General features: G+C 42.7%; 4 protein-coding genes across 8 annotated transcripts in view; 2 read left to right on the forward strand and 2 right to left on the reverse strand.

Annotated features, from left to right (window-relative positions):
* The first annotated feature begins 1,189 nt into the window (after positions 1 to 1,189).
* Positions 1,190 to 5,987, forward strand: XBP1 (X-box binding protein 1). Its single transcript, XM_029232670.1, is given in 6 exon segments — positions 1,190 to 1,457; positions 2,541 to 2,637; positions 3,445 to 3,573; positions 4,397 to 4,432; positions 4,435 to 4,542; positions 4,849 to 5,987. Coding segments are annotated over 6 exon segments (1,167 nt in total). The 5' UTR covers positions 1,190 to 1,218; the 3' UTR covers positions 5,407 to 5,987.
* Positions 5,988 to 8,285: 2,298 nt separating this feature from the next.
* CCDC117 (coiled-coil domain containing 117) lies at positions 8,286 to 29,673 on the reverse strand. Of its 2 annotated transcripts, XM_029231258.1 has the most exons (6): positions 29,429 to 29,673; positions 22,717 to 22,779; positions 20,241 to 20,291; positions 14,080 to 14,304; positions 13,466 to 13,603; positions 8,286 to 11,197 (listed from the first exon to the last, which is right to left on the reverse strand). In XM_029231258.1, the coding sequence occupies exons 4-6, from the start codon at positions 14,169 to 14,171 to the stop codon at positions 10,960 to 10,962; spliced, it is 468 nt and encodes a 155-aa protein (XP_029087091.1). In that variant the 5' UTR covers positions 14,172 to 14,304; positions 20,241 to 20,291; positions 22,717 to 22,779; positions 29,429 to 29,673; the 3' UTR covers positions 8,286 to 10,959. The 2 variants fall into 2 exon arrangements, with proteins under 2 accessions (XP_029087091.1, XP_029087080.1); XM_029231247.1 differs by lacking the exons at positions 22,717 to 22,779; positions 29,429 to 29,673 and adding an exon at positions 21,023 to 21,304.
* Positions 29,674 to 42,395: 12,722 nt separating this feature from the next.
* On the reverse strand, positions 42,396 to 56,565 carry HSCB (HscB mitochondrial iron-sulfur cluster cochaperone). 3 transcript variants are annotated; one of them, XM_029232201.1, is made up of 6 exons: positions 56,270 to 56,565; positions 55,071 to 55,167; positions 54,639 to 54,728; positions 53,876 to 54,020; positions 50,703 to 50,750; positions 42,396 to 42,625 (listed from the first exon to the last, which is right to left on the reverse strand). In XM_029232201.1, the coding sequence occupies exons 1-6, from the start codon at positions 56,503 to 56,505 to the stop codon at positions 42,534 to 42,536; spliced, it is 708 nt and encodes a 235-aa protein (XP_029088034.1). In that variant the 5' UTR covers positions 56,506 to 56,565; the 3' UTR covers positions 42,396 to 42,533. The 3 variants fall into 3 exon arrangements, 2 of the variants coding, with proteins under 2 accessions (XP_029088034.1, XP_029088046.1); XR_003794934.1 differs by having other exon boundaries at positions 42,586 to 42,625; positions 54,634 to 54,728; positions 56,270 to 56,558; XM_029232213.1 differs by lacking the exon at positions 56,270 to 56,565 and having other exon boundaries at positions 42,400 to 42,625; positions 54,634 to 54,728.
* A 2,287-nt stretch (positions 56,566 to 58,852) lies between these two features.
* The window catches only part of CHEK2 (checkpoint kinase 2), a 39,283-nt gene continuing 27,312 nt past the window's right edge, over positions 58,853 to 70,823 (forward strand). For both annotated transcript variants that reach the window (XR_003795171.1, XM_029233242.1), the window contains exons 1-3: positions 58,853 to 59,357; positions 67,889 to 68,013; positions 68,132 to 68,279. Coding sequence is in view for 1 of the 2 variants with exons in the window: in XM_029233242.1 (XP_029089075.1) it covers positions 59,036 to 59,357; positions 67,889 to 68,013; positions 68,132 to 68,279 (595 nt within the window). In the remaining variant the exon portion in view is untranslated. The remainder of the gene's footprint in view (positions 59,358 to 67,888; positions 68,014 to 68,131; positions 68,280 to 70,823) is intronic.

Here is a 70,823-nt window from a genome sequence, read left to right on the forward strand (position 1 = left end):
AACTATGCCCTTGAAAGGGCCTATATATCGAAAGACTGAATTGCTTTCATTCATTCCTTCTTCCCATACTGTTTTCTTCCCACCAAAATATAATTGAAGAGCTAACCTGACTTAGTAACACCGAAGAATTACCTGGAAGGGTTCTATCTTTTCACTTTTTGCATATCTTCCAACCACCAGCTACGAGATTTACTCATCTCTGCATCCCTAGAACCTAGAACAGTGCTGACTGAGCATTGAGGAAGCAGTAACTACTTATTAAAGAACGTATTGCTTTGTAATTCTAGGGAACTTAACATTTTGTAATTTGCTTCAAAAAAGTGAAAATGCCCGTGTAGGGTGTTTCCTCGGGTTTCTCCATTTTAATATTCCTGTGTCTAAACTGGTCCCTAGCTACCATTCGGAGGCCCCTCTTTCACAAGTCCCCCTTCCCCCTTCCCCCGCCCCTTTGCGCCATAACACGCCGGCAAGAGCCCTGAACCTCCCCTCATGTCTTATACATGCCATTTTTTCATTTCATAATAATAATAATGTACGTTCATAGCAGAAAGTTTAGAGATGCAAAGAAAAATGAAATTACACGTATTCCCGCCACTCTGAGAGAACACCACGTAAGGTTTATTAAGCCTTCACTATGAGTTAAACCTAGTTTTAAAACGCGCGATCTCATTCCCTAAAAACTTATTTCACGGAATTTCTTTGCAGGCTTTTTTCTAACCCAAGCCCCGATTCGCGCTGGTCTTTCGATTTTTCTGCTCAGCTCCGGGCCCTAAGTGGTGCACAAGATACAATTCTGTCAGGGGCGGGTAAAAATCTGTTAGTCTCCGTAAAAATTGGTCTGGAAATCTCTCGGTTTGGAATTAAACTCTGCGTCAGCCTAGAGGGGAAATTCCATTTATTGAGGAAACTCCGCCTGGCTCCGGACCCTTCCTCACGAGCACGTGGCTTCCCTAGACCCGGCCCTCCGTGCCCCACCCCCTCCCAGCGCCGAGTTACGCCTACCGGTCACCCCGGCGAAAAATGCCCGGCACCGCGGCCGCCACGCTGGACGCCCTGGCCCCACCCCCTCCGGATTGGCTAGACCAATGGGAGCCAAGATAGGCCTGCGTCACTCGGCGCTGGCCAATCGCGGAGGGCCACGATCGTTGAAAGGCTGGGCGCGGCGGGACCGGCCCGCTGGGCGGCGGGGACGCGTACTCGCGTAGACACGCTCCGGCTATGGTGGTGGTGGCAGCCGCGCAGAGCCCGGCCGCCGGGGCACCCAAAGTTCTGCTTCTGTCCGGCCAGCCCGCCGCCGCCGCCGCCGCCGCCGCCGCCGCCCCGGTCGGCCGGGCTCTGCCGGTCATGGTGCCGGGCCAGCGAGGGGCCAGCCCGGAGGCGGCGAGCGGGGGGCCGCCCCAGGCGCGCAAACGACAGCGCCTCACGCACCTGAGCCCCGAGGAGAAGGCGCTGCGGAGGTGGGCGAGGGTCGAGGCGCGGAGCCGGAGGGCGAGGGCCTGGGGTCTGGGACCGAATTCGAAGGCGAGACAGGGACCTGGGGCCGCGCTGACCGTCCGCAGCGCACAGCCGTTGGTGGCCGGGCCAGTCCGGTGCCAGCGTGGCGCGGGGCGGGGCAGGAAGTCTGGACTAGCAGATCCACCGCGCTGGGTGGAGTCCAGAGCTGCGCAGGCCTTTTTTATTTACTTCTTTTCTATCTCATTAGAGATAACCAGAGCTGGGTATCAGGGTACCTGGGTTCCAGGCCCTCTAGCTGTGACCACAAACCCGTGGTCAGCTTTTCTGAACTTGGGCTGTGACATGAAGCCAATTGGTTAACCTACTTTTTTTGGAGGCGCACGGAACTGAAATGTCAGCTGTTGAAGGCGGCTGGGAGCGCTGTAAGGCTCACTAGTCAAACTCAGCCTCTGCATCCTTAAAATGGTATCTACTTCATCAGGCTGCTGGGGAGATTGAGAAATGCCTAGTACTTAGTTCTCCGTAAATGTTAGTTCTCTTATGATCATTGTGCTTTTTGTGATTTATGAAGTGCCTCCTGGAGTAGACACGGTCCTAGGCTTTCAGCACCAGGGCCAAAGTCGCATCAGCCTCTCCCTCTTTTGAGTTGGGTTTAGGGAGGGAGGGTTTATGTTCTAGCGCGATTGCAGCCTTTACTAGATTTAATCAGTCCAGGTTGGATCCTGTTTGAGGAGATTGGAGTCAGGAAGCAACGGGGGAGTAGAAAGGGGAGGAGGAAATATCTTATGATGCAAGGTGAATAATATTTGTGTCCAGCCTTTGTGCTGTGGCCAGGGATGAGACGGAGGTGGATGACTCAGTATGGGGGAGAGTAAAGTAGGTCTTCAAGCTAGATCCACAGAAGGCTGATATATATATATTTTTTTGGTTTTGTTTTCTTGAGGGGAGGAGCCTGAAGTGTATTTTACCATTAGTCTACCTTATACTGTAAATTAAAATGAAAGCACCAGGTGGCCAAGTTTTTAAATAAAGATATAAATAAGGTTTGAGATGACTCAGTGTGGTATATCTCTTTCTGTTCTCAGGAAACTGAAAAACAGAGTAGCAGCTCAGACTGCCAGAGACCGAAAGAAAGCTCGAATGAGTGAGCTGGAGCAACAAGTGGTAGATTTGGAAGAAGAGGTAAAAATACTTAAGGCCAAACTCGTATCTTTTATCCATTGTGTATCTTTCCCTTGGTTAATGGTTGCTTCATCTCCTTTAGAATACAATTGGACATATAATTAAAAGTTAAACTTTTAGTTAATCTAAGTTAGGGTAGATAGGTAGTTGGTTAAGTGGTGAAGCTTGATGAGAGCAGAAATGATTGACCCTCTTGGCATTTGGTGCTAGCTTTATCTCAAAGCTGGTGAATTACAACATTACAACAATGTTTTATCAGTTAGCACTAAAAAATTAGTAAAAGCAGATAGGAAATCATTGCTTAAACTTGAGACCTTTTCTGGCTTATCCAAAAGTCCACTAACGGTTCCCTTCCCCTTCTAGGGTCTACTTGTTACCTAAACTTAAATTGTTGCCAGTTACATATCTTGAATACATAAGCATTATTTGTGGTGTTCTTTTTTTTTTTAACATGTTGATTTTACAGTCCACCACTACCACTTTTATTATTACCCACCAGTTCAAGATAGGATTTTTTTAAACGTCATATCTAAATTAAAGCCACAAGTCACTCTTTGTTGAAGTCTCTATTAGTAGTTGGGGGCATTGTGTTATATGTGACCCCGTGAGATGGCACTTCCCAAATAGCTTTTTTTTTGTAATTATAACCTTGCCTTCTAATACCCACTGTGAACAACTTCATAAGCATAGAGTGTTCCAAAAGACCCGGGAGAAGGAAAGGAAACCTACTGTAGTGAAACGCTGTCAGGTGGATTCTTAAGTGAAAGAATTAGATGTCTTAATAGCCTCTTCTGAACTTTCTTCCAGAACCAAAAACTTTTGCTAGAAAATCAGCTTTTACGAGAGAAAACTCATGGCCTCATAGTTGAGAACCAGGAATTGAGACAGCGCTTGGGGATGGATGCCCTAGTGACTGAAGAGGAGGCAGAGACCAAAGTAAGTCATGTCCTTTATTTGGTGCCGTATGTGAGAACTGGTTTTAAGTGACATGACCTCTTTCTTTAATGATACTTATTCATTTTTCAAGAGTGTAGTGAATAGTACTAAGTCCTAGTAATTAAAATAAGTTACATGACTCTCCAAGAGCAAGTACTAACAAATGCCAGTAGTCGACAAGATATATCTACCATGCCAACATTAAGGAGAACCAGGATAAGAGAGCCAGTCAAACCTGACTTTGAATGCTACTGAAATTATAGTGGTTCTTTGATGAATATGATTGAGAAGAGAAGGGATTCATTGTGATAGTGACACCTTTCTGATAGAAGAGTGATGTATGGGTTTTAATTTACGAATCATGGCAAATTCAGTGATAATACTTAAGTGGTCTAAGGTTGACAGTAGGGCAGTTCTACTCAGAAGATAATGTTCAGGACAAACTTTTTAAAAAATTACTATCCAAAAAGATTCTGGGCTGAAATTCACTATAGAACTTTATTACTAGGAACGTTATTCTTATTGAGAATATAAGTAAGATATTATTTAAGAATATTGGTCCTGCCTGAATCTTTGCTTGGGGAAGAAAAATGTTTCATTGTACAGAAAATCACAATGAAGTTAGTCTTACCTTCCTTTTCTTATCTCTTCTTGAGGAGGGCTCGAGAAAATGGAAATAACAAAGGTTTAAGGGAAAGGTTTCAGCTCTAAAGAATAGTTTTCTAGCTTTCTTGAAAGTCAAGAATCACAGCTTCCTGGCAAGTATTTCCCTGGGGACTCTCAGCTGTTGGAGCTGTTCATTCACTTTGGTCTTTCCTTCCAGGGGAATGGAGCGAGGCCGGTGGCCGGGTCTGCTGAGTCCGCAGCACTCAGACTACGTGCACCTCTGCAGCAGGTGCAGGCCCAGTTGTCACCCCTCCAGAACATCTCCCCATGGATTCTGACGGTGTTGACTCTTCAGACTCTGAGGTAGGGCTTATTCAGGTTTACTAAAGAGGTGTATAACTATTTAATTCCATTTGTTTGATGCCTGACATCCCTAACCAGACATATGAGGGCAGAGAAGGTAGTTTCCGTTGAGTTGGAGGTGAACATTAACTACCTTCCTATTTCCAGGTGGTTTAGGACATGGAGTGGAGTATAGATAAATGAGTCTGGTGGGTCCTGGAGGTCATCCTATAGCCTAATGATTAATTTACATTTTGGAACCTAGCACTAAGGTAGATTCTCAGTGCATTCTAATAGTTGAACTCCATTTAATTTTTCCTTTTACAGTCTGATATCCTGTTGGGCATTTTGTTCAACTTGGACCCAGTTATGTTCTTCAGATGTCCCTCTCCAGAGTCTACCAGCCTGGAGCAGCTCCCAGAAGTCGACCCAGAAGGACCCAGTTCCTTACCCGCACCCCCCTCTCCATCCCTGGGGACGTCATCAGCCAAGCTGGAAGCCATTAATGAACTGATTCGTTTTGACCACATATATACAAAGCCCCTAGTCTTAGAGATACCCTCTGAGACAGAGAGCCAAGCTAATGTGGTAGTGAAAATTGAGGAAGCACCTTCCAGTCCCTCAGAGAAAGATCACCCTGAATTCACTGTCTCAGTGAAGGAAGAACTTGTAGAAGATGACTTCATTCCAGAGCTGGGTATCTCAGATCTGCTTTCAACCAGCCACTGCCTGAAGCCATCTTCCTACCTACTGGATGCTTATAGTGACTGTAGCTATGAGGGTTCCCCTTCTCCCTTGAGTGACATGTCCTCTCTGCTTGGTGTAGACCATTCCTGGGAGGACACTTTTGCCAGTGAACTCTTTCCCCAGCTGATTAGTGTCTAAGGAGTGATCCAATACTGATGCCCTTTTCTTGACTATTACACTGCTGGAGGATATAGCACAGAAGCCTGTGCTTCATTCAAAAAGCCAAAGTAGAGGGTGTATGGTCTAGAGAATTCCTCTAAAGTATTTGTTCAAACCTCATAGGTCACCCCAAGTATTGTCTTTTGACATTCAGTAGTCCAGGGTACACAGATACATTACTATAATCCAGAATTAGAGATTCTGAGGTTGTACCTTTATCTTAAGGGCAGTGGTTTGCCCTATTTACGTAAGCATCACTAGAAAAGTGTCTTAGACATGGAATTAATGAATGGCCCTTTATCATTTCTCTTTACCCATCTTGGCATCCCAGGCTTGCCTCTGATCTTAGGTCCTTTAGTTTGCTTCTGCAAGCAGAGAGAACACCTACCTGAGGGGGCTCCTTTTCCCTCATCATGTACAGTTCAAGTAAAGATCAAGAATCTTTTGTAAAATAGAAATTTACTATGTAAATGCTTGATGGAATCTTTCCCTGCTAGTGTAACTTTTGGAAGGTGCTTTCTCCATTTATTTAAAACTACCTGTGCAGTTAAAAAGTACAATGCAGTGTCTTTGTTCTTTGATTCCTTCTTGAACCTCAAGTCTTATTGTTGTTATTCTCTCTGGGTTTTCACTGTTTGCCATGGTAGTGATTTATCCCACTTCAGTGAGCATGCCACTTTTTAAAGTGACTGAAGGCTTTCCCCCCTTAATTACTGCCTGCTTCATTTCCTGGCTGCCTGAAGTAAACACTGAGCAGTTACTATATTTGAGACAGTTTCTTCAGCCTAATTGACCAGTATTACAGCTAGTAAATGGCAGAGCTAGAACACTTAACAACTTTTGCTATTAACATGTTAGAGAAGGACATGCCATTAAATATCAATACTTTTGCTCTTATTATAAAGAGGATTTTCTAGACTCAAACTCCCTGGGTTCAACTCTGCCACCAGTTCAGCTGGGTAACCCTGGGCATAAATTACCACTTATTTCCTCATCTGTAAAGGGGTATAATAGTATCTCTAAAGGCTGCTAGAGGATTCAAAGAGACGATGCATTATAAGCACTTAGTATATGCCAGGCACCGTCCCAAGCACTCAAAAGTTAACTGTTATCTCCTAATCCACTTTGGAAGGGTTTTAATCTCTTACAGAATTATATACACTCTAGGACATGTTTCACTAAAGAATGAACCTGTTACAACCCCCAAACTACAGACTTGATAACCTCATCATCCAAGGTGCATCTTTTCCTTGGGAATCCACTTACAAGATATTAAAGGAGTCCCCTAATTTATAGAAATTATTTTACCCATGCCAGCATTCTATGCCAGATGTTTACTGACTACCTCTGGGGAGGTCAGAGTGAGTGAGCAGACCAAACGAGGTGGGATTCGAAGAATCCCCAGCAGCAAGGCAAAGCAGGCTATGGTTACAGCCAAGTACAAGGGAATGCCTTTGGTGTGGTTGGGGGCGTGTCCACAAGCATACTAGTAGGCAAGAGAGCCTAAGGTCCCTGGTTGCTGAAACCAGAGCCCAATCCTAGTACTTGGCAATGCAAACTTGCTTAATCTCTGAGTTTCTGTTTTGTAAGTGTAAGAACAGTCCACCAGCTGCCCCACAATTAAAAACCTGATCACCAGATTTTCTAGAACTGAAAACAAGTGCTGAGAATCTATTTAGGGATTGTGTAGGCAGATGTAATTACAGATACATTTTAGCTTTCAACATTATAGAACAAGCATCTGAAGACTGGGGCTCAACTAATTTACATTCAATGACATCACGTGAAAGAGACAGCTGTACAACAGGAATAACACCCAGGACACAACCTGTGTAGATTTGAGTTTTCATTTCCTGCACAGATGGGTGAAAATTACTAAACACTCAGGATATCCTATCTTCATACTGAAACACTAAATGGAATGGTTAGAAATAAAAACATCTTTCTCTGCAAAACCAAAGCAAGACTTCTATTAAATGCAGAAGGTTGTCCATAACTCAAAGCAGCGGGTGACAGATACCTGTACACCATTTCCCTGGGCCTTGTAACACCAATGTGTGCTGCTCTGCTTTTCTACTAGGTGTGTTACTGGAGCAGGCAAAGTAGGGACAGAACTGTAGGCAGAGGTAATTAATACCTCCTACTCCAAGAGTATTTTATGGCATCAAATTCTAATCTTCTAAGATTAAATCTTTACCCTCTAACTAACTTCTAAAGTTAATTAGGGACAGGAAGACTGGCTTGTTTACCCACTAACCAGTCGCTGAAAGACAACATTCCTGTCTTGCTGGAGCTATGTAGTCTAACACCACGTAACTGCATGTAGCTCATCTCTCAAATGCCACTAGTAGAATATTTGAACCAAACTGATACATACAAAACTATATTCCCTCAAGGAGTTTAAAGTTACACTGCCTGAACCATACTTTATTGTAGATTATTTCAATGAAACCTAAACATGTTAGGTATTGCTGTAAAAAGACCACTGGTCAAGTAGGAACCCCAGACCTGGTGAATTGGATTATTATACTAAATTGTCACTATCTACTTAGGCTTAGTTTACAAATCTATAAAAATAGATAACTTTTAGCTGTGATTTCCAAATTTTGGTAAAGAAAACAATATCCTGAGTTTTCTGTAGCCGCAACTCAAACTCTGCCTGCCCACAAATCAGGGATCCACATTTATCAACTAATGGTTGTAAATATGCACGCAATACCGCCACCCAGTGACCTGTCAACTCAAGAAAGGAATGACCATGTAACTGGACATCTAGAGGAATTTTCCTACTCCCTATTTTTAAAGGTCCCAAACTTGATTTCATTTACTTAAGTGCAGGAACACAATATCTCAAATAGTCCAAAACACTTAAGTTTTATTGAAAACAAAATACAAAAACACCAGATTCTCATTTTAAAGTAAAATTAACAGCATCTTCCACAACTTTCCAAGTACTCCACCATCCTTATCACTATTAAAAAACAAAACCAAGTTCCAGATACAAAATAATTAATGAACCCACTGGTGAACATTTTTCTTATGGTTCTAGTTTCCACTCATTTTTTAAATTTTACATTTGCACCTTTTCAAGAATGAGTAGCAATTTTTATTTGATTAATATCTGTGAGAACCGCACTTAACTTTCTTCATATGAAATAAAAAAAAACAAAACCACACACACCCTAATCAAACTCAGAGAAAATACACATTTGTTCATTAAAGCTCACCTGCTTTAGATAATTTTTTCTCTTCACACATTAGCATAGTAAGCCAATGTTTGATCCATGCTGCAAAAGCTGTACAAAATGAAAAGACCTGTTAATTCCCTAGGGAAACCTTAAGGCAAAAGCAAAAGCCTTACTCTACAAAAGAAAAACAAAGCAGAGGCATGGGGACTGTGGAGACGGCTCAGATGAGTAAGCACCACATGGATGACGACAATTTTTGTACAAACGTGCAGAATAAAGTTTAAAAAGGAGCATTGAACATCCATGTTTCCTGCAGAAATAATGATGTCAGGTAAAATGACTTCTGAAACAAGTTCTGCTTGGATCTTAACAGAATCTTATTAGTTCTCTCCTACATATACCCGTGGTATCTGAGCCTTGTTTCAGAGCTCTTCTTTCCTCCTGTTCACTGTACAGACCTGGATCCCAGGCCTGCCCAACAATCCCTATAGAAGACAGTGTTAGTGTGCTTGGGTCCTTCTTTGGAAAGCTGTCACCTCTCCTTCACCTGAACACTGGGACTAACTCCAAATTCCAGGCAGTCACTTCATGTTTTTGAGCTGTAGCAGAACAAATGCATGGAGGTTTAAGGCTACAAACTTTACAAGTTGGTCCCATTAACAATTACCTAGAGGCAGGAGTTTTTTAAACGGCATGAATCAAACACTTGCACGTTTCAACAGAATACAGTTTACATTCATCTCTAAATCTGAGATTAAGAAACTATTAGCTGGTTTCCAACTGTTTCAATACTGGTTTGAAGTTTGAATAATTTTATTGTGTAGACATTAAATATTTTGTTTAAATATTAAACATTAAATCTTTTCCTGACTATCCAGACAGAAATAGAGAAAGCAGGAACAACAGGCAGGAGAAGAAACAGTCCAGTTAACAGACTTGTGACTTCTATGCCATCTGTAAAAAGGGGAGGGACTTCGGCATGGGTTTCAAAATTGCCTGGGAGCTGCCTCCTAAAGTCACCTCTACTTGGCATAAACCATGTTTTCTACACAACGTATCTGATTCCAACAAAGGCAAAAGAAACCCAGAAAACAGAAAGAACTGGGGTGGTCTCCCATTGTCTGATAAAAGAGCTAGTATTACACTCAATAAGTTATAGTGGATATTCTGTAGCACTAAAGAAATTGTCATTTTACTTCGTACTACTGAGTCCTTGCCACGCAGAAGAGCTCTTCCTGAGAAATAAAAAACTTCAATCCTGGTTACCCTCAGAGGACGCCTTGAGCCTGGTTAAGGTCCTCAAGATGAAGATTTCCTGCTAGCAGGAAGCTATTCTCTAACTTTTAGGCTTACTGCACCATAGTTGAAACAATAGGCAAACTGGCTATTTCAGTAAATCTCAATGTCACTTGCCCATGTCTGCTCAGCTAATTATTCAGTCACTGTTTTCTAAATTAACATTAAAAAACTCAACTTGCTTATACAGGCACAACTTTTTTTTTTAACTACAGAAGTTATATGCTGGGCTTAGCTGATACAGCACTGCCCCAGGATTACCTGAGGGATGCTTCTCCCAGAGCCAATTCGCACATGGTTTACCTCACAACCTTTTAAACTATCACTCAAAGTTAATTAAGCTGTAAACATTACTGAATAGCTGGGCTTACCGATTATGCAAGGGAAACCAAGGAGCAACAGTAGCACAAGGCAAAAGAGCCTCAAAGGAAAAACCTTTTCTTTGTATTTTTCATTGCATTTTCAGAGGCAAAGAGGGGAGCCACAACGCTACTGGCTATTTAATCAATATAGCTACAATGAATTGACAACTAATATACAGGTTTCAGAGCCTCTGTTAATTTCCCCAGCATAGGCTTAAGCTACTGCCTCCTTTCTCCTTCTCCCCAATCATATATAGTCACCACTGTAAACAGAGCTCATAACTACAGATTAAGTTGTGGCTCGACTGTCGAAGTACACATAGTAGGAGAGCATCCTACTTTCTTAATGCATCTTTTTCAACTCAAGTATCTGAATGATACAGACAATGTGACAGATGACTTAAAAGTCATGCTTACACATATAGCTTCTATACTTGACTTTGCAGAATGTACTCCTTATTCCTTTAATAAGACCCCTAGAAAACTGCTTTTCTCTTGAGACAAGTTTCCTTGGCAAAAGTTGAATTCAAGAAATGGCTACCCAAAATGAGAGTCCCACCCCAAATCACAGGTGGAGCTATTACACCCGTTTCAAAACTTTCAAGTCCCTATACTGTACAAGCAGGCTCATGACTGAACACATAAGCCTTCTAAAATTTTGACAACTTTAGTATAGAAACTGGTGTCTAGAGTTCCATCTCTTCTTCTGTGCAAGCAGCTGTCTCCAAACTAGTGTAAACAGGCAACCCTGTTTGCCGAGGTTCCAAGAACAGTTCAGTTCTTTGAGGGTAGGCAGTGCCAGCAGCTGCATGCTTAGTTTGGCTCTCTCCTGTGTAGTTCTTAGCACTAGATGACAGCTTTGGCTTATCAGAAAGGAGTTCAGGGAGAGGTTTCCAGAGCACAAGCTCCATGGAAGGACGGCTCCTAAGACATAAAATACAGATTTTTATCAATAATTTTATAACATGAAAATAAAAGATATACATTGAAAAACTAATGTTTGCTACCTAACATCTAAAAACGGATGGGATTAAATAGGAGATTTATGACAATCCAAATTGATCTTTACAAAGGCCACTCAAGTACATTAAATTTTACAGTTCTGCATGCATTTTTAAGCAAACCAACTGGTTGTATTGATGCTGTGATCAGAATATAAACATTCAACATGTAAAACAGAGGCCCTTGATTTATTATAGTGTTTTCTTAAACTGTGGTTAATATTAGCAGATGTGAGCTACTATCTTGTACTAAACCATTACAAATGAAAAAGAAACATTGGCCAAACACACTAAAAATATCTCAGTATGCCTTTTGCTTAGTACAGCTATGAAACATAATGCTTTTTGCAGTAAGCCACTGTCTGTGCCTACCCCACCCCCTCGCTGCCCTCTCCATCTAGTGATGGTTTGATGGTTTCTGGGACCCAAGGGCAAGTAAGGAAAAATAAAACACAAACAATGAAGAACACACTCCCCCACACATAAGGCTAGCTTCTGGAAAACTACCAAGAGCAGAAAGTGCTATGTTTTAGGCTGGAGGGCAACATGGCCTGCTTACTCTTGGCTACACTATTTACCCACCCTAAGGGCTGGGTAGTCAGAATTATAAGATCAAGCTAGGAGGCTAATGCAAAACCCTTGTGTGCTAACATCTAGCAGCAGTGGAACCCACTGTGTCTAAAGACAATACTGTCTCATCTACCTGGCATCAGTGGGTCTGGTATCCTAAGAGAATTTTTCAGATATCTGACACTTAACCCTCACTGAGTACCAAGTCTATCTGAAGTCTTTTCTAGGCAACATCTAAATGGCACTTTATAACTTGCCTACTACAGTTGGCCCTCTGTATCTGTGGGTTTTTGATTCAGACCATTTTATTTTTTAATTAATTAATTAATTAATTTACTTATTCTTGGCTGTGTTGGGTCTTCATTGCTGCGTGGTTTTCTCTAGTTGTGGCGAGTGGGGGCTACTCTTCGTTGCAGTGCGTGGGCTCCCCATTGTGGTGGCTTCTCTTGTTGTAGAGCACAGGCTCTAGGCATGTGGGCCTCAGAAGCTACGGCACGTGGGCTCAGTAGTTGTGGCTCACGGGCTCTAGCGCGCAGGCTCAGTAGTTGTGGCACACGGGCTTAGTTGCTCCGTGGCATGTGGGATCTTTCCAGACCAGGGCTCGAACCTGTGTCCCCTGCATTGGCAGGCGGATTCCTAACCACTGTGCCACCAGGGAAGCCCTCAGACCATTTTATATAAGGGAACTGAGCATCCCTGGATTTTAGTATCCGCAGGGGGTCTTGGAACGAATCCCCCCATGGATATTAAGAGACAACTGTACTTTACAGAGTTGGTAATGACCACTTGAAATCATCTAAGCTCAAGGACTACAAGAATTACAGGGCTATCATTAGTTCTTATGTAAATGGGCTCCAGGCTGCTTTGCTTTTCAGGTTCTTATGTTTGCTTTCCAGTTGCCTATCCTGTTCTCACACTGTACTGTCACTATTGACTACTATGAGTTTGTCTGTTCGGCTGTTTTTGTGTTTCTACTCTGATGACTGAGGAAACCAGATAACTGAGCTGATCAAACTGGGTCTAAACTAAGTGCAAAATGGCTCTTAGAGCTAAAGGCCTGAGGGGCTACACACTATGAGGTAAGAATATGAGCTGTGGATTGTGGCCTTTGTGATAACTTTTTTGACTACTGGGAGACTTTTGTTTCCTAGGTCCTAATAGTGGTCCTAGATAACTGAGAGAGCCAGGTAAAAGGTACTTTTGAAATGTGGTTCCTACATCCTATCATAGGTATTTGAGAGAATGGGTTTTTTTTTTTTTAACTTCTTTATTGGAGTATAATTTGCTCTACAATGGTGTGTTAGTTTCTGCTGTATAACAAAGTGAATCAGCTACACGTATACATATGAGAATGGGTTCTTTCTTGCCAATCCTCCCATTTCCAAATATTAGACTATTAGTGCATTTTAGGACTTCAAAACAACCCAGGGCTGAGTACACAAGGCAGCCAACTCCTGCTTGCGTAGCATTTTGCTCACCCCAATGAACTAAGAAAAGGTCTCCAACTTGGGCTAAATACAAACGTACTGTGCTTTCACTTGGTTGGCGATCAGGAAATGTCTAGAGACTGTGTTTTCCCTCCAAGATCATAACTGAATGGAAACCAGAAACCAAAACTTACATGGACTCAATCATTTTCTTTGTAAAGACTTCATCAAATTCCCTCTTCAAACCTGTTTTCATGGTATCAGAAAGGACAAGGCTGGGAAGATGGTTAGTATTTCTGTCAGCTTCAACTTCTTCATCTTCGTCAATTATTCTAAATAAAGACAGAAGCGAAGGAAGAAAGAAAAATTATTTAGTTAAGCTATTATATATTCTATTAATTGGGAAAAAATTTAAAAAATAAAAACAAGGATAAACACAACAGGTGCTACAGCAAAATATCAAGTAAAATATGAGACTATACCTGAGAGAAAAAAGTATACACAAAAGAGCTGTTCAACATTTAACCAAAATGTTTTACATTAGAGGCAATCAAATTTGAAGAATGTGTCCCTAAAAACCCTCATACCAAAAAGTAATATTCAGAGATAGTAAGTGAAAATATTTAGTACAGTTCTATGAGAAGAACTTACTTTAACATTTAAAGTGTATACTTTGAGCTTTCTGATTTTTATAGTCTGATACATTGAGGATCAAGGAATCACCAAATGATGAATTAGACTAACTTGAAAGAGTAGAGATGTTACATAGGAACAATAATAAGCAGCTAGATATATGCTGCCCATTTACCTGTCCTCAATTTCCTGAAGCCTCCTTCGGGCAACTTCACATTGTGGTTCTCCTGTTGTCTGATCCATCTCTTCACAAATAACATCTAACATGCCAGGTGCAGAAAGGCCACTAGTGCACGGATTTACTCCATGACCCTCTATATCCTGATGTGCACAAAGAATCCAGTCATTAGGACCAGCACAGAGCCCTGCTTCAGTTAGCCTTTTCTTTCTTACTGGACAACTGAAAAAAAAAAAAAAAAAATCAATGAAAATCCTGGCTAATATAAATGAAATGTGTATCATCCCCCATCTCTAATCAAATTCTTCTACGAAAAACCTCTAATTTTTGACAGTGTGTGATTACAAGATGGAAAATCACACATTTTCTTTTCTGTCATTCTCACAGCCTCCCTGAGATGTTTCCCTTCCCGACATTTGTCAAATTAGGTTGCAACTGCAAGATTTTTGCTTTTCCAGATTAGAAGTGTTCGCTGTGGGAATTTAAAGTCGTTCTCACTTATTCAGCTCTGGAAAGGTCAAGTGGGAAGTAAAGAATACAAAAATCACAAAGTAGCAATTCAGTGCCAGCCATATTTTTTCAAATTGCTGCTGCTCCACTACACTGGGCATATGAGGAGGTAATCTGCAGGCATCCTATATTCCCTTAGGGCAAAAATATATGCTTCATCAGGCCTGCAGCAAGTACTACAGGTGCAAATGATATTGCTGATTTCTTGGTTCTCTCCAAAAATGGCAGAGGCTGTCATTTGCCCTATGGGTCCCTAATAATGGGGTGCACTTTTCTCCTGCCTTGCAACATAAACTATCCTCACTTCCTAGAAATTTTGTATTTCCTTGAGACCTTAGAGTTCATCAAATCCAATTTCTTTGTTTTGCACATGTGGAAACTAGGACCTCGAAAACTAAAGTGCTCCCTCCAAAGTGTCATGTAAGGTGAGTTGTATTGATATTTTGGGTACCAGACCCCAGAGACAGACCCTGAATCCTACCTCTTTGCCATTTTCACTAAAACCTCCTGCCTTGTTAGGGAAATTCAACTGTTCAAGCTCTTACCACGAACTAGTATCTGCAAGCACTATGACCTGCCTGGTGTTTAGCTGAGACCTGTCCTGAAGCAAGTTAAATAGACAACCTGCCCTGCTCTATTTGAGTATTTAGACCAAAAGTACATTATTGCCTGGGCATCACCAAGCACAATCTCAAGACCAGAACACAGCTCTGCAACCAAAAAGTTCATTAATGGCTACCACAGCTTCTGATTCTAAACTAAGAGTCAAAGGAAGAAGCATGTATTTTAGAAAGAAATTTCTATTTCATGTCAAGACTATGAAAATCAACATTCAAGTCTCTGGCATTATAAAATCTGACAAGTAATAATGCTCTCTTGAACCTAGATTTTTGACTGGAATCAATTATTAAATGAGATGTTTCGTGTATAATTATTTTTAATTCATAAGAAAGTACTAAGAATGTCTATCCATAAATCAAACATTTCTGGAGTATTTGGATAAAGTATGTGACGTTTTCGAAAGCAGAAGAAAAAGTTATAGACGTAAGAAGTCATGTTGGACTTCCCTGGTGGCTCAGTGCTTAAGAATCCGCCTACCAATGCAGGGGACATGGGTTTGAGCCCAGTCCAGGAAGATCCCACATGTTGCAGAGCAACTAAGCCCGTGCGCCACAACTACTGAGCCTGTGCTCTAGAGCCCATGAGCCGCAACTACTGAGCCCGCGTGCCACAACTACTAAGCCCGCGTGCCACAACTACTAAGCCCGCACGCCTAGAGCCTGTGCTCCACAACGAGAAGCCACTGCACGGCAACAAAGAGTAGCCCCCACTCGCTGCAACCAGAGAAAGCCCGCGTGCAGCAACAAAGACTCAACACAGCCAAAAAAAAAAAAAAAAGTCATGTAAGAAAAAGCAGAATAAATCTAGAAGGAACAGGTAATTTCCTAGCATATCTAACAATTCAACTATCAAATACAGCTGAGGGACTTCCCTGCTGGCCCGGTGGGTAAGACTCCATGCTCCCAGTGCAGGGGACCTGGGTTCCATCCCTGGTGGGGGAACTAGATCCTGCATGCATGCCGCAACTAAGAGTTCAAATGCCGCAACTAAAAAATCCTGTATGCCGCAACGAAGGCCTGGAGCAGCCTAATAAATATATATATATTTTTAAAAAGATCTTTAAATGCAACTGAGTATCAGAGCTGGGTTCTGATCTCTGATCTCCAACATAATTTGGGCTAAATTATTTCATGCCTCTAGGTCCACTTTGCAAATACTTAGAGATCAATGATGATTAAGTCCCAAAGAAAATGGGATATAAAAGACTTTAAAGTTCTGATAAGAGCTATGGAAGTGGCAGGCGGGCAGCACACTTCTAGGTATTTGACATCCAACTGTCCAGTCTCAGGGCCTCAATCTCTCCACGTGTATATTAAAGATGGTTAACTTTTTTTTTTTAACATCTTTATTGGAGTATAATTGCTTTACAATGGTATGTTAGTTTCAGCTTCACAACAAAATGCATCAGTTATATAAAAGATGGTTAACTTTTAAAGCCAATTGTTTGTACACTTCAAACCTTTTATTTATGACACTGGAACTCTTTATTCAATAATCTCCTATAAGGAACCCCAAAAGATAAAAGCAAAGAGGTCCCTGTGTATCTACAGTAATCCCAAGGCTATAAAGAACATAAATATTGTCTGGTCCAGAGGTTTTTTATTTTATTATTTATTTAAAAAAAATTTTTGGCCATACGCTGCAGCATTCAGGATTTTTAGTTCCCCAACCAGGGATCAAACCCATGCCCCCTGCATTGGAAGCGGAGAGTCTTAACCATTGGACTACCAGGGAAGTCCCAGAAGTGTTTTTAAACTGAGACAACATTCAAATCTACTGTCTCATTAGTCTATGTATCAACCAGGTGAGAAAATTCAAAGTTTCTGCTGGCAAAAAAAGAAAAAAAAAAAGATCATACACAAAGTTGAAAGACAACAAATCTGGAGAAAACAAAACATATATAATATACCGGCTTCCTTAATAAAATTTCTTATAGATTAACAAGAAAAAGACCAATAAGCCAATAAAAAATTTGCAGAAACATGAACAATTCACACAAAATGAAGCACAGATGGCTTAAAAGATGTTCAACACCGCCTATAATTTACAAAATACAAATTAAAACAGTGATCTAATTTAATTATAAAATGCCTACACTTATAAAAGTACATACAATAATTATGAAACAAAAATCCAGGGGCTTCCCTGGTGGTACAGTGGTTGACAGTCCGCCTGCCGATGCAGGGGACATGGGTTCGTGCCCCGGTCCGTGTACCGGGGCGGGGGGGAATCCATGAAAATAATATACAAGATACAGACTGCTGTCAGAATCCCAAAATGGTACTCTACTCCCTCCTCTCTGTAGGTAAATACTATCTTTTATGGTAATCACTTCATTTTTTAAAAAATACATTATCAAGTATGTAGATATGCAATCTTCAAGGTTTTAGTTTTGCCTGCTTTTGAACCTTATATATAAGGAATTATACTGTATACATATACATTCTTGTGATGTTTCTTTTGCTCATACTATAAGACACATCTAGGTTGATAGATGTGGGTTTTGTTTTTTTTTTTTTTTGCTGAATTGAACTCACCAAAAAATTTACTTTATCCATTGTACTGTTCAGGGACATTCCAATTTTGAGCTATCATGAACAAGGATGCTATGAACTTTCTTGTACATGTCTCCTGATGAGCACATGTACATACTCAAGAGGAGAACTGCTGGGTAAATGGGTATGTGCACCTTCAACTCATGCGATAATGCAAAACTGTTTCCCAAAGTGTTGTAGCAATTTACATATTCATCCATAGTGTTTGAGAGTTCCTGGTGCTACAGAACCCTCCAGAATCTGGTGGTGGAGTATCTTATTGTGTATTTAATATTCCCTAAAGACCGATGAGGTCAAACATCTTTTCATTTAATTGGTCATTTGCATATCCCCTTTGGGGAAATCTCTTACTCATTTTTTTTTTTTAAGACTGTCTGCCTATGAGATGTAATTTTTTACCTATCAGTTAAGTGGTGATCAAAAAATCTCCATCTGAGAAGATGGAGAAACAGGCATTCCCACTGTAAAAGGAGTATAAATAGGCAACAACTTTTTCCAAAATTCAAAATGTATATACTTTAAGATCCAATAATTTCCCATCTAGGAATCCATTTACCTACTTGCAAATATATACAAAGAACTTTAAAAGAATGGTGGTCCAATGTTCACTGCAGCACCATTTACAATAGCCTTGTCACTCTGTAAACAATTGTATAGCTTGGACATGGAAGCAACCTAATTGTCCATCGACAGATAAATGAATAAAGATGTGGTACATACATACAATGGAATATTACTCAGCCACAGAAAGGAACAAAATTGAGTTATTTGTAGTGAGGTGGATGGACCTAGAATCTTTCATACAGAGTGAAGTAAATCAGAAAGAGAAAAACAAATACCGTATGCTAACACATATATATGGAATCTAAAAAAAAAAAGGTTCTGAAGAACCTAGGGGCAGGACAGGAATAAAGATGCAGATGCAGACGCAGACGTAGAGAATGGACTTGAGGACGTGGGGAGGGGGAAGGGTAAGCTGGGACGAAGTGAGAGAGTGGCATGGCCATATATACACTACCAAATGTAAAATAGCTAGCTAGTGGGAAGCAGCTGCATCGCACAGGGAGATCAGCTCCATGCTTTGTGACCACCTAGAGGGGTGGGATAGGGAGGGTGGGAGGGAGACGCAAGAGGGAGGGGATATGGAGATATAGGTATACATATAGCTGATTCACTTTGTTATACAGCAGAAACTAACACAATATTGTAAAGCAATTAGACTCCAATAAAGATGTTAAAAAAAAAGAATGGTGGTCATGGTAGATTTGTTAGTAATAACAAAGATTAGAATTAACTTAGAAATCCATCACTAGGAGACTGGTTAATTATCTGTACCTAGCCTTACAATAGAATTCCACTCACCTGTTGCAAAAGAAATTAGGTAGAACTCTACGTGCCCATATGCAACAAGCTACAGGAGAGTAAAATGAAAAGATCCGATGTGTTGCAGTGTGAATAGTATCTTACTTACAATGTAAAACACCAGAACTATATACAGTCATAAACTTGTAAATTTTTACATTATCTTCCTTAGGAGACATAGGAAACAGGCAACAAGGGTAACTTCTGGGGAGAACTGGGAGCAAGGAGTGTAAGACTTTTCAATACGTAGCCTTCTGCGAATTCTTTTATTTTGTGCATATAACAATATTCACATGGCTCAAAGTTCAAATATTACAATCGCTTATATATATTTTTTAACATCTTTATTGGAGTATAATTGTTTTACAGTGTTGTGTTAGTTTCTGCTGTGTGACAAAGTGAATCAGCTATACATATACATATATCCCCATATCTCCTCCCTCTTACGGCTCCCTCCCACCCTCCCTATCCCACCCCTCTAGGTGGTCACAAAGCACCTAGGTGATCTCCCTGTGCTATGCGGCTGCTTCCCACTAGCTACCTATTTTACATTTGGTAGTGTATATATGGCCATGCCACTCTCTCACTTTGTCACAGCTTACCCTTTCCCCTCCCCACGTCCTCAAGTCCATTCTCTACATCTGCGTCCTTATTCCTGTCCTGCCCCTAGGTTCTTCAGAGCCTTTTTTTTTTTTTAGATTCCATATATATGTGTTAGCATACGGTATTTGTTTTTCTCCTTCTGACTTACTTCACTCTGTATGACAGACTCTAGGTCCATCCACCTCACTACAATAACTCAATTTCGTTTCTTTTTATGGCTGAGTAATACTCCATTGTATATATGTGCCACATCTTCTTTATCCATTCATCTGTCGATGGACACTTAGGTTGCTTCCATGTCCAAGCTATACAATTGTTTACAGAGTGACAAGTTTCCCTCTGACCTGCCCAGCTCCGTTCTCTAAAACGTAACCCATGTTATCAGTTCCTTGGACCTTCTTTCAGACACCTGATGTTTCACACTTTCACTTAAAAACAAATAGTCATGGATATAAAATAGGTTAAATTAAGTGACCGTTAAGTGAATAAAAGGCACCTGAAACTTACTCATCCTCCTCCTCCTCTCGGTTGTGTTTCTTTCTATGGTGAACTGAAACACTGTTGAAACAAACCAGAAAATCAGTCAGTTGAGAAATTTATTCAGCGGGTGCGTTCAGCATCCACTTTCTGGCTCCGATAATCTTGCCCACCCCATTACCACCAGCGGTCCCCTTCCTTGCCGAGTGGGATGGATATACAGGTCACAAGGTCAGTCAGGTATAGAGACTGAAATCTAAACTTCTCATTTGGTCAAGACCGGGGGAGATAAATTGAGGGGGAGATAAACTGAAATCTAAACTTCTCATTTGGTCAAGACCGGGGGAGATAAATTGAGGGGGACCACCGTAGGGAAAACGTATGGGGCAGGAACCGGGCTAAGCACTTTATTTTATGATCCCACTAGGAGGACCCACTTTTGTCCCAAGTTGCGGATGAGAAAACTCAATGTCCGAGAGGCGCTGAAAGTTAACAGCAGCGGCGGCTCCGCCACGGTCTGGAGGGAGCGAGGCGAGTCCGCGCCCACGGCAGCTCCAGGCCCGGCTCGACCCGGCTCGACCCGGCTCCCTTCCTCGCACGCCCTGGACGAGCTCGGACCGTTTCCTCACTTCCCGGGACGCAGGGGGGCCAGGGTCCGAAGCGGACCCCCGCGCTTTGCTACCTCAGGCGACTAACGGTAACCGACTGTGGGGCTCAGTATCCTCATCAGCAACCTGGGGCTGAGAAGCCCCCGCCGAAGGTCGCGGGGAGGGTCAAATAGCCCGCGCCCGCCCGCCCGCCGAGATCCTCACCGTCCGCGCGCCGCGCTCCCGCCCGGGCTGCTCGGGGCGGCGCGGGGTTCCCACCGCGGGGCCAGCTCGGTGCCGTCCGCCCCCGGCGGGAAGGCCCGGCCGGGGAAAGCCGGTGGCGGCTGTAGGAAGTCCGAGCCGCCTCTCAGCGGGAGGCCGCTGAAAGGCCGGCCAAGCGCGGCCATGGCCAGAGAGGTGAGGAGGCTGCGCCCGCGGCCCCGGCTGCCCGCGGCCCCAGACCCGGCAGCGGCTGCCACAGCGACTGCCAAGAGGCGCCCGCTTCTGAGCCCGCTCCCGACCCCACGTCACGCCTTCTAGAACCCTCCACCCCAAGCCGCCCGGGGCACGCCGGGATTTGTTGTGTGTGGAGAACTGCTGACGCAAGGTCTGCCGGGAGTTGAAGTCCTTGAGGACTACAAACAAGATGGCTGCTTGTCCGAGTCTCCGGGGCTGGAGGATGGCCCTGGCCAACCTAGAATATGATATAGGTTCGAATCCTCACTCAGCAAGTTATGGAACCTCTGTACCTCAGTTTTCTCAGTAGTAAAACCTGAAAACAGTAGTACCTATGTTCATAAGACCGATGGGAGAATTAAATGGATTAAAACATGTAGAGCCCTTAGGACACTTCTTGGCACATAGTACACGTTAAAAATCAGCTAGTAATTCCTTCTGTGTTTTAATGTAAATGAAGTTGATGATGCCTTAGAGGGAACAGCATGGAGGATGAGGGAAAACCTTAGAGCTCTTGTGAGAGGGACTGGCAAGACTTCCAGGCTCTATCTGGGACATCCAGAGACAAAGTCTTGCTAAAGGGCTAGCAGAATTTGTCACCACAACCACTGATCACGATCATTTTTCCCATCTCAGGAAATGGCACCATCATCTAGTCTGAGTTACTTATACCAAAGTCAATGCCCTTCAGCCAAAGACCACCAAGAACACACCTGTAATTGACCAAAGATGGATTTATTGACTTACTGCAGTCAGGGAGTGTCTCAGTAAGAGGGTGTTAGAAAAGGCTTCCTATAGGATTTCTGTGTGTCATAGGGGGATTTGGGGGCAGGTCAAAGAAGCAGGGCTTTGCTCTGGACTTAATACTGTCAGAAAGCAGAGATAATTCTATGGTTATCTTAGCTAATCTTTTCTAGAAGGTGGGGGGAATGAAGGGAGGCTAAACCTACAGTTGGTAAAGAAGCAACAGTCCTTGCATTGGCCAGGATGGGAGATGTTTGGTCATTTTGTGCTTTGGACAATGTTTAGGATTGGGTTACAGACAGGATTACAAAGGGGTCTTGCTTTTATCTTGATCCATAGAAGTCACATCTCTGTCCCTGTTTGATGCTGATGTTCTGTGAAATTGTTTAACAGGGAACACCAGGGTCCACCTGATAGTACCAGGCCAGTTTCAGCTGTTAGAAGATGCTTTTCTCTTTCTAACCAAAACCCTAAGCATCATCATTGATGCCTCTTTTCTGTTCACCGCCCCCCCCCCCATATTTAATCAGTTAGCAAGTCCTATGGGCTCGTGAAAGGCCTCCAGATTTCTCTTCGTTTTTCTCCAACATTGCCTTCATGGTAGTCTGGGAAAAAGTAAATGGACCCCTTTGTCTAATGTAATATGATTGATTCAGTTTAAGTTTTCTTACTGACATTTACAATGCAGTTTTGCCTCCTTAAGGTAACACCCTACTTACCTCAACTGGATATAAAAGATATTCTCCTGGGTCACTTCTACAAATGGTCAACTCATTCCTCACCTGAAAAAAAAAACCCATCCAGATGATGTTATATACACATAGACATACAAATATACATTTATAAAAGGGAGTCCTACTCTATATATTATTCTGAACCTTCTTTTCCACCTAATTATATTTCTTGAATGTCTATCCAAATTCATTCTTTTATCCTTTAATTCACAATTCTATACTAAGTTGCACGCCCCTTATCAAGCAATGTATTAGAATTAATAATTTATTAGGTACTTCCTATTTGCAGGTGCTCTTTACCCAGATAAAGTCAAGTATTCCTCATAATAATGCTAAATTGGATGCTTTTATGCCCCCATTTTACAGATAAGGAAATTGAGGCAGGTTATGGTTCCCAATTCCCTCAGCTGTAAGTGATGGAGCCAGTGTTCAGCCCCAGGTCTGAGACCCTAGATCCTGCCTTAAACTTCTAGGCTTTGCTCCATCTCATTGAATTCCCTGGAAAAAGTGCTTTGGGGGAATCAGTGAAAGCCTCAGTATAATGTGTCTGAGAGAGACTACATGGAGCTTCGGACCCCTGGAAGAAAAAAACAGGATCATTGTGCACTGTCTCCCACACTAACTTGGGGAGAGTGGCTATGGAACTTAACAGTGGCCACTGAGAGCATCTCTTCTTTTCAGTGACAATCCAGGCCTGCCTCCTAGAGGTGACTTCTGGCTCACCTCTCATAGGATTGGTGGGTCAGAGACATACAGACACTTAGACAATCCCTTCCTGACTCCTTTTTCCTGGTGGCTAATCTTATTTGTCTTTTTATTAAAAAAAAAAAAAAGTTTTCTGGTTTTAAAACTAACACAGGGGCTTCCCTGGTGGCGCAGCGGTTGAGAGTCCGCCTGCCGATGCAGGGGACACGGGTTCGTGCCCCGGTCCAGGAAGATCCCACATGCCGTAGAGCGGCTGGGCCCGTGAGCCAGGCCGCTGAGCCTGCGCATGCGGAAAAAAACACAGGTTCTTAGTAAAAAATTAGTTGAAGTGGTGATAAAAGGTTAGAGAAGCAAATAAAAAGCGCCTTAATAGCATCCCATTAGAAGCATGATTGTTATGAATATCCTTCCAGTCTTTTTTTCTTATTTGTGTGTATGTGCACACTCACGTACCTGTGTGCTAGTGTCCAATACCCACATAAGAGCTGTGCACTATCGCAACTAGACCACAGATACTCATATGACTCTATATAAAGACAGCAAAACCAAACTTAGAGAGGGTGAGTAATTTGTCTACATAATTACTAGTCATTAGTTACTAGAGCTTAGCAAGAAACAACCTCGTCAGGATGTTAATACAAAAATATTAGGCTTCATCCCCTCTGGAAGAAAAGACACCAAACCAAAATGTTGATGGCAATACCAGAACTTACACTTTCTGGGTATAAGTTTTTATTCTTTTCCAATGAATATGTACTATTTATTAGGCCATAAAGGATAAATGTTTTTGAAATAAACAATTGATGAGGTACAATGGACTGAATGTTTGTGTCCCCCCAAATTCATGTGTTGAAATCCTGACCCCCAATATGATAGTATTAGGATAGTATTAGGCCTCTGGGAGGTGATTAGGTCATGAGGGTGGAACCCTCACAAATGCCCTTATAAAGAGACCCTACGAAGCTCCCCTGCCCCTTCTACCATGTGAGGACACAGCAGAAAGATGGCCATCTATGAACTAGGAATGTGTTGTCACCAGACACTGGATCTGCTGGTAGCTCCATCTCAGACTTCCCGGCCTCCAAAACTGTGAGCATAAATTTCTGTTGTTTATATAACACCCAGTCTATGATATTTGTTATATCAGCACGGATGGACTAGGACATGAGGTTAAAAACAAGAGGCTGAAAGAAGCAAACACCACCAGCAGCGTGCATTTATTGAACACTTACTATGTACCAGGCACTGTGCTGAGGGCACTATTTCATGTCGGCTCCACAACAACTCTGTACTACGGTGTTAATATCACCACTTTGCAGAATTAGAGGCTAAGATTCAGTGAGGTGAAGGACAAATCTCAAGGTCTCACAGTTAGTAATGATGGTTCTGGAAAGATTTGACTGATTCCAAAACCAGGAATATCATTACCGCTTTCCACAAGCAAATAGAAACTTTTTTTTTTTTTCCTGCTGAGGATCCTCAAATGCATATTCGAGGGAAGATCCTTGCATTAGTCAGGGTTCTGCAGAGAAACAGAAACTATAGGATATACAGGGATATATCCTGGGATATATATATGAGAGGAGACCTATTACAGGAATTGACTTACTTGGTTATGGAAGCCAGGAAGTCCTACCATCTGCCATCTGCAACTAGAAAACCAGAAAGCCAGTGATGTAATTCAGCCTGAGTCTGAAGGCTTGCCAATCAGGGGGTTGATGGTGTAAGTCTCTGAGTGCGAAAGCCTGAGTATCAGGAGAACCGACATCCAAGGGCAGCAGATGGATGTCTCAGCTCAAGCAGAAAGAGAGAGCCAATTTGCCCTTCCTCCTCCTCTTTCTTCTATTAGAGCCCCCAGTGGATTGGCAGGTGCCCACCCACATCGAAGGGCCATCTGCAATACTCAGTTCCCCAATTCAAATTCTAATCTCTTCCAGAAACATCCTCAGAAGCACACCCAGAAATGATGTTTCACCAGCTATTGGGACATCCCTTAGGCTAATCAAGTTAATACATAAAATTAACCATCACAATCCCTAAGGAATTAATGCTCCTGCTTAAAAAAGGAGAACGACCTTGGCTGTCAAGGACAGAGTGAAACTTGTACGTTCAGGTGTTGCCAATGACATTCCAAATAGAGGAGCCCCTTCTCAAAAGCAGCATTTGTTCTCGTATCATAAAAGAATTGGCGTATTATGGCTACAGGCATGGAAAAAATGTGTGCGTATGAGGATAAAAAAGGATGTAATATGTAAATAGGAAATATTGTGTTAGGGCACAGGAATTTTTCATGATTATTTTAAAGCAAATCCCAGACTTGTATTTTATCTGTAAATGCTTTAACATTTATCTCTAACAAATATTTAAAACAAAACAAAACATAACCACAATGCTTTTATCACACCTAAACAGAATTAATAATAATTCTTTAAAATCATCTCATCTGTATTCACATTTTTCCAAGTGTCCCCACATGTCTTTTTTCTGTTGGTTTGATGGCATCACAGTTCAACCTCGTATTAGGTTTGCCTGTCTCTTTTTTTTCTTTTCTTTTTTTCATTTCTAATATCCTACTGGTCTTTTTAAAAATTTATTTATTTATTTACTTAATTAATTTTTTTGGCTGCGTTGGGTCTTCATCGCTGTGCGTGGGCTTTCTCTAGTTGTGGCAAGCGGGGGCTACTCTTCGTTGTGGTGCGCAGGCTTCTCATTGCGGTGGCTTCTCAGTGCAGAGGGTGGGCTCTAGGCATGTGGGTTTCAGTAGTTGTGGCACACGGGCTCAGTAGTTGTGGCTTGCAGGCTCTAGAGCACAGCCTCAGTAGTTGTGGCACACAGGTTATTTGCTCCGCGGCATGTGGGATCTTCCCGGACCAGGGCTTGAACCCGTGTCCCCTGCATTGGCAGGTGGATCCTTAACCACTGTGCCACCAGGGAAGCCCTTGCCTGTCTCTTGAGTCTCCGTTAGTCTAGACCTCCCGTCTGCTTTTTCCCTTGGTCATCATTTGTTGACTAATGGGTCATTTGGTCGTTGGCATTGTCCTGGTGAGCACTGATGGCGGTGATGAGGTATCTTCACATGGCTTCTCGGGTTGACATCAACAAGGGAGCCTGGAGCAGAAGAGGAAGGAAATGGCAGATACTCCCACCTGCCGGGTAAGCACAGTCCCAGAGGGTGGCAGCTTCCTCGTGCAGGCAATTAGGATTTTGCAGAAGAACTGGGATATCGGTATCGCCATGACTCCAGAGGCTCTGTTATTTTTTTGTTTTTTTGCGGTACGCGGGCTTCTCACTGTTGTGGCCTCTCCCATTGCGGAGCACAGGCTCTGGACGTGCAGGCTCAGCGGCTATGGCTCACGGGCCCAGCTGCTCCGCGGCATGTGGGATCTTCCCAGACCAGGGCACGAACCTGTGTCCCCTGCATCGGCAGGCAGACTCTCAACCACTGCGCCACCAGGGGAGCCCCAGAAGCTCTGTTTTTCTCTTCCCTACTGGAGCCTCCTAGCTGGTCTCCCTGCTCCACTCTTGCCCTCCAGCCTGTGAGCCAGAGATATTTGTCCACCATGCAATCCTGATGTGCTCCTCCCCTGCTCTAAACCCTTCTATGGCTCTCTATTACTCTTAAGAGGGTCCAACCTCCTTACTAGACTCCACATTCCTTCAGGTTCCCTACGCTTCCCACCTCCCAAGCTTTATCTCTATCCCCACCTGATGTCTGCATCCAGCAGTTTGGATTTTCTTCAATTTTCTATTGACTTCCTCTTGCTTCTTCTCTCTCACCTCCAGACTTTTGCATACATTTTTCCATCTCTCTGGTGACAACTTCCTTCTTTTGCATCCAAACCGACCTATCCAGCATATCAGATGTTTGTGATGCTTTTGGAGGCATAAGAGGGGAGGTACTATAGATTGCAGGGAATGACAAGTGGGCCTACTTGAAGCTCTTGGAGTACTCTGGAGAATGTATTCTGCCAGGGGTAGGCTTGAAAATAGGAAATGAAGGATTTTCACACGGCTCTTTGGGGTTAGCATCAATGAGAATGCCCAGGACCTTGGCTGGTTTCCTTGGTGCCCATGACTCAGGCAGAATAAATGGGCAATAGGTCTGGGCATTGAAGCAACAGCCTTGTTTCCACATTGTCCCGAGGAACAATGGAGGAGCTCCCATACTCATTCTTAGCTATTCATTATGTGTTGTTCTCACAGCTCTGATATGTATTTAAAAAAATAAAACTGAATTTATTTATAAAGTTTTATCTAGAGATATTTTCCCATGCATTACACTGTGATGTGACCTACAATTTTCTTTCTATTATTTCTCCACAGACTGTGTGATGGAATGTTTGTGTTGGCATTGGTCCACCCCAAGGCGGGTATGCTCCTCCCTAACCACAATACACACTCCTGGGTGGCAAGGAGATTCAATTAAAGGCAACTCTTACAAGTGCTTCAGCTGTCTTTCCCTTTTCTGAACTCTAGAATTTCTGCTCATTAACATTATCAATGTTGAAATCAGTTTTTCATTGATAAGATGAGTGGTGTTTAAGACGTGGACTAATTGGAATTACTTTGGGGGTGTCTTCATTCTGGCATTAATAAGGTATAAAAATCTAGTGAGCCCTTCACCCTCTTGTACTCAAGATAGCATTCTCGGTTTGATTCTTAACTAGTCCTGTGCTCCATATTGGTGGGGAGGGTTCTTGGTCATACCCTGCCACTGGAATACTTTTTCATTTGCCTCAGATGAACATTTTGTGTAATGAATTTTGGAGAAACAAAGAGGAACAGAGCTGGGACTTGGAGATTCTAGAATAAGTCGTATCACTATTTTGTGCCTGCTTGCTAAATGTCCTTACTGAAGGAAGAATTTTTTGTGAAACTTGCTTTCATTAAAACCTAGTAGAGGGCTTCCCTGGTGGCGCAGTACGGGGAACAAGGGTTCAAGCCCTGGTCTGGGAAGATCCCACATGCCGTAGAGCTACTAAGCCCGTGTGCCACAACTACTGAGCCTGTGCTCTAGAGCCTGCGAGCCACAGCTACTGAAGCCTTCGCACCACAACTACTGAAGCCTGCGTGCCCTAGAGCCTGTGCTCCGCAACAAGCGAAGCCCCACTCGCTGCAACAAGAGAAGCCCCACTTGCTGCAACTAGAGAAAGCCCACACGTAGCAACGAAGACCCAACACAGCCAAAAATAATAAATAAAATAAATTTATTTTAAAAACCTAGTAGAAAAAGAAAACAAAACTCAAAAACCCTAGTAGAACCAAAGGGTGAAAAAGAAATCCAAGGGGAAACTGGGAAATGCTTTGAGATGAATGAAAACAAAAATACGATATACCAAGACTTATGGGATTCAGTAAAAGCAATGCCTAGAGGGAAATTTAGCTATAAACACTTCCACCTTAAGAAACTAGAAAAAGGAAGAGTAAACTAAATACAAAGCAAGCAGAAGGGAGGAAATAATAAAGATTAGAGCAGAAATAAATGAAATAAAGAGTAGAAAAAAATAGAGAGAAATCAAGGAAACTAAAAGTTGATTCTTTGAAAAGACTAACACAACTGACAAACTGACAAACCTTTAGCTAGACGGATCAAGACACAGAAAGCAAAGACTCAAATTAATAAAATTAGGAATGAAAGAGGGAATTATAAGGGAAAATCATAAACAAATGTATGCCAACAAATTAGATAATTTATATGAAATGGATAAATTCATAGAAAGACAAATTAAAACTGATTTGAGAAGAAATAGAAATTTTGAATAGACTTATAATAAGAGACTGAATTAGTAATTAACAATCTTCCTACAAAGAACAGACCAGGTCCACATGGCTTCACCAGTGAAATCTACTGAATATTTAAAGAAAAATTAACAGCAATACTTTACAAACTCTTCCAGCAAATAGAAGAGGAGGGAAATTTTCCCAATCCATTATAAGAGGCCAGTGTTACCTTGATGCCTAAATCAAATACTAACTAAAGAATGTCACTCACCATCCGGCTTTATAAGGATTAGGTCATTAGCCACTGCAATAGCTGACTTTCAACACACTCTGAAGGGAGTTCAGGGCAGAGATCAGGAATGAGGCATTCTGCTCTGGGAAATCTGGCAGGTGTGCAGGTAGATAGTTTTGTTTTTTTTAATTTATTTTATTTTTGGCTGAGTTGGGTCTTCATTGCTGCATGTGGGCTTTTCTCTGGTTGCAGTGAGCGGGAGCTACTCTTTGTTGTGGTGCGCAGGATGTTTACTGCAGTGGCTTCTCTTGTTGCAGAGCACAGGCTCTAGGCACGCGGGCTCAGTAATTGTGGCTCTCGGGCTGTAGAGCACAGGCTCAGTAGTTGTGGCACACAGGCTTTGTTGGTCCACGGCATGTGTGATCTTCCCGGACCAGGGCTCGAACCCGTGTCCCCTGCAGTGGCAGGTGGATTCGTAACCACTGCGCCACCAGGGAAGTCCCTGTTTGTAGATTTTTTGATGATGGCTATTCTGACCGGTGTGAGGTGATACCTCATTGTAGTTTTGATTTGCATTTCTCTAATAATTAGTGATGTTGAGCATCTTTTCATGTGCCTCTTGGTCATCTGTATGTCTTCTTTGGAGAAACGTTTATTTAGGTCTTCAGCATAGTTAATATTTTGATCTTGTCCCTTTCATTAATTTCTTAAGTGCAACCATCTTCACATAATTGAAATCATATTTTCTGCACAGGTTTGTATTTTGGTTTGTTTCTTTTTTTCTAAACTTATTTATTTATTTTTGGCTGTGTTGGATCTTCGCTGCTGTGCATGGGCTTTCTCTAGTTGTGGTGAGCAGGGGCTACTCTTCGTTGTGGAGCACGGGCTTCTCATTGCAGTCGCTTCTCTTGTTGCAGAGCTGGGCTCTAGGTGCGCGGGCTTCAGCAGTTGTGGTAAGCAGGCTCAGTAGTTGTGGTTCATGGGCTCTAGAACGCAGGCTCAGTAGTTGTGGCTCGTGGGCTCTAGAACACAGGCTCAGTAGTTGTGGTGCTCAGTAGTTGCTCCACGGCATGTGGGATCTTCCTGGACCAGGGCTCAAATCCGTGTCCCCTGTATTAGCAGGCAGATTTTATTTTTAATTAATTACTTAATTAATTTTTTTAATGGCTGCATTAGGTCTTTGTTGCTGCGTGGGCTTTCTCTAGTTGTGGCAAGCAGGGGCTTCTCATTGCATCATTGCGGTTCACGGGCTTATTGCAGTGGCTTCTCTTGTTGCGGGGCATGGGCTCTAGGCACGTGGGCTTCAGTAGCTGTGGCTCACGGGCTCTAGAGCACAGTCTCAGAACTTGTGGTGCATGGGCTTAGTTGCTCCATGGCATGTGGGATCTTCCTGGACCAGGGATTGAACCCGTGTCCCCTGCCTTGGCAGGGGGATTCTTAACCACTGTGGCAGGCAGATTCTTAACCACTACGCCACCAGGGAAGTCCCTTTTGGTTTTTTTCTTAGTATAACTTTAAATTGCCAAGGAAAAGCCTGAGTACATTTTTGCAATTATTCATTCATTCTCTCAATCAAAATATACATGTATAAATATGTATGTTTATAACTATATGTACATATGTGAACACACATACATATATAGTGATACATTTGTATTTAAGGTACTATGTTGGCTGCTTCTTGGAAAGTTTATTGTCTTTCACAGCACAAAAGTTAACTATAATATAAAGCAAGGCTTCCCTGGTGGCACAATGGTTGGGAGTCCACCTGCTAAGGCAGGGGACGCGGGTTCGTGCCCCGGTCTGGGAATATCCCACATGCCATGGAGCGGCTGGGCCCGTGAGCCATGGCCGCTGAGCCTGTGCCTCCGGAGCCTGTGCTCCGCAACGGGAGAGGCCACAACAGTGAGAGGCCCGCGTACCACCAAAAAACAAAAAAAAAAAAAAAAAGAAAAAAAAAAATATATATATATATAAAGCAGACTGTGAAGAATGTCCATGATCTCTTGTAATTCAGACAAGGAACCTCTCTGGATTATCTAAACTTTGTCTCACTAAGTTTCTTTGTTTGTAGATTCCTCTCTTTGGTGCTAAGACTATTGGCCAGAGAAGTCCTGATGGACCAGTGCTGAGCAAAGCTGAATTTGTTGAGAAAGTTCGTCAGAGTAATCAGGCCTGTCATGATGGAGATTTCCACACAGCTATTGTTCTGTACAATGAAGCCCTAGCTGTTGACCCTCAGAACTGCCTCTTATACAGCAATAGATCTGCAGCCTATATGAAAATCCAGCAGTATGACAAGGCACTGGACGATGCAATCAAAGCCCGACTTCTCAATCCCAAATGGCCGAAGGTAGAAATTTCATTTACTTTCACAGAATCTTTTGTGCTTATTTCTTATTTTAATGTAAACTTTATTGACTGAGTACAGTTATTAATTTTTTAATAGTCTGTACTTCAGCAAGATGTGGAATGGCTTCACTGAGCTGGCACACTAGTGAATAGCTTCTTTTTTTTATGCTTTGGAAATATGCTTTCCATGTCTAAGTTTAACTCTTTTCCTGTATGTTTGAGATATAATTTTTTTTCACTCAGTTTATTGATAGGATACGTTCTAGTTATTTCTATAGGTTTTGGACATCTCTTTTTTGCACAGATATTTTAGATGGAGTATTATGATCAGCCACATACAATTACTTAACATAGTTCCAACCCTGTTATAAATTTTGACTATTCAGATAATATAGAAAAATACTTAGGACTTCCCTGGTGGCGCAGTGGTTAAGAATCCGCCTGCCAGTGCAGGTGACATGGGTTTGAGCACTGGTCCAGGAAGATCTCACATGCTGCGGAGCAACTAAGCCCGTGCACCACAACTACTGAGCCTGTGCTCTACAGCATGAAAGCCACAGCTATGGAGCCCGTGTGCCACAACGACTGAAGCCCACACACCTAGAGCCTGTGCTCCGCAACAGAGAAACCACTGCAATGAGAAGCCTGCACACTGTAACGAAGAGTAGCCCCCACTCGCTGCAACTAGAGAAAGCCCATGTGCAGTAACAAAGACCCAACACAGCCAAAAGTAAATAAATTAATTAATTAATTAAAAAAAAGAATTTGGTCTTTGGTTCCTGGAGGGAGATTCTAAACCCTTGGAATTTCTTGAGTGATAGGTGTGTGTGTTATTCATGAGCTCCTCAGATCACTACTGAGTTTATGCTAATGAATGAGGTGACTCCAGATGGGGGCTGGTCACCAAACAGACTACCCACGTGATTAGAGAATTGTGGCTTTGAGCCAGCCCAGCCCCCAGGGAGAGGAGGGAGACTGAAGATTGAATCCGACCACACTGCCAATGATTCAATCAATAATATTTGCACAATAAAACCCCAATAAAAACTCTGGACACCAAAGCTCATTGGAGCTTTCTGATTGGTGAACACATTGATATACTGGGGGGGTGAAACACCCTGAATCCATGGGGAGAGGTCATGGAAACTCTGCACTCAGGACCCTACCATACCTTGTACTATGTGTCACTTCATTTGTATGCTTTACAATGCAACTGTCATCATAAACGTAACTTTTCCCTCAGTTCTGTGAATCATTCTAGTGAATTATTGAACCTAAGAGGTGTCACGGGAACCTCCTGGATTTGTAGCTGGTCTGTCATAAGTATAGGTGGCCTGAGGACCCCATGTGATGCTGGCATCTGAAATAAGGGAAATCTTGTTTGACCTAATCCTGTGCCCTTAAACTTGTGGAGTCTGATGCTAACTGTAGGTGGTTAGTGTCAGAATTACACTGCAGTATTGCACTGGTGTCAGAATAGCAAGGGACCCAGAAAGCCAAATGATCTTAAAAAAGAAGAACAAAGTTGGTGCATTCAACCTCTTTTCTGTGATGAGAAAAACACACAGAGTTCTGAGCTGCTGCCCAGGCATTTTACAATGTGATAACCTTGCTCACATCCAGAGTCTGAACATCTAGATAAGGACTTGAGTTTAGCATCCCCACTGCTAAGTTCCCACTTTGCTTTCCCCAGGGCACCTCTTAAAGTAACCACTTGAGAGTTAAGCCTGTAAAAAGTTAATCACCTCCGCCCCAACTACCTAATAAGTAATAGGTGCTTACTACCCTGCTCTCTATCTCCTGCTTACTCCTGACCTGGGATGGAGGACTGCCCTTCCCCCAGCTCATTGTAAACCACCTCCCTTTCTGGGATCTGTAAGTAAAAATTCTTGTGGCTTTACTTCCTTTGTGTGGGTATATTGAAACTTTGCCTTTAATCAAAATCACCCTGTGGGTTTCACTTTCCAAAGTGGGAGCTCGGATGCTGAGGGAACTACCTGGGGATCCCAAGTGGGTGGTTTGTGCCCCCTTATTCAGCAGGTCATAATCTGCATATTCTTAATTCAATACACCGGCTCCAGCTTGTCAACACACTTTCCAATTTCAAAACAGTGGGGGACTGGTATAAGGATAGACATATGGATCTACAGAATAGAATTCAGAATGCAGAAATGTACTACATTTATGATCAGTTAATTTTAAACAAGGGTGCCAAGACAATTCAACGTGGGGGGGATGGACTGTTCAACAATGATTTGGGGACAATTGGATAGTCACTTGCAAGAGCGAGGTTGGACCCCTGCTTCACATCATACATAAAAATTAACTCAAAATGGAGGAGAATATTTAGAAGTAAATATTTGTGACCTTGGGTAAGGTAATGGCTTCTTAGATATGACACCAAAAGGATAAGAAAAGATTTATAAGTTGGGCTTCATCAAAATTAAAAAAAAATGTGGTTCAAAGGATATCATCAAGAAAGTGAAAAGATGGTTCACAAAATGGGAGAAAATATTTGCAAGTCATATATCCAATAAGGGACTTGTATCCAGGAAACATAAAAAAAATTCTTACAACTCAGCAATAAAAAGACAACCCAGGGACTTCCCTGGTAGCCCAGCAGTTAAGAATCCACCTTAAAATGCAGGGGACGCCAGTTCGACCCCTGGTCGGGGAACTAACATGCCACGGGGCAACTAAGCCCGAGCACCACAATTAGAGAGAAGCCCGTGCACCACAATGAAGAGTCTGTGCGTCACAATTAAGACCTGACGCAGCCAATAAATAAATAAAAAGATAACCCAGTTTTAAAATGGGCAAAGGATGTGAATTGACATTTCTTCAAAAAAGATTTACAAATGGCTAGTAGGTACATGAAAATATGTTCAACAACATTAGTCAGGAATGCAAATCAAGACAACGAGATACCACTTTATACCTACCAGGATGGCTAAAATTAAAAAGACAGACAATAACAAGAGTTTACAAGAGTGTGGAGAAATTGGAACCTTCATACACTGCTGGTGAGATTGTAAAGGGTGCAACCACTTTGGAAAACAGTTTGGCAATTCCTCAACAGACTAAACAACAGGGTTACCATATAAAATTCTACTCCTAGGCATATGCCCAAGAAAAATAAAATATATGCCCATATATAAACGTGTACATTTATGCTAAGTGAAAGAAGTCAGTCACAAATGACCATTTATCCATCATGTGAAATGTCCAGACTAGGCAAATCTACAGATTATTATTTGCCTAGGGAAGGCAGTGGGGAGGGGAAGGGGAGGTGGGTTGGGAAAGGTACAAACTCCTTTTTGAGATGACAAAAATGTTTCAAAATTAGATCCTGGACTTCCCTGGTGGCACAGTGGTTATGAATCCGCCTGCCAATGCAGGGGACACGGGTTCGAGCCCTGGTCTGGGGAGATCCAACATGCCGAGGAGCAACTAAGCCTGTGCACCACAACTACTGAGACCACATGCCACAACAACTGAAGCCCTCACACCTAGAGCCCGTGCTCCACAACAAGAGAAGCCACTGCAATGAGAAGCCAGCGCACCTCAGCAAAGAGTAGCCCCCGCCTGCTGCAACTAGAGAAAGCCCACGCATAGCAACAAAGACCCAGTGTAGGCAAAAATAAGTAAATAAAGAAATTAATTTAAAAAAAGAAAATTAGATCCTGGTGATGGTTGCACAGCTCCATAGGCTAAAAACCATTGAATTGTACACTTTGCATGGGTGAGCTTCAGGGTATATATATCTAAATGCAACTTTTTAAAAAAACAAACCCAGTAGAAAGGTAGTGGGGGAATAGCCAACCTCACCTATCTCATAGTCTTGGTGGTTTCTGACACTTACTGAAAGGAACCCTATAGTTATGCATGACCGAGTTGGCTTAGGTCAGTGTGTGTTACAAACTACCTTGCTTGTTACTGGTATGTGCTATTTTTTTCTAATATATATATGTATACCTAATATATACGAAATTTCCTAGGGAATTTGGTAACTCTTGTGACTAAGAGATCCATAGGTGTTATAGTGAGGTTTCCTCTCCTCTGAGAATTTGAAACTAAGGAAGCCAGACAAAATAGAAAATATTATCACAGGGATGAAAGCAAACATTATAAAAACAGCGTAGGGGGAAATGATGGCTCCTCAGCCAACACTTGCAATATAATTGGTGGTCAGGACCACTTTTCCTTCTTTCTTTTTTTTTTTATTGTGGTAAAATATATATAACATAAAATTTACCATTTTGACCCTTTTTAAATGTACAATTTTAAGTGCACAATTCAGTGGCATTAAGCACATTCGTGTTGTGCAACCGTCACCACCATCCACCTTCAGAACTTTTTCATCTTCCCAAACCTACACTGTGTACCAGCTGCCCATTTTCTGAAATTAGCGACCCGAGTTTGATTTTCCCCCAGACTATTACTATGTGAACTTGGAAGAGCTACTCTGCTCTTCAAAGCCTTAGTTTCTCCATCCATGAAATGGGGATGATAGTTCTTGCCTGAAAGGGCCCATTTGAGGATTCAGTAAGAAGCGCAGTGTAGCTTGCTTATTAAATGCCCACCCACCAGATCTGTGTCTCCTGCCCAGACAGTCTTCCTCAGCTGTAAGCCATCCTCCAGGTGCCTATCGAACATCTATAGGAAGTTCCAAGGTCACAAATACAACCTGCCCAAGTGGAGCTCAGCGCCCCCCCCCGCCACCGCAAGCTGCAGCCCCTCTTTCTGGGTCAAGGTCTCTCCATCCCCCCAGTCCTCACACCAGACACTTGAGTCCCCTTGACTCAGCCCTCATCAGAGCCCTATTAGCTGCCGAGTCCTAATGGTCCCATCTCCTAGAATGCTGTTGAATCTGTCCCCTTACCATAATGCTTCCTTCGTTAAGGAACCATCAGCTCTCAACTCTTCCGAAGTCCCCAGATGGGTCTCCTTTACTCCAATGTCTACACTGCTTCCCCTGATCTGGCTGCCTCCTTCTCAACAGCATCTTTACCCCTTCCCACTCCCACCCTCACCCTGTTGCAGTAAGATTCTTCTTTACTTGCATGCATGCCATTTCTCCTGCTAACCTACTTGAAAATGCAAATGCCTCTAATCCTTCAAGATTTAGCTCACTGGTCAAGGTTAGGGACCCCTCCTCTCTGCCCCCATCTCATTCTATGCTTCCCACTAATATTTGCTGAGAGTACTGCCAGGCCCTTGTGCTGAGCACTTTGTGTGCATTATTTTATATTCTCTTCCCTCCTGATGTCAGATCTGTACTTCGTCATGATTGAGGTTGGTGCTATGGTTATCCTTGTCTTACAGGTGAGAAAAATGAAACCTAGAGAACTTAACTGCTCAAGGTCATACAGTGAGTAAGAGGAACTACCAGATACAAAAACCAATTCTGTCTGATTCTCTGAAATCTGCAGTATCTCAAATATAATTTGTAACCTAACTTCTTCCTTCCTTGGTTCACTGGGTGAACGGTCTCATTTTTTACCCTACTGCTCTCATATCACTTCCTCTGCAGCCCTTTCTCACCTCTCTCCTTTCCCCAGCTGACTTAGCTCTTTCTTGGTGTTTCCATGGGCAGCCCCAGGGAAATTTCCTGTTAAAATCCCAGTTCCAGCTTCTCTTGAAACAATCCAGAGATTGTCAACACCACGTCTGAATCTCGCCATGGCAGCAATTACCAGGGTTGAGTAGCATCTTCCGCCTCCTCCCCAGCTTTGAGATGGGGCGTGTGCTCGCAATTCTTCAAAGATCTCACCCCTCTCAGATAGCAGCCACTTCCGCCACCATCACCCGTCTGTGTTTCCTCCCTGGAGCCCTCACCCCTCTGAACTCTGCTGAGTCTCTCTTGCCTCCCAACAGTGATACCTAGAAAGGAAAAGATGGTGTCTTCTCTTTATTTTTTCATCTGGCCACATCTGATATATCCAACATGTTATCAAAAGTGACAGGACCAAAGGAATTCTTTGTCAAAGCAAAGCTTTAGGTCTGAGTCTGCTGCAGCTATTTGTCACTTGCTGCTGAACACACTACGTGGCACGACTGCTTTGTCCACTCAGCAGCATCTTTCTCTTTGCCTGGTGGAGGCCACGGAGACAGGAAAAAGCCCTTTTGCAATGGAGGTGCTTTCCTCTCTGATTATAGATTCCTTGTTATATAATTCCCTCAACTGTGACAGGACCGCCCCTTGACTTCTGTGCAGAAAAGAGTTAACCCAGCACCCGCAAGACTGCACATCCTTATAAAGTCCTGCTTACAAGGTTGGCCCTTGGCTGGTGTCTGGGAACTTGGATTTGGGGAGGGTTTCCCTATTTCCAGAACTGATAAGAGTGGCTCACTCTGCCTAAATTGTTTGTACAAACAATGTAATTTATGCTGAGTACCTGTTTTCTTTCTTGGAGTCTGGAATTTTGGCACATGCTAGACAAAGAGTGCTTATGTGACCGGCACCAAAGAAAAACTCTGGGTACTGAGTTTCTAACAAGCTTCCCTCCCTTGCAGACAGCATTTTCACACGTGTTGTCACAACTTGTTGCCGGGGAATTAAGTGTGCTCTCTGTGATTCCACTAGGGAAAGGAGCCTTGGAAGCTTGTGCCTGGTTTCCGTCAGACTTCACCCCATGTGCCTTTTCTCTTTGTTGATTTAACTTTGTGTCCTTTTGCTGTAATAAATCATAGCCATGAGGACTATGTACCCAGTCCTGTGGGCTCTCCCCTTGAGTCGTTGAAACTGGGGGTGGTCTTGGGAACACCTGACAGGCTCTCTCTGCTTGTCTGGATGCCATTTCCCCTCTTCCCTGAAGACTTCTTCCCTGGTTACCACACCTGGGAGTGATCTTTCCCTGTGCCCAGTGAAACTGTATGTGCAAACTTTGGAAACAGAGACTTGGATCAAATCCTGCTTTGGCTTGGCATGGAGCCCCTCTTGTAAAGACTGTTTAGTCCCCTTGGCTGGTACTTAATCTCGGCCGGTTCAGCTTCCCTAAGAGCAGAGGCTTTGCAGACAAGGCCTGGGTTTGAATCCCTGCTCTTGACTCTCTTACCTTCTGGGAACTTGCTTCTTCATCTGTAAAATGAAGAATTGGGTTTACTTTGGTGGAATTGGGTTTACTTTGATGGAATCATGCAAAGTACTGCCCATAGTGCCTGACACACAGTTAGTGCACAGCAAATGGGAACTTTTATCATTGTTTTGGTTATTGGTGTAAAAGTCTTCTCCCCAAATAGACAGGAAGCATCTCACTGTTCTGTTACTCTCTCAGGTTAGAGCATTCTCTTACACAAAGTAGGTGCTTGAAACTTTGTTGAAAGGGGAATATTTACTCTGCAGTAAAAGGCATGACTTTGTTGCCAAAATAAAAACAAAAGTAGTCATTACCATTTAAAAAATCACACTTGAGTGCTTATGTGCCATGCACTGGGCTAAACAATTTGCATAATTTATTCCATTTAATCTTCACAATGACCCTGTGAGTGTGTTACTATTATTATTATCACCATTTTAAAGATGAGGAAATGAAGCTTAGCACAATCATGGACTTATAGCAGATTAGTGGCAGAGCTGTAATTCAAAACCAGGTGTAGGGGCTTCCCTGGTGGCACAGTGGTTAAGAATCCGCCTGCCAACGCAGGGGACACAGGTTTGAGCCCTGGTCCAGGAATATCCCACATGCCGTGGAGCAACTAAGCCCGTGTGCCCCAACTACAGAGCCTGCATGCCACAACTACTGAAGCCCATACACCTAGAGCCTGTGCTCCGCAACAAGAGAAGCCATCACAATGAGAAGCCCGCGCACTGCAATGAATAGCCCCCGCTCACTGCAACCAGAGAAAAGCCCGTGTGCAGCAACGAAGACCTAACGCAGTCAAAAATAAAATAAATAAAATAAACAAACAAATAAACAAAAAACCCCAGGTATAGTAGTCTGCTCAGGCTGCCGTAACAAAATACCACAGATTGGGTGTCTTAAACAACATAAATTAATTTTCTCACAGTCTGGAAGCTGGAAGTCCAAGATCAAGGTGCTGTCAGGGTCAGTTTCGCTATCCGTTGAGGAGTCTCTTCCTGGTTTGTAGATGGTAGGTGTCTCCCTGGCTTTCTCAAAGGGCCTTTCCCTGGTGCATGAGTGTGAGAAGCCTGAGCAAGGGTGTCTTTTCTTATAAGGACACTAATCTACAAAACCAGGGCTTCACGTGTACAACCTCATTTATCCTTAATTACTTCCCTAGAGGCACCATCTCCAAATACAGCCACACTGGAGGTTAGGGATTCAACATATGAATTTTGAGGGGGACACATTCAGTCCGTAACACTAGGCCTATTTGACGCTGGAGCAGTCACAAATTAGTCAAAACTTCCGACTTGTTCTGGTGCAAGAACGATGTGGGGTTAGGAGGTAGGTGCTTAATTTCCTTAACTCAGTCAGAAACTTTAACCCAAATAGGGCTGCTAACCTTTCAGAGGTCTAGAAGCGTCCCTCCCGTAGGGCTTTGTCAGGGAACACTTGAAAGGGCTTCTGGATTTAGAAGTCCAGCTAACCTTGGAGTTTAGACTAAAAGGGAAAGAATTTGGAAGAGGGGAAAAATAAGTAATTCCACTGACTCAGAAGCCATGTCTCAGAAATAAAGTCTTTCAAATTTATTCCCCCAATCAGAAATGTTTGCTCAGGACTTCCTTGGCGGTCCAGTGGTTAAGACTCCATGCTTCCAATGCAGGGGGCTTGGGTTCGATCCCTGGTCTAGCAACTAAGGTCCCACATGCCATGCTGTGCAGCCAAAAAGAAAAAGAAAATAAAAGAAATGGTTTGCTGGGAGGTCCAGTGGCCTTTCCAGCTGATGGCAACAGGTAAGGGAAAGTTTCTTTGAAGTTCCTCCAAAGATGTTGTTTGAAGCAAATTTGTTTATCTGATTTCTTTTTGTGGTCAGATTGTTTCGGTTTTGATCTTTGTTCCGAAGGATGGAAGAATGTCTACAGGCATATTTCAAACACTACTTTCATTTTCTCCTTTTCAGAAACACCCAAACTAATCAGGACATTTGCTTGCTTTGTAATTATTTACTTAAAGGACTCCCTGTGTGTGTTCAGACAAGTAACTCGCTCTTCTTGTAAACTGTGAGGGGGCTGGAGATTGTACTGATATTCCCCAGTACCATTAAGCCAGACAGCTGCTGTGGTTCATCTGCCTTCAGAAGATCCATAAATCCTGAAATGTTAACTGAGTATAACTGGATCAGGATTCACAAGATATAAATTCTTAGACAATGACAAGGGAGGATGCAAAGCTCTAGGAGTAGTATTTAAACCTTGGTTCAGAACCCTGAATTTTTTCACTTATAAACAAGCAATTCTCTCTAAGAATTTGAATGCTGTTTCTCAGAATTTTTAATACGAATTTTCTATTTTAATCTTCCTTGATCCAGAGACTTAAAAAAAATTTTTTTTTTTCTTCTGGAAGTGAATCAAGAACTTCCAACTGAATTTCCGAAGATCCAAAAAGGGAAGGGAAGCTGCTTCCGGTGACAGGAGAGCAGCTGTTCAGGAATAAATTAAAAATGCTCCACTCCACCAAGGTGGAGCTGAACATGTGGTTAGTGTTGAATACCAGACTAATTCATTTTTTTTTAAAACAGTTATTAACTTTTTAAAACTAACTTTTATTTTTGGCTGTATTGGGTCTTAGTTACAGGCACGCGGGATCTTTCGTTGCGGCATGCGGACTTAGTTGCCCCGTGGCTTGTGAGATCTTAGTTCCCCGACCAGGGATCGAACCCGTGTCCCCTGCATTGGCGGGTGGATTCTTAACCACTGGACCACCAGGGAAGTTCCCAGACTAATTCTTGATAATATTATCTATATTTCATGTAGATAAAATGCATTTATGTATTTAAGTGTAGACCAAAGAGACCCTTAGGCAGCTTTGCACGGTTGCCAAACAGAATTCCTTGAAGGACACACTAACAAGACTTTTATTTGTGAACGTCATGCCATTGGAAGGAAGATGTGGTTCTACAGCAGAGGGTGGCAAACCCATGTCAAATCTAGCCTACTGCCTGTTTAGTAAATAACGTGCTACAAGGGCAGAGTTTATTTGCAACAGAGGTGGTATGGCCCACAAAGCCTAAAATATTTACTACTGGCCCTTTGCAGAAAAACTCCCCTCCCCTCGAGGGCCTCGAGTTGGCCTTATTTCCACCTCCTCATCCACAGGTCTAGATGAGGAACATGGTATATCAAGTATCCCATGAAGAACTGATCACTCAAACCCTGGCTGGGCTGTGCTTCTGCTGACATGACAAGCTTTGCAGTCCACTAATGCTTGAGCCACAGGTTTAATTAATATGGTCAAAGCGGGCTTCCCTGGTGGCGCAGTGGTTAACAATCTGCCTGCCAATGCAAGGGACACGGGTTCAAGCCCTGGCCCAGGAAGATATCGCATGCCGCGGAGCAACTAAGCCTGTGTGCCACAACTACTGAGGCTGAGCTCTAGAGCTCGCAAGCCACAACTACTGAGCCTGCGTGCCTAGAGCCCGTGTTCAGCAACAAGAGAAGCCATGACAATGAGAAGCCCGTGCACCGCCAACGAAGAGTAGACCGTGCTCACTGCAACTAGAGAAAAGCCCACACACAGCAACGAAGACCCAACATAGCCAAAAAAAAAAGAAAAAAAGAAAAGAAAGATGGTCAAAGCAGTTGAAACACCTCTACTCTGAATCAGCAGAGTCCAGAAAAGAAATAGATATAAGAACTTTATTTTTAAAACTTTAAAATTAGCAACCATTAGAGGGGAATCTTCTTTAACTTAATCTTTTCTTCAACGTTTGAAAAGTATCTCATCTTTGTTAAAAGTTCCTTGGCTTTTTCAAAATCATCTGAAATAAAGAGAGACATTAATGCGAGGCTTCATTTCAAGCAAGAATAAAATCACTCTATTATCCAAGGCAGCTGGATCAAAGCTGAGCCCTGGGCTCTGGAAGGCTGATCAATTACTCAGATTTGAGAAAGAGAAAACATCTGGATTGTTCAGGGGATAAAGGGCTTAACCAAAGGGAGCAAAAGCATGCTTCTTCACAGGATTCAGACTTTAAATGAGAAGCTGCTCTTCTTCTTCAGGACAATACCCAATAACTAAGTTGTGTTTTAAGAGTTTTCCCCTATCATACATGGTGGTCTAACCCTGACGAGGATGTGGAAGCACCTGGTGCTTCCTCTGTGCCAGGTGCTGCGATACAGAGCTGCCCCCAGGAGGCTGGCAGTTCTGGAAAGATGCCCTTAGACCCGTGGTTCTTGACTGCGGGTGATTTCTCGCCTGTGGGGATGTTTGGCAATGTCTGGAGACGTTTTTGGTTGTCACCCTGGGGAGGTGGCACTGACATCTAGTGGGCAGAGGCCAGAGGTGCTGCCAAACAGCCTACAGTGTACAGGACAGCCCCCCATGACAAAGAATTATCTGGCCCAAAATGTTGGTAGTACCAAGGTTGAGAAACCCTTAGATTTATGTGTAACAACATAATACACCATTATATTTATATATGGTTAAAACTACCAAGAAAAGCAAGGGAATGGTTAGTACAAAAATTCAGGAGAATAATTGCTACCATGGAAGGGGAATGCAATTACAAAGGGCCTACCAGGGGCTTGAAGGCAGTGGTCGTTTTTGTTTTTTTTTTTTTTTCTGTATGTGGGCCTCTCACTGTCGTGGCCTCTCCTGTTGCGGAGCACAGGCTCTGGACGCGCATGCTCAGTGGCCATGGCTCATGGGCCTAGCCGCTCCGCGGCATGTGGGATCTTACCGGACCGGGGCACGAACCCGTGTCCCCTGCATCGGCAGGCAGACTCTCAACCACTGAGCCACCAGGGAAGCCCCAGCTCCTCGTTTTGAGTGGGGATTGACTCCCGGGCTGGACATTTTCTTTTTCCTGGCTCCTTGAGAGTTCTATTTGACCCTGCTCCTCCCATGGGAACTTGTCAGTCCTCCTCCTTCTTGAACTTCTACTGACTGCGTGTCACCATGGTGCTTGATCTACCTCTTTTCTTGCTGCTGTGACTTTATAGGCAGATCTTGTTTCATCACGCTTTGCAGATACTGCGTTTTTTACAAATTGAAGGTTTGTGGCAACCCTGTGTTGAGCAAGTCTATGTATAACATTTCCCCAACAGCATTTGCTCACTTCGTGTCCCTGTGTCAGACTTTGGTAATTCTCCCAATTTTTCAAACTTTTTCATTATTATTATATTTGTTCTGGTGATCTGTCATCAGTGATCTTTGATGTTGCCATGGTTAAAAGATTATGACTCACTGAAGGTTCAGAGGATGGTTAGCAATTTTTAGCAATAAAGTATTTTTTAATTAATTGGTTTTATTAGACATAATGCTACTGCACACTTAATAGACTACAATTAGTGTAAACAAACTTTGACATGCAGGGAAATAAAAAAAAAATTCATGTGACTTGTTTTATTGCAATATTTACTTTCTTGTGGTGGTCTGGAACCAAACCCGCAGTACCTCCGTGGTCTACCTGTACTTAGGAAAAACTGGAATTTCTCTGGCTTCTTTGAGACTTAAGATTCCCCACACTGGCTCCTTTAAGACCTCTCGCCTCCTCCTCCCTCCTCTCACCACCTTCCATATTCCCTTCCACTCTCTCGCATCCTTTGATATGCCCCCCTCAAGCCCCTACCTCCTCAGTCCCTCTGTCCATCCTACCAGACCTTTCCCTTCCCACTCCCGCCCCCCAACTCCCTACAAGCACTGGACTTTTGGGCCTCCTGTCCCCATCAGGGGCTTGCAAGGGACTCAGGTACCTCCGAAAGCAACCACCTGAAGCTGAAAAGAAAAAAAAAGCTAACTGGAAACATATTTAGTCCACAGACTCCACTAAGATTATGTATCAGGGCAAAAAAACCCCACCCCAAAACAAAAAAACAAACAAACAAACCAAAAAAACCTTTAAAAAACCTCTACAACTCACGTTGAGCAGGCAACCTTTAAAACTTGCTCCATCTGCCAGAAACTCAATTCAGATAAATATATAAAATAGAGCAAAAATGAGAACTACCCATATAAACTAGAGAGTTAAAATTTTTTTCTTTAATTTCCCAGTTTTACTGAGATATAATTGACATAAAGTCATATTAGTTTTAGGTGTATAACATGATTTGATATATGTACATATTGCAAAATGATTACCACAAAAAGTTTAGTTAACATCCATCACCTCACATAAAGTGAGTTTTGTATTATCTTATTTGTGCCTGACTCATGGCAGAATTTTTAAATGAAAACTGTAAGATCTATTTGCATCTGTTTGTATATTTATGTATCTATACATATACATAAACATATATTTCCCTACCTTCAGATGGTATTATGAAATTAATTTATAAAATCCTTTGAAGGAACTGTATCCTAATTTGCTTAGAGAGAAATGAGTACTTACATAAATTCAATCTTCCTAAAACTTCCAGAAATATAAGAACGAACTCAAATGTTTTCAATTCCATGTAATTTGGGTAAATCTTTGGTAAATAAAACTAGTGTGATGTTCTTGGTTTAATAAAATGGATATGTCTTCAGAGTTGTTAACATTAAATATAACGCAAGCATACATTTTTTTTTTTTTTTTTTTGCGGTACACGGGCCTCTCACTGCTGTGGCCTCTCCTGTTGCGGAGCACAGGCTCCGAACGCGCAGGCTCAGCGGCCATGGCTCACGGGCCTAGCTGCTCCGCGGCATGTGGGATCTTCCCGGACTGGGGCACAAACCCGTGTCCCCTGCATCGGCAGGCGGATTCTCAACCACTGCGCCACCAGGGAAGCCCAATAAAGTCTTCTTGATTTTGAACTGACTTTTAAGTTTCTGAGAGGTCCCCTGGAAAACCTCAAAGGATTTGTTCTCTCACCTTGTAAAAAGAGATGTTAAACTGAGTAGGTTTATTTGATATATTAAATTACAATGGAAGCAGTATCAAAGAAAAGATACTTAACCTTCCCTAGGTTATTTTTATATGGGTTAAATGTTATTATTTCAGAAATTGTACAAAGTTCTTAGAATTTGTCAATGCCCTCATTATCCACGATACATCCTGGTAAGATGTTATCGCCCAGGGCTTCCCTGGTGGCGCAGTGGTTGAGAGTCTGCCTGCTGATGCAGGGGACATGGGTTCGTGCCCCGGTCCGGGAAGATCCCACATGCCGCGGAGCAGCTGGGCCTGTGAGCCATGGCCGCTGAGCCTGCACGTCCGGAGCCTGTGCTCCGCAACGGGAGAGGCTACAACAGTGAGAGGCCCGTGTACCGCAAAAAACAAAACAAAACAAAAAACTGTGGGCTTTTTCGTCTCTCTCTCTCTCCCTCTCCCTCTCCCTTTCTCTCCCTCTCTCTCTCTCTCTCTCTCTCTTTTTCTCTCTTACTCCTCTTCCTCTTCCTCTTTCTCTTTCTCTTTCTGTGTTATGTGAGGACACAACAAGAAAGCAACCATCTGCAAGCCAAGAGAGCTCTCACCAGAGCCCAACCACGCTGGCACCTTGACCCCAGACTTCCAGCCTCTAGAACTGTAAGAAAATAAATTTCTTCTGTTTAAAAAAAAAAAAAAAAGATGTTATCGCCCAGTTATTATTTTAAAATGTGATATGTCACAGAAACAACCAGATTTCCTTTTCAGTTGTGTTATTTTTATAATAACCTCTCATCAGATCTTTAACTATGGCCATTTTAAGTCTTTTGCTATCCATGGATGGTTGTTACCTTACTCTGATGCTTTCCTAAAAGCTCTTACAACCAGCTATAAGCCAGAGTACTTGTGATCAATAAACAGGTACTGTACCAGGTACTCTGTGGTACAGGCTTCTGATGGCATTGCTTACATTACTGAGTTCAAATCAGTCGACTAAGTCAGAATTTCCAAAATGCTAATGAAAAAGCTGATGGGTTCATGAAACTGCTAACCCAAGATCAAGCAGAACAAAATTAACTACATAGGATTGAGTAAACTGATAAGTTGATTATAATTTTTTATTCGAACTATTGCTGGCTTTTAAATGTTCTATTTTCTAATATGAGGAAATCCCCTTTCCTTTTCTCTTAAGCTATCTATGACTCATTAACAATCTAGTAAATTATACACTTTTGTAAACAAAATTAAAACATCTTCTTCTCCCTGCCTGATCCCTCAAAAAGTTAGAAACTATTGTTGAGTATTCTTGTTTTCACGGCAATATAGTTACTTGCATAGTTTCAGTAAGAATCTGTCCTCTTTGTGACAGGACATAATTAAAAATAAGGCTTTGATGGGAATGTCATATTTGAAAATGATGCATAAAGTCATCAATTTTAAGGAAATAAGGTTGATTTTATAGAGATAATGCTTTCAAAGCCCTATTGCAAAAACTGGTCTGGTATCTGGTTTACAGGGTTCCCAGCCTTACAAGGTGATTAAGGGCACTCGGCAGGCCCATGAATCTTAGAATATTTGGGGGACATTGGGAAGACAGGAATTCACCTTAAACTATAGGTAATGCAGGTGAAGAATTCTGATGGAGAAATCTTGGCTTGACTTCCTAGCAGAGAGGTTTTTCAGGTCTAATCTGAGATTCCAGGCAGATTCTAATCTGAGATACAGGCAGACCTCAGAGATACTGGGGGCTGGGTTCCAGACCACTGCAACAAAGTGAATGTTGAAATAAAGCAAGTCACATAAATTTTTTGGTTTCCCAGTGCATATAAGTATTGATACTGTACTATAGTCTATTAAGTGCACAATAGCATTATGTCTAAAGAAACAATGTACATACCTTAATTAAAAATATTTTATTGCAGAAAAATGCTAACCATCATCTGACAACACAGGAGTGCTGCAAACCTTCAATTTGTAAAAAATGCAGTATCTGCAAAGTGCAATAAAACCAGTTATGCCTGTAAAAAGTTCCATTAGGAAAACTTAAAAAGGCCTTTATGGTCAGTTACCATTCTTGCTGCACTTAATAAATAATCAGACCAAATTTCATGAAACTAAATTTATTTTGTAAACAAGAACAATGTTACTTTATCTTTGATTAAAAAGAGGGGGTGATTGTGGAGAATAATTTTATGTTTCAGTGGAAAAGAATAACACAACCTTGCGAGTGATCAGAATCCTGTCCTGTTCATTGGATTTGAGGTTTATTATCTACTTGTAAACTGAACTGGATCCTCACACATTTTGTCGGCCCTCAGCAAATCCTCAATTCTTCTAGTTTCTTTCAACATCTGGCTACAACTTTCCAAAACAATGTTTCCAATGTTCCTCCCTCCCTCCTGACTTACTGTCACTAAGAACTAAAACCTGACTGCCCAGATCCTCAGTGGGACTCAGGCTGTCTTATAGCTGCCCCTTTCCTCCAGGATCTGGTAAAGTCCTGCAAGCTGAAGCTGGAGGACTTGATAGAAACTTCAAAGAACTCATCACAACGAATCATGGGCAACCTTTGTGCCTGGAGCTGCTGGTACACGGGCCACTCAGAAAGTGCACACCTTCCACACTGTGCTCTGGGGAATAACCATGACTGGGATGCTGATGTCTCTGCCATCACCACAAACATTCAAACTATAAGCCAGGAGATGCGTCAGACTGCCTCTGCTGTCCTCATGCCACCACCTAAAGATGCTTAAGCGGTCAGTGTCTTCTCAGGTGGCTGCCCTCTGGACTCAGAAACTGGGGTTATAGTCGGCTCCAGACACTGACCTTTGTTTTCCTTTTCATTTCCATAGAGATGCTCCTCATTAAATGCACATTTGCTCATGTCATCCCCCAAATATCCTCTACTATCAGGCCTCAACAGATAGCTCAGCCAGTCCTTCATAAACAAAAGACGATTGAGTGAGAAATGGACTTATGTCGCTCAGAGGAAAGAAAGTCTCTTCTGTCTCTTTCTTGCTGTTTGCTCCAGTCAACACCTGATGATAGGGCCCCTGTCTCCAGGCTCTGTGGGAGGGTGGGAGCCTAACTTCCATAAGGGCCAATTAACAAACCCAGATGGGTTTCATAGGACCAACTCCTTCTTCCCGCTTTTTGTAATATTTCACTTCCCCAATTCTACTGAGGCCCTGTGCACCCCCGCCCTACTCCCTCATTCTCCCTTTAAAATGCCCAGTTACCTCTGTACAAATCAAAATTGAGTTCAGTTCACACTGGACTCTTTTCCCTATCACCATAGTTATTACTGATTCAAATCTGTCCTTACCACATTAACTAGTATCTGGCTTTGTTTATCTGTGACAGTGCATCTCTCTGAGTTCCTGCTGTCAATTCTTTAGGTGTACAACCAGAAGTGGAATTGCTGGATTGCACCGTAATTCTATTTTTAATTTTTTGAGGAACTGCCATACTGTTTTCCATAGCAGGTGCACTATTTTACATTCCCACCAGCAGTGCACAAAGGTCTCAACTTCTCCACATCCTTGCCCACATTTGCTATTTTCTTTTTTTTTTTTTTTAATAACATCCATCTTTATAGGTGTGAGGTGGTATCTCACTGTGGTTTTGACTTTCATTTCCCTAATGATTAGTGATGTTGAGCACCTTTTTTCTATTTCTTAACCTGGGTGGTGGGGACATGGGTGTTTCTTCTGTTGTTATTCTTCCATTGTACTTATGTACTATTCATTCTTTAAGAAATTGTATTTTATAATTAAAAAAATAAAAGCCCACAAAGGTATAACAGGAACTGGGGGTGGGCCTTGGTGGAACATAATCTGACCATCTTAACCAGTAGGCTGGGGACATGGATTTCAGGCAGATACGTTGGGCCAGGTTCCTGTCTTTTCTGCTATTAATCTATATTCCTACCCATCTTTTTAGAGACACCCCTCCCTCCCCGCCACATTCTGCCTGCTTCTCAGAATAAACTCCTACAGTCCCTACAAAGTAGGCAGTACACTGTGCAAGCTTATCTCCTTGGCCCTCAGTGATCGGACTGGAGTGGACATCTGACTCAAACTGGGGCAATCAAATCCCCCCTCCCAGGAATCTAGATTGGATCTAGAAGACTCTAGTCAGATGGTAAAAGGCCTTGTTCTTATGAGGTAATAGACCAAGGAGGACTGAGGAGTCATCCAGTGGGGGAGGCCAGTTTGGAGCACTGTACACCAATAAGGAAGCAGACGGAACTGGTGTATAGAGGTGGGGAGAAGGATGGAGTGGCCAGCTAGGCCACCAAGTTCAGGACCACAGTCTTGGTTCCAGACTGCTTTCTGGTTCCCAGGTCTTGTTCTAGAAAAGCTCTTATCACACAATACTATACTCATCTCAGGGACTTTGGATTCTGAGAGATAGACTGATTCCTTAGAGTAACCTCCTTTTATCTGGGCTAGTATGAGTTGCGTTCTCCTTTCTGTAGTCAAACGATCCGTAAGCCAAAGGGCTATTAAGCTCTTATTTAAGGAGTGGCACAAGTCAGGATGGAGAGAAAGGCTGTTCTTGCTTAAAAATAGCTAGAAATAGATCTAGTCTCTTTAGCCTGAGAGCCAGGAGCAGTGGGGACAAGGATGAACACGCTCTATTTGCAATCTGGGCACTGCTCGGCCATGGGATTCTCCTCCTGGGCTTTGCAGAAGAAAGGGGTGTGCGGGCTTTGCCAAATGTTGACTGTGCAGCCTTGCCGTCAGAGTCTGCCTGTGTTGGCTTCAGCCCACATCCCTCACCTTATCTTCTCCTACTTGCTAAAGGGGAATGGGAGCACTTTCTCTCATCTAATCTTCAATGGGCGTATCATTGGTTTTGGCACACCCCTTGTTTCTCTAGCAAGACTGTGAATCCTTGAAGGCAGAAATGTAGACTCATCTATATTTTATAGCTCCCATGTACCTGTCATAGGATGGGCATATAATAGCTACTTATTGAATGGATGGTTATACCTCAGTGCTTACAATTTCTTTCCATATTTAAGAAAGTCAAGAAATGAAGGAAGTACCTCTTTCAAAAGCTCTGCTCACATTGTCAGTCAATTCTTTCTGTTTAGCTGAAAAAGAAAAACATTATCTTAATTTTTCTACTTAAATAGACTCATAATATGAAGACAACGCTTTGTCATCTTGTTGTGAACACAACATAGCAGGGAGTTTGGATTCAAGGGTAAGGCCTCATAACCTCTGTCTCTACGGTTCCATGATGGCAGCTCCTGTTTAGTGCAGCTCTGGCTGATCCTAGTTACACTGTTTTTCTTTCCGTGAAAGGTCTGAGGGGCAATCACCAAAGCTCATAAAATGGCTATAGAAGTATTAAAAAAAAAAAAAAAAAGACAAAGAAGTGCCTTAGATTATCTCCACAAGGCACTCTGAGTCTTCCAGATTTCAGCTAGGAGAAAATTAACAAGCGGGACTTGCCTATCAGCAGGGCATTAGAGTGTGTCAGGCAACTACTAGCAAATTATACAGCCTCTCAGGAAAATGAAACATTTCGATCATATTGTACCTTAAGAGAGAAGATGCCAGATGAAGTAAAGGACAGCTACCTCACATTTTTATTGTTTCCTCATTGGAAAATTGTATGATAAGTGCCTTTTTCAGATACAAACAGTATCAATCATTTATATGGTGCCTGCTTTCAAAGCACTTTCAAATACATTATATCCCCATGGTAAGCAATGACAGGTACTGGGAGAACGTATATGGTCACATGGTTGGTGAGTGGAGGAGCTAAGAGCAGACCCCAAGTCACCTGACTTCCGGTCCAGTGGTTGCAAACTTGCTTCTCAGGTAGCAACGTGGTGTTGACAAAAGAACACTGGATTAGGAGTCTGGAGGCTCTGAAGCCCTGACCCCAAAACTATCTAGCTCATGTGCTTGAACGTTCACATTACCTGGGCCTTAGCAGGTAAAAGGAAATTTAGGAATTACTCTAAATGAAGGTCAGTGACCTGCTCAAAACTAGATGTTAACTATAGAGCTAGAAATAACCCCCACCATTGATTGGGAACTTACCACGGGCCAGGCACTGTGTCAAGTGTTCTACATGCTTTAAATCAATCGTTGCAACAACCAGTACTAATATTATCTCCATTTTACAGATGAGGAAACTGAAGCTCAGAGGGGTGAAGTCACTTTACTGAAGGTCACACAAAAGGTCAGTGGCAGTGTTGGGACTGAACCCAAGTCCACCTCACCCAGAGCTTCATGAACCTCTGCCTTCCAAAGCCGTGCAGCTGGGCCTTCTGACTAAAAATCCCGAGTTTCTCATTCCCCAACGCCACCCAGCCCTAATGTTGCTGGTACAACCCTAGCTGACAGCTCCCCCACCACAACTTCTATTTTACTGCTTTTAACTTCTTTGTTATTTATTCACTCACTTGACAAATATTTACTGAGTCCCTATTATACTCCAAGTACTACTGCATGTGCTAAGGATGTGAGAGAAGCAAAAAGAAGACACAATTTCTGCCTCTGTAGAACTTCTGGTCTAGTAGAGGAGGCTGATATTGGTCCAGTAATCTCACATAGACCAGTGATTAGTCCTACAAAGGAGGGGTACCCACGACCAAAAGGTATAGACAGAGAGGTCGTCTGCAGATTCTCTGAGGAAGTGAGGATTGCCCCCAGATCTGAAGGAGGAAGAGTTAAATAGATGGGGTAGAGGAGAAGAGGGTTTCGGGCAGAAGCAACAGCATGTGCAAATGCCCTGGGTAGGGAGGTACAAGGTACAGATGAAGAACTAGAAGCAATCTGTGTGGCTGGAGTGGAAGGAGCAAATGGGAGGAAGCAGAGGCCAAGCCATGCAGGTTTCTTTAACCTGAGGCAGGGGGCGGGGAGCCCCTTAAAGTTTTTAAGCAAGGCCAAGGGTGATATGATTAGATTTGGGTTTCAAAAAGATCACACAAGTGACAGGGTAGGAATATATCAGATTGAAGGTAGAGACGGACCAGTGTGGAGTTACTCCAGTTGTCCGGGTGAGAGAGAATGGTAGCTTGGGACAGGGTGGTGGCAGTGAAAATGTATAGATGGATCTGAGACACATTTAGAAGGTCAGCTTTTCAAGACTCGGTGATGGACTGTCTATGGGGGTAAGGGAGAATAAGTTGTGAAGGACACCTCCTCGGTGTTTTGGACTTGTACAACCGCACAGCGCCATTCACTTAGAAAGCGAACATCAGCAGACGAGCAGAAGAGAGACGCTCATGACTTCCATTTGGGACACACTGAGTTGGAATATATAAACTCCAAGAAGGCCCAGGCCATGTCTTTCTTGTTCACTGCTGTATCCTCAGTGTCCTGCACAGTGCCTGATACAGTAGGCATGCCATAACATTTGTGAAAGTTCATATCTGCATATAATTTGAATGAGAAACCTGGAGCCTTTTCTATATGGCATGGTTAATTTTATGTGCCAGCTTGTTTAGGCTGTGGTGCCCAATTGTTTGATCAAACACTAGTCTAGATGTTGCTGTGAAGGTATTCTGTAGATGTGATTAACATTTACAGTCAGTTGACTTTAAGGAGATTATCTACCATAACATAGGTGGGCCTCATCCAATCAGTTGAAGGTAGTAAGCAAAAACTGAGGTTTCCCAAGGAAGGAATTCTGCCTCATGACTAACATAGAAGTCCTGCCTGAGTTTCCAGCCTGCTAGTCTATCTACATATTTTGAACTTGCTAGCTCTCATAATCACATGAGCCATTCCTTAAAATAAATTTTTCTCTCTCCACATACACATGCACTACTGATTCTGTTTCTCTGGAGAACCCTGACTGATACACTATGGAATAAAGTGGAAAGTAAAGCGATATGGGATCATAAGATCAAGGTTTTAATCTTTGCTCTGCTATATCTGCTGTGTGACCTTGGGCATTCCCATGAACTTCTGAGGCCTATTTTTCTTGTCAGAGATATCCAAAGGATGTCATGGGTGGGAAGGAGCACAGCAATCTGCAAAATACTATTACATTCTTGGTTTAAGCCCGCCTTCCAGAGAATTAGGAATTTTGCAAGCCTAACCTCTAGACAAAATGGGTTTCAGCGTAATCAAGAAAAAAAAAATTCCCTGAATCATTATGAAGGCCAATATGTAGTCTTTATATCCATTTTTCACTTAACCCCTATATGTACTCAAAATAGCAATAAAATGCAGTTGGTGGTATTTTATCTTTTACCTCTGACAATAGATTCCATCTCTTTCATGGCAGTTTCACCTTGAGCTTCTGCAAGTTTTTCATTGATTTCCATTATTTCCATGAGGAATTGACTGTCCATTTCATAATCTGTCCCTTCGGGAATCTCTACTCCACAGAGCTTTAGCTATTGGGGCATAAAGCAGGGAAAATAAGTTTAATTCAAGAAACTATGGCCAGAGTCATAAATCCTCCTCACCATAAATCCTCCTCACCATTCAGAACAGAATGCCACTCACAGGGAAAACTTGAACTGTCTCAATAGTGAAAGTGTGAGGGTAGGGTACTGGAAAGTTAGACTGAGATAGGAGTGCTGGGATGGGATCACTCCCTGCTACCTGGAACTATGTGACCTTGGGGGAGTCATTCTTCCACTTGGGAAAAAAGTGGAAGGAGGTTGAATTAGATATTTGTAAAAATTCTATTAAATCCTAAAATTCTAAGGTGCTCACTTCTCCCCCACAAAAAAGCAAAAATTACTCTTCCCTAAAAGCCAGCACTATCTAATCCTTGAAATTTATAGAAAATGGTAAAAAAAAAAAAAAAAGGCAATTGGGCAAGTAAGATTTACAGAGATACTCAGAGAAAACTATACTCATGTAATAGTATCTTTGAGGTTAATTATCGCTGGGTCCCTAGATTAGCTCAGGTCTCAAGCACTCTTCTGCTGAACACAGGAGAGCAGCTGTCCTACAGAGAAATGGGACCAGGCTGTCATGACAGAAGGGTGGGAAAATCACCTTACAAGGTATAGTCCCCTGCTCAGGGGGGCCAGAAGAGTCTGATAGGCATCATTAACAAGGGTCGAATGCTTCTCTGAGAAATCCTTTTCAGTCTGTAAGTGGAAATGAAGATAGTCATATTACCATGCAAATAGGCCATCTTACATTCACAAACTGTTTCATAAAATACTGATGGGCAAGCACATAAGGAAGTGACCAAAGGAGAACCGGTATGGGATAAGCTGTTTTTATTTTCAGGTGATGGGTTCTAATTCTGCTGGGAAATCAGGTAAAAGCTCTGAGTGTAAGACAGGTCCAGCATCTGGATGGCTGGGGTCAGGCTACCTCAGGGTGAAGCTGGCTGTCCAGCTCTGTCCTTGATAACCATAAGGACACTGCCACCCACCCAGGGTACACACGTGTTTGGGTGTGATTATGGGTGGCCAATAGGCTACCTGAGACCTCTGGCTGAAGAAATCTGGGTGGATAAGACGCTGTAGTTGCTGGTACCTATGCTGGAGCTTTGCAGTGTCAACTCTGAAGGAGCGGTTGCTGGAAGGAAATCAGGAGATGAAATTCATGCATCAAATGTTTATAGATTTGTATAGTATGGGCCTGGTTCCTGTTCTCATACGGGATGACGCAATAAACATATAGACAGAGCTATTCAAAAAGTGGTAGGTACTGCAAAGGAAAACAGAATAGGATAAGAGAATGGTAGATGTGGTGGACAAAGAGATGACATTTGAGCTGAGACCTGAATGATGATGAGGAGTAATTGAAGATCACAGGAAAGAGTCATTCAGGCACAGGGAACATGCAAAGGCCTTGAAGTGGGAACAAGATTGGTATGCTTGAACAACGTAAAGAGCAGTGTTACTGCAGCCCTTCATAAGTGCTCAGTGACTGGTGGGGCCAGAGCCCAGAGTTAAGGGGAAGAGGCATTCCTGAATCCCATTCTATTTTTCTAAGGCCCAGGTCCCTTCATCTCTACCTCTCACTTTATTTTAATCGAATCCTCTTCGCTTTCTATTCCCAGAGCGTGCCCTATCTCATTAGCTTAGCTTCGCCCAAACTTCACCACCTCTCCAAGCTCCTCAACCTTCGGAGGTAAACAGAAAAAACATCTATTTCTCAGACCTTCCAATTCTCACTTTTCCCTTAGACTCTGCCCATAGCATTAAGTTTTTCTTTGCTCTTACTCTCTCATTTTGGATAACACCTCATAATTTCTTTCTTAAAAGTCTCAACCCAACTTTAAACCTTCTCAACCTATTCCTCAAGACTCCATCCGCCAAGGGCCGCGCAAGCACCCTTCCCTCAGGCCCCACCTCTGAACTTCCTTCTCTCAGATCCCGCCCCTCAAGTCTCCCTCCATTGCAGGCTCCAAACCTCAATTTCCCCTAATCACACTCCTCGCCCCACCAGTGCACGCTCCACTCTCGTCATCATCCCACAAAGCTTCGCCGCTCAGTCCGGCCCCTCGGTTTCCTCTCCCGACACATCCCACCCCCCTTCTCCCAGGCCCCACCCCCGGCCCCTGTTCTCTAGGGCTCCGCCCACCCATGTAACTGGTCCCGCCTTCTCCTCCCTTAGCCTGACCAGCCCTCCATCTCGCACGCCCAGACGCATTTCCCGAAACCGCCTCCCTTACCAGTCCAGGAGGCTGAAGTAGTCTCGCGTGGGGTCAGGTGGCTGCAGCGCGCGGCACTGAGGGCAGAAGAACCGGTCCCCCCGCAAGGGGCCCCCTAGGCCGCCGCAGTTCCAACACCGGGGGGAGTTGCTTCCCGCCAGTGACGCAGCACTGCAGTTTAGCGGTCTCCTCCCGAGCACCCCTGTCGGCCATAACCCCGACACCCGGAGCAAGGCCCTGGTTCTTCCGCACCACATCTGGCTGACGGCCGGCCTCCCCGCGGTCACCTGTTGGGGAGAGAAAGTGGTCGACCAGACTGGTGCTGCTGATTGGCCGGGAAGCTGAGGGGGCGGGACTACCCGGGGGAAACCTGGATTTTGAGTCCCGCTCTGCGTTTTAAACTACAACTCCCAGAAAGCATTGAGGCTATGTGGGCCGCCACATCCGCTGTTTGTCATTGGTCCGGCGGGGGCGGAGGGGTGTTTTGATTGGCTGAGGGTGGAGTTTGTATCAGCGGGTTTAGCGCCACTCCGCAGGCTACGGCTGCTCAGTGTGCGGTGCTAGGTGGGCTTGCGGTGAGTCATAGTGGGAACTTCTCTTGGGTACTGAGGGGTTCGAATCCTGTCCGCAGGGTCTTTTTGCGAGCTGAATTTCCCGAGCTTCCGTTTTGTACTGTGTTTGAGCTTGGGAAGGGGGAGAGGAATGCGTGGACGACTCTCTTCCTTCTTTGTAGATAAATTTCGAGGTGAAGGTCACTTCCCTTGTAACTTTAAAGCTGAAACTGGCCCAGACGTAAAGGATAAGAAAGAACAAAGTTGTCCCCTTCAAATGAGAGCGAAGTTGCTCTGTAGAGAGTTTTATAGGTGTTAGTAATTACTTCCATATTTAGGTTCAATCTGGAAAATGCTTACTAAGAACCCATTCTTAGCTGCAAGGCGCTGCAGGAACTGGAAACACACCGACTTGTGTAGGAAGATGCTCTGCGAGTGTCCCTAAGGAAGTGTGGGGGATGGGGTGGCGAGGGTAGGGTAGGAGGGCACCAGTCTTCCTTGAGACTCAGTTTCTCTATTGGAAAAAAAAAAACTGTGTTGCACTTGTAAGGCCTTTTCCTGCTTTCAGATTCTTTGGGCCTGGAATTCCCAATTATCAAGCATTACCGAGGGGTGGGGGGAGGAACGTTGATGCATCATCTCATTTGATTCGCAAGCTCTATCTACTTTTCTGGGTTCAGAGAGGTTGCGATCTACGTAAAGGTCGTGCAAAGAGTTGACTTAGACATCTGACTCGACTCCAGATCTGTTTGCTTATAACCTCTCCACTATGCTTTTTCCTCATGGCAGAGGCCAATGTAGTCCTGGTTTGGTAGACCCTTCTTATGAACGATGATAGCAGCTACCTTTTGACACACTGTCTTTTGCCAGTTTTCAGGGCAGAGAAGTCTTGATCAAGAGGCTGCAGGAGGACACAGCTCGGCTGAGGTGGTATTAGAGCAGCAGGTCCTGAAGTGGCGGACCTAGCTCTGGCAACACCTACCTCCCTGGTGTGCTTTCAGGAAAACTCAAAAGGACCTTTGCATCTGGAAAGCTGTGTAAATGCAATAATCAGTGTGAGTCATGTTTACTATATTATCCTTGAGGGGTAGCCTGAGTGTGGGATTCAGGAGAGAAAGCACTTTTTTTTTTAAAAATCAGATTAGGGATTTAAAGTTAGGGATTGAAAGTTACTTTGACTTTACTGTAGGTTCTGTTATTGGAGTTTACCTGTCTATCAAATTAATTATAAAGCTGGGGTGGGAACCTCTGTTATGGTCTTCTGTGTCTCATCATGGTTTTCTTCAGGCTTCTGATGGGCTGGGAGGCCATTTAGGATGCTGAAAAGATGAGCCCCATAGTTAATTAGCATCACAAAGGGCAAGGTGGAGTTGTTTAGAGCAGTCTTTGTGTTTCGCCTCTTTAAGTGGCCCAGCTCTTAGTTTGGAGTCAAAGGAATCTAGAATGAACTTGGGTCCTACCCTCCAGGAGCTGGTTTGGGGGAGAGGGGGCAACAGTGACATTTTATGTATAAAATAGCCACCCCTGGGGTGATGCAGCGAATTTCTGTAGAGTTTCTCTTAGTCTATGCCAAACCACCTGACTCTTCCCTTTCTTTCTTTTTCAAAAATACATATGAAGTTTAAGTGTAGTGCTGATTGTATTAACGAATACATTTTACGTTCCATTTTTAATTTTAAAAAATTGGATGAGTGTAAGCTGTTATGAGTCTCTCGCCCTCCCCAGTTCAGTTTCATTGTTTTTTACTTGTTTACAGCCTTCAAATAATTTCTTTGTTTCTGTCCTCTGTGGTTGTGGCTGTCACACAAAAACTTAGGTGAAAATGATGTGATGAAAAGCTCAGCCCAGAAGAATGATAGGTCTAAACTGTTAGAATTTTAATTTTTTTTTTTTTTTGTGGTACGTGGGCCTCTCACTGCTGTGGCCTCTCCCGCCGCGGAGCACAGGCTCCGGACGCGCAGGCTCAGCGGCCATGGCTCATGGGCCCAGCTGCTCCGCGGCATGTGGGATCCTCCCGGACCAGGGCACGAACCCGTGTCCCCTGCATCGGCAGGTGGACTCCCAACCACTGCGCCACCAGGGAAGCCCTAGAATTTTAATTTTTGCAGAGCATGCGTATCCTGGATCTTTTTTTTTTTTTGGCTGTTGTAATATACCCATCCTTTACTCTTGACCTTTACGATGTCTTGTTCCTTGAAATTCACCTTACTGTTGGACACTTATTTTTGAGGTGGTGATGTCTCGGGAGACGGATGTGGAGTGTCATCAGCCCCATGGCAGTGCCTCCCCGCAGTCCCAAGGTGGCTTCTCGCAGTCCCACGGTCCCTCCTCACAGCCACACGGCTCATCTTCACAGTCCCAGGGCACGTCCAGCTCCTCCACCAGCACAGTGCCCACGTCCAGCCAGTCCTCTCACTCCAGCTCGGGTACGCTGAGCTCCTTAGACACAGTGTCCACGCAGGAACTCTATTCTATTCCCGAGGACCAAGAACCCGAGGAGCCTGTCCCTGCCCCTTGGGCTCGATTATGGGCCCTTCAGGATGGATTCTCTAATCTCGGTAAGACCCTTTGTAATATTTTGTTCAGAAAAACAGTTTTAGAAAGTTGTTGCAACAGACAGCTCAAGACACTCCTGGAATGATTCTGGAGTTTGAAGGTAATGAAAGATGGAACCAAGGAAGCAGTTTTGGGTTGTGCACGGGCTCTTACTTGCTGTAGAGCCCCTTCATTTATACTTTCAGCAAACATTAATTGGGCGTCTCCCATGTGTTGTCCATCTGAAGAGGGTTGTGGATCTTTTCCCTAGAAAAACGCTGATTCATGCAAGCTTGCAAACATTTGTCATCTAATCACAGAAACTTCACCACTTAACTCCTGCTGGTGGTGCAGCAGTGTCAGAGAATCAGTTTTACAGTTTCAGAATGGGGAAGGTTATTTGTTGACTCCCTGTTACTTATTTTTATCTCAAAATAGCCAACCTTGCTGTTTAAATATACTCATCCTCTCTGACACCTGGTTCCAACAGTAAGGCTTTGCTCTCGGTATGTCTTAAGTAGCATTTTTCCTCTGTTTTGAATTAAAATGACCTCTTCATTACAAAAAAAAAAAAAAAGAACTTGACATTAATGGAATAGAAAATAATAATGTAAAGAAATGAATGGCTAATGTACCATTTTGTATCTTGTCACTCACCCTTCCCTTTTATGTCACGTGCAACTTTCATGACTTGAAAAAAACAGTAAAAAATGGAGAAATAATATAGCAATATTCATACATACAACTTTAAATTTAGAAGTAAGCATTTGAAGCTAATTTTTACTCATTTAAGCTATATATTTAAGCTAGGCTTAGGGCTGATGTATGGTGAGTGGGACACAGAAATGGTGAGTTAGGGTGAAGTTGGGTGTATCTCCTTTAAACTTAAGATTACATACACAAAGAGCTTGTTAGGGAGACCAGCATAAAGTAATTGCTCAATAAAGAGAAGCTATAATATTTTATTGTTATTATTTGTTATTGATTCACACCTATCTTTTCTTCTAAATAATTTACAGTTTTAGCTCTTATCGCTTTTGAGTTGATTTTTGTACATGATATGAGGTATTGTCCAAATTCATCCTTTGGCATGGGAATGTACAGCACTATTGTCCGAGCACTATTTCTTTCTTTTTTCTTTTTTATAAATTTATTTATTTTTGGCTGTGTTGGATCTTTGTTGCTGCACGTGGGCTTTCTCTAATTGTGGTGAGTGGTGGCTACTCTTCGTTGTGGTGCATGGGCTTCTCATCACTGTGGCTTCTCTTGTTGTGGAGCATAGGCTCTAGGTATGAGGGCTTCAGTAGTTGTAGCACGTGGGCTCTAGAGTGCGGGCTCAGTAGTTGTGGCTCGCAGGCTGTAGAGTGCAGGCTCAGTAGTTGTGGTGCACAGGCTTAGCTGCTCCGCGGCATATGGGATCTTCCCGGGCTAGGGTTCGAACCCGTGTCCCCTGTATTGGCAGGTGGATTCTTAACCATTGCGCCACCAGGGAAGCCCCCCGAGCACTATTTCTTGAAGAGACTACTCTTTCCCCCTTGAATGGTGTTGACACCCTCATTAAAGATCATTTGACCATAAATGTGGGGTTTAATTCTGGATTTTCAGTTCTGTTCCATGGATCTATGTGTCTGTCCTTATGCCAGTACCACAAAATCTTGATTACTGTAGCTTTGTAGTAAATTTTGAAATCCAGAGTGAGTCCTGATTTGTTCTTTTTCAAGATTATTTTGACTACTATGGTTCTTTACTTTTCCATAGGAATTTTAAGATAAGCTTGTCACTTCCTGCAAAGAAGGCAGCTGGAATTAAATCTGTAGATCAATATGGGTAATATTCCCATCTTAACTGTATTAAGTCTTCCAATCTGTGAACATGGGGTAGCTTTCATTTATTTAGGTCTTCTTTAATTTCTTTCAACAGTGTTTTGTAGTTTTCAGGGTACAAGTCTTGCACTTTAAAAACTTTATTCCTTAGTATTTTTTAATGTTTACTTCTTTTCATTGTGATAAAATATATATAACATAAAATTTTGCCATTTTAACCATTAAGTATGCAGTCCATTGGCATTAGTACTTTCACAAAGTTGTGCAACCATCACCATTATCTATTTCCAAAATTTTTTCCTCTGGTAATTTCTTTTCCCCCCTAGCTTTATTGAGACATATATAAGTGACATATATAACATTGTGTAAGTTTAAGGTGTACAGTTTGATACACTTATATATTGCAAAATGATCTCCATAGCCTTAGCTAACACCTCCTTCACATCACATAATTACCATTTGCTTTCTTCTAGTTTTACGGTTTCACTTCTTCTGTTTAAGTCCTTAATCGATTTCAAATTAATTTTTGTGAGTGGTATAAGATAGGGGTCCAATTTCATTCTTCTGCATGTGGTTATTCAGTTTTCCCAGCACCATTTATTGAAGAGGTTATCCTTTCCCCATTGAGTTCTTTTGGTAATTTCTAACCTATTTTCTCTGTCTTTGAATTTACCTATTCTAGATATTTAATTTAAGTGAAATCATAATATTTGTCCTTTTGTATCTGGCTTCTTTCATGTAGCATAATATTTTCAAAGTTCATTCATGTTGTATCATGTATCAGAACTTTGTTTCTTTTTATGTCTGAATAATATATCTGAATAATAATATTGTATACATCACATTTTCTTTATCCCTTCTGTTGATGGACATTTGGACCTTTTGGCCATTTTGAAAAATGCTGCTATGAATATTTGTGACAAGTATCTGTTTGAGTCTCTGTTTTCAATTTTTTTGGGGGTATTTAGTGCCTAGGAGTGGAATTGCTGGATAACATGTTAAAGTTTTTAAGAAACCACCAAACTGTTTTCCACAGCAGCTGCACTATTCCATATTCCCACTACTAATGTATGAGGGTTCTAATTTCTCCACATTTCGCCACCACTTAATATCTGTCTTTTGATTTTCATCATCGTAGTAGGTGTGAAGTGGTATCTCATTGTGATTTTGTTTTACATTTCCCTGGTGGCTCTAATGATGTTAAACATCTTTTCATGTGCTTATTGGTCATTTTTATGTATTTGGAGAAATGTCTATTCATATCCTTTGCTCATTTTTATTTTATTTTTTAAAAAATCTTTATTGGAGTACAATTGCTTTACAGTGGTGTGTTAGTTTCTGCTTTATAACAAAGTGAATCAGCTATACATAAACATATATCCCCATCTTTGCTCATTTTTAAATTGGATTGTTTGTCTTATTATTGAGTTGTAAGTGTCCTTTTTTATATGGTAGATATAAATCCCTTACTAGATATGTGTTTTGCAAATATTTTCCCCCATTCACTTCTTTTCACTTTCTTGATGATGTTCTTTGATTCACACTCATTTTAAATTTTAATTATGTCCAATTTTTATATTTTTTCTTTCGTTTCTTGTGCTTTGGGGTCATATCTAGACAGAATTGCTTAACCCAAGGTTACAAAGCCTTATCACTATTTTTTCTTCTTATAGTTTTAGTTCCTGCAATTAATCTTTGATTCTCTTTCAGTTGCTTTTTGCATATGGTGTGAGGTAAGTTCCAACTAGATTATTTTACATGTAGATATCCACTTGTCCTAGCACCATTAGAAAAGACTATTTTTTCCCCAATGAATTGCGTTGGCACCTTGTTGAAAATCAGTTGACTGTAAATGTGATTTATTTTCTGTCTCTTAATTTTTTTCCATTGATCTGTATGCCTAACCTTTCACTAGTACCACACTTTTTTTTTTAATCTTTTTTTTTTTTTTTTAGATGTTGGGGGTAGGAGTTTATTAATTAATTAATTAATTTTTGCTGTGTTGGGTCTTCGTTTCTATGCGAGGGCTTTCTCTAGTTGTGGCAAGCGGGGTCCACTCTTCCTTGCAGTGCGCGGGCCTCTCACTATCGCGGCCTCTCTTGTTGCGGAGCACAAGCTCCAGATGTGCAGGCTCAGTAGTTGTGGCTCACGGTCCTAGTTGCTCCGCAGCATGTGGGATCCTCCCAGACCAGGGCTCAAACCCGTGTCCCCTGCATTAGCAGGCAGATTCTCAACCACTCCGCCATCAGGGAAGCCCCCACACTGTCTTGATTATGATAGCTTTGTAGTAAGTTTTTAAATTTTTATTTATTTATTTATTTTTGGCTGCATTGGGTCTTTGTTGCTGCGCGTGGGCTTTCTCTAGTTGCAGTGAGCGGGGGCTACTCTTCATTGCTACTCTTCATCGCGTGCTTCTCATTGTGGTAGCTTCTCTTGTTGCGGAGCACAGGCTCTAGGTACGTGGGCTTCAGTAACTGTGGCACACGGGCTCAGTAGTTGTGGCTTGTGGGCTCTAGAGTGCAGGCTCAGTAGTTGTGGTGCATGGGCTTAGTGCTTCACAGCATGTGGGATCTTCCTGGATCAGGGCTTGAACCTGTGTCCACTGCATTGGCAGGTGGATTCTTGACCACTGTGCCACCAGGGAAGTCCTGTAGTAAGTTTTGAAACTGCAAAATGTAAGTAAGCCCTTTGTACTTCATTTTCAAGATTGTTTTGCTATTCCCGGTCCTTGCTTTTTTATAGGAATTTTAGTTTGAGCTTGTTAATTTCTGCAAAGAAGGCAGCTGGGATTTTGATAGGAATTGTGTATAGTATGGGAGTTTTGCCATCTTAACAACATTAAGTCTTCCAATCCATGCACATTTACATAGGTCTTTCAAATTTTTTCCAACAATGTTTTGTAGCTTTTAGAGTATAAGATTCACGCTTCTTTTGTTAACTTTATTCCCAAGTATTTTATTCTTTTTATGCTATTGTAAATGGAATTATTTTCTTAATTTCATTTTAGGTTGTCCATTGCTAGTGTATAGAAATACAAGTGGTCTTTGAATGTTGATCTTGTATCCTGTAATGTTGCTGAACTTGTTTATTTGGGCTAATCTTTTTTAGTGGGTTCCTTAGGATTTTCTACATATAAGATTATGTTGTTTGTGAATAGGATTAGATAGATCTGCTTCTTCCTTTCCAATATGGATGCCTTGGCTTTTCATCTCCCTCTCCCTCCCTCTGTTAACTGTCCTGGCCTGAACCTCTTACATGGAATAGAAGTGTTTTTTTTGTTTGTTTGTTTGTTTTTGTGGTACGCGGGCCTCTCACTGTTGTGGCCTCTCCCGTTGCGGAGCACAGGCTCCGGACGCGCAGGCTCAGTGGCCATGGCTCACGGGCCCAGCTGCTCCGCGGCATGTGGGATCTTCCCAGACTGGGGCACGAACCCGTGTCCCCTGCATCGGCAGGCGGACTCTCAATCACTGCGCCACTAGGGAAGCCCCAGAATAGAAGTTTTAAGAGCAGACATCCTTGTCTTGTTTGTGATGTTCCTCTCCCCTGTCACCATCTCAACTGTGCCCCATTCTTCACTACTAGGAGAAGGGGCCCATCTTCCTGGAGTTCTTACTCCTAACTGCCTCACTGAGAGTTTTGGTCCCTTTGCCTCCTGCCTTGCTGTTCCTGCCCTCCTCCACACATCTTTCCTGAGGGCTCCTCTAATGAGCCAAGGTCAGAGCAGGCTCTTCTTGGGCAGCCTCCCCTTCCACTCTCTGTCCATCATCCCTGGACTGTTGGTGTCCTGATAAAATCTCCATGCCTTTCCTTCTCAACTGTCCCAGAAGCTCCTGGTTTCTAGTAGAAGTACCACGGTTCATTTATACCTTTCCCTGTTAATAGATGCTTAGGTTGTTGCCATTGTTTATTCCTGCAAGCAAGACTGCATTGAATGTCCTTGTCTCCTTGGTCATTTGGACAAATGTCTCTCTAGGGTAGAGCCTGTGTTGAGTTGCTGGATCATAGAATGGGCATGGCTTTACCTTGTAATGTGTACTGCCATGTTGCCTTCCAAAGGGCTGTTCAATCTATCCTTCCTGTCTTGCCTCATGAAGCCTTTTTGATAGTCCCAGGCAGAGTTGCCACAGCCTTGCATCTGTGCTTTCCCTCGAGAGTCTACCTGCTGTATTGTTGTTGCTTCCCCTGTTTGTCTCCCAACCAGACTGCAAACTCTTTAAGCAATTAATTTAACTTTTTGAAGAGGTTATATTTGCATTAGGTGCAAAATTGAAAACAGGTGCAAGGCCTTCATCCAATTTCTGTCTTTCCCCCAACTACCTCCCAGGATTGCTGATTTCTTATGTAGCCTTCCAGAAATATTTGGTGCACATATAAGCAACTAAGTATCTATGTGTTCTTTTCCCCCCTTTATTATTTATACCAACTGTAATTTACAACACACTGGTTGTAACCTGTTGTTTATATTTAACAATGTATCTTAGACATTCTTCTATCAGAATGTAAAGATCCCCATTTCTTTTGTAGATATATAAATTTATTGAACTAGCCCTTTACTAATGGACATTAAAGTTGTTGCTATAAGAGTAATGCTATAGGTCTCCCCTGGTGGCACAGTGGTTAAGAATCTGCCTGCCAATGCAGGGGACATGGGTTCAATCCCTGGTCCGGGAAGATCCCGCATGCTGCGGAGCAACTAAGCCTGTGCTCTAGAGCCCAGGAGCCACAACTACTGAAGCCCGCACGCCTAGAGCCCATACTCTGCAACAAGAGAAGCCAACACAATGGGAAGCCCACACACCGCAACGAAGAGTAGCCCCCGCTCGCCGCAACTAGAGAAAGCCCGTTCGCAGCAATGAAGACCCAATGCAGCCAAAAATAAATAAATAGATAAATAAATTTATAAAAAAAAAGGAATAATGCTATAGTGAATAACCTTGTACATATGTCCTTATGTCCTTTCGTAATACGTATGATTCTGTCTGTAGGATAAATTCCTAGAAGTGGGATTTCTGGACCAATGGGTGTGTGCACATATAACTAAGGAACTGAGGTGAAATTCACATAACATAAAATTAACCATTTAAAAAACTTATTTATTTATTTATTTATGGCTGCATTGGGTCTTTGTTGCTGTGTGTGGGCTTTCTCTAGTTGCGACGAGTGGGAGCTACTTTTTGCTGCGGTGCGCGGGCTTCTCATTGCAGTGGCGTCTCTTGTTGCAGAGCACAGGCTCTAGGCGTGCAGGCTTCAGTAGTTGTGACACGCAGGCTCAGTAGTTGTGGCTTGTGGGCTCTAGAGCACAGGCTCAGTAGTTATGGTGCGTGGGCTTGGTTGCTCCATGGCATGTGGGATCTTCCCAGACCAGGGATCAAACCCATGTCCCCTGCATTGGCAGGCAGATTCCTAACCATTGCACCACCAGGGAAGTCCCTAAAATTAACGATTTTAATGTGAACAGTTCAGTGACCGTTAGTACATTCACAACATTGTGCAACCACCACTTCTGTCCAGTTCTGAAATACTTCCTTTACTCCAAAATGAAACCCTATATCCATTAAGCAGTTACTACCCATCCCTTCCTCCTCTGCCCCTGGCAACCACCAATCTGCATTTCATATCTATGGATTTAGCTATTCTGGATATTTCATATAAATACAGTCATACAGTCTGTGGCATTTTGTGTCTGGCTTCTTTCACTTAGCATAATGTTTTCAAGGTTCATCCATGTTGTAGATGTATGAGTTTTAGCTTTAGCATTTATTCCTTTTTATGGGTGGAAAATAGTCCATTGTATGTAAATATCACAATTTGTGATATCACAATTTGTTTATCCATTCATCCATTGTAGGACATTTGGTTTGTTTCCATCAACTTTACAGATATTAGGGAAATAGTCCTTTGATTGTGGCATGAGTTGGTAATATTTTCCCTAGTCTGTCTTTCCGTGAACATTTTGCTTGCCTACCATATGCATTGTCCTAGGTGCTGGAGCTGTATTTGTAAACAAGAGACTCAAGGCTGCCCTTCTGGAATTTGTTCTAATAGGGGGATGCCAGGAGACAATATACAAATAATCAAGATAATTTTCAGTTATAGAGGGAAGCAGAACAGGCTCTTGTGATTATGGTGGGTGGGTGGTGAGCTGGGAGTGTGCTTATACAGAAAGCTGAGTGGAAGATGGTAATTTGCAGACACAAAAGGCAAGATGGCCATTCAAATCACTGGGAATGAAGAATTCAAAGGCCCCAAGGGAGGTTGAACCCAGCATATTTGGGGCAGTGGAAGGAGGCCAGTGGAGCTGAGTGTAGTGATCAAGGGGAGAGGTACAAGGTGAAGTTGGGAGGGGGGCAGGGGCCAGATCCTGAGCATCTAGCCTGCCATGCGGAGTGTAGATTTCATACTAAGCATGATGGGAAGCCTCAGGAGAGTAATAAGTAGGAAGTTATTATTATATCATAAGTATTTTTCCAAGTCATTAAAAATTATTTGAGAATTTTAATGACTGCTTACATTTCATGGCTATGTGTAAACCATAATTTGTTAAACTCGTTGGAAATATTTGGTTTTTTTCTCCCCACTGATTTTGAATCTTACAAAATCTTGATGGACAAATCTATAATTTTGATTGCCTTCTTAGGCTATTTTCCTACAAGCAGATTTTATGAACAGTTTTTAAAGGTGTTTGATACATGAAATTCAACAGCCCTCTGGGGTGTGCTTTTGTGTTACAGAGTGTGTTAATGACAGCTACTGGTTTGGGAGAGATAGAAACTGTGAATACTGCTTTGATGAACCCCTGCTGAAAAGAACCGATAAATACCGGACTTACAGCAAGAAGCACTTTCGGATCTTCAGAGTAGGTGGCAAATATCCATACATTTGGGAGAACTGGTCATCTAGACATCACTCTTAGTTGTCTCCCCACTGAAACACTCCACCAGTAAAACTTTGAAATAAAATGTTTTCTGTCTTAGGAAATGGGTCCTAAAAACTCTTACATCGCCTACATAGAAGATCACAGTGGGAATGGAACCTTTGTAAATAGAGATCTTGTAGGGAAAGGAAGACGCCTTCCTTTGAATAACAATTCTGAAATTGCACTTTCAGTATGGAGTAATAAAGGTAATATTATTATCTTCTGGTTACTGGAATTTTTTCTTCCTGTATAAAAGGAAAAATGACATTGTGTCCTTTGCAGAGTATGGTTAGGTACATAAAGTAAGTAGGTTAGTATTCAAGATTCACCTCAATCCTAGTTGCATTTTTTTTTTTTTTTCCCAGTACGTGGGCTTCTCACTGCTGTGGCCTCTTCCGTTGCGGAGCACAGTCTCCAGATGTGCAGGCTCTGGACGCGCAGGTTCAGCAGCCATGGCTCACGGGCCCAGTCACTCCACGGCATGTGGGATCTTCCCGGACTGGGGCATGAACCCGTGTCCCCTGCATCGGCAGGCGGACTCTCAACCACTGCGCCACCAGGGAAGCCCCCTAGTTGCATTTTTTTAACAATCAAAAGTTCTATCAAGACAGATTTTCTAAGGTTTAATTGGTTTGATTAGTTTTATTTAAAGCCATATGCTTTAAATTATCATTTTGCTTAGTTATCATTCATTAATTGATTCACTTTTATCACATCTGTCTTAGCTATCTATGAGTTGTTATTTTAGGCCATTAGTTCATCCCTTCCCCCTCTTTTTCTCTTCCTTCCTTATTCTTCCCTTTCTTTATTCCTTTCGGTCATTAATTTCTGCATATATTTATTGAACTATTATATATAACCCGGCATTAGGCTATGGGTTTTTCTGTAACAATCTCAATTTAGACCTTCCACCTTCTTAAATATGACGTGGTTATCCTTTGAAAGTGGAGATGTTTATCATCATTATCGGGTAGTATTTTATAAGCATTTATTCTAAAACTTCATGAATATCACATCTAAAATGAATAGTTGTCATTCGGTGTGAATAAAAACAACCTACAGAATTAAATATAGCTCTCAGTGATTTTGAAATCTTGGACACGAGGAATACTCTCGTTTCTTTAATTTGAAAAAAAACTCACAGAACTTCCCAAAACTATCTGAGAGTTGAGCGGCTTGGAATGGTATGTGTTTGTGTGGATAACACCTTAAAAATATAGATTCCCAGAGGCACTGTCCCATAAATCCTGATCCACTAGTTCCAGGGATTTAAAAAATCCTGCCCAGGTGATTCTCATGCAGCCAGTCTTCAGACTGGCATCTCAGAATTATGGCTATTCTGGACATCCTGTAGTACATTTTATGATTGCCTTAGTTTCTCCTGTTTTCTAACTTTTATTTCCTGTCTGATAATTATAGTCAGGACAGCGGCACAGGCTTTTGTTGTTTGTGAGCACCTGGTTGAGGTGGGCAACTGGTTGCTGAAATGTGGCCTGTCCTCTACTTGACAAGTGGTGTGCCATCTTTTTCTAATTGTTCTATCTGAAGGGCACCTTTTCTTATTTGAACAAAAGTGTTATGTGACCTGAAGCTGGCCGTGATGGAAATCGATCAAACTGGTACTCTGGGGCTTCCCTGGTGGCGCAGTGGTTGAGAGTCTGCCTGCCGATGCAGGGGACATGGGTTCGTGCCCCGGTCCGGGAAGATCCCACATGCCGTGGAGCAGCTGGGCCCGTGAGCCATGGCCGCTGAGCCTGCGTGTCCGGAGCCTGTGCTCCACAACGAGAGAGGCCACAACAGTGAGAGGCCTGTGTACCACAAAAACAAAACAAAACAAAACAAAACTGGTACTCTGCAGACTGATTCAGCCTATTGACATTCTTTTAGGCCTTTGCTGATGTTTGTGCTTTGATATGAAAATCCAGTTTTCTTTGAAAAGATGGAATATCTGGCCATACTTGAGCATATTATCCCTAATTTGAGGATTTGCAGGTGCTAAGTAGAGGCTTCCTCCTTTAGATGGATGATGTTTTCTTGTTCAAGTCTCCACTGCTCCATATCTTACACTCACTCCAGCCTTACCTGTGTGTATGACCTTCCTGGCTTGTGTAGGCAACTGAGTTTACAGCCCCTGAAGTAGACCTCGACACTTGGGAAAATACATCTCCAGAGCCCCTCAAATTCCCTGATTCTCAGGTGTCACTGTAACATCTAGGTTCATCAGTATCAATAAGCAGGGAGGAGCAGTTGTATCCTAGGTAGCCAGCAGGTCTCATTCATTAGGCAGCTGTCTGCCTTCTGGGGACCAGCCTGGATTGAAGCATGTTGAGCTGGTTCAGATTTATGCCAGAGACTGGATCTCTAGGTTACTCCAGGGAGGTCAAGACCCATCACCTGAAATCTGAGAAACTCAAGGGTCTTAACAAATTTCACTCTTTCCAGATATTATAGGCAGTTGAAAATTTACCACTTTGTAGAACTGGAATGTTTGATAACTGATTGCAGGTTTGGCCCAATGGATGGTTAAATTATGAAATGAGCAGTTTTTTGGTTTTCTTTTTCTGAGTTACAGGCCGAATAATGAAGAAATAAAGGGGATTTTTTTGGAAAGTGTTATTTAGTTAATTTTACAAGTAAGTTCAAGGTGGCTTGCACTATAAAATACCAGCTAGGTAAAGGTAGAAATGGTTGAGAGAAGATAATACTAGTATGTGACCTCTGGCCTGATTCTTTTGGGATATTTACTTGCC

This window comes from Monodon monoceros, unplaced genomic scaffold (genome assembly GCF_005190385.1).
Source record: "Monodon monoceros isolate NGI ecotype Baffin Bay Population unplaced genomic scaffold, NGI_Narwhal_1 Super_Scaffold_1, whole genome shotgun sequence".
Taxonomy (NCBI): Eukaryota; Metazoa; Chordata; class Mammalia; order Artiodactyla; family Monodontidae; genus Monodon; species Monodon monoceros.

Excerpts from the sequence above, each read along its gene's own strand:
- CCDC117 (XM_029231247.1), bottom strand. The coding sequence starts at position 21,204 with ATGGCCGCGCTTGGCCGGCCTTTCAGCGGCCTCCCGCTGAGAGGCGGC. Across the intron at positions 14,305-20,240 it reads CGAGAGGAGGAGGAGGATGA|TTGTCCAGTAAGAAAGAAAA; the intron begins GTAAGTTTCAGG and ends TTTTTTTTTCAG. Across the intron at positions 11,198-13,465 it reads AAGAAAATGATTGAGTCCAT|GAGCCGTCCTTCCATGGAGC; the intron begins GTAAGTTTTGGT and ends TTTATGTCTTAG.
- HSCB (XM_029232201.1), bottom strand. The coding sequence starts at position 56,505 with ATGTGGTGCGGAAGAACCAGGGCCTTGCTCCGGGTGTCGGGGTTATGG. Across the intron at positions 54,729-55,070 it reads TCTTCAGCCAGAGGTCTCAG|ACTGAAAAGGATTTCTCAGA; the intron begins GTAGCCTATTGG and ends TTCCACTTACAG. Across the intron at positions 50,751-53,875 it reads GATGGAATCTATTGTCAGAG|CTAAACAGAAAGAATTGACT; the intron begins GTAAAAGATAAA and ends TTTCTTTTTCAG.